The following is a 65,670-nucleotide window of genomic DNA, read 5'->3' on the forward strand; positions in this document are numbered from 1 at the left end:
GTGATTAAATCAAGTTCAAATGAGACCCTTCGCCAGTAAAACCCACAAGGGAATATATTGTCTGCGTTCTTGACACGCTGTATTTGCCGAGTTCTCAACCAGGAGCGTTCGCTTATTACTTAAAATCATTGAAACCAATAAGTAACTATATAGAAGAACCATTTTCATATTTCCAATTTTTTCTGATTTAGGACATGCATTTTAAATCTCTTTACATACACCTTAATATTGTCAATTTGGCCCATGTTTGTGCAGCTGAAAGACTTTGTGTGGGCGGTGTTAAGAAAAACAGTGAGACAGTTTTTTTTTCCATAATCATATATTGAAAATAGTTTAATATAAACACATTCAAATAAAAATACTACAGAGTAGTATTTAATACAAAACAGTTGAAAGATAGTCAAAGACCTTTGACTGCTTACTCTTTAATTATGATATATATTTTCACAAAACAAAATTGCACATTTTTATTTTTCTTTAAATCATCCTTGAGTATTGATGCATTGAGTGCACGGGTTCACGGCTCCCCCACCGAGCAGCTCAGAGCGGACTCTTACATTTTGAACATTCAGCAGTCTATGTAGAAGAGTCTCAAAAGCAGAAGGGACCCTATGCGGCCCCATTAATATGCTTTCCCCTGGCAGCCACTTCACATGCCAGTCCAGTTACCTGCTGATTAATTTGTTAAATAAAACCTGAAATAAAATCTTTAAAGACTTGTTTTCCCCCGAAAAAAGAAAAAGGACAAAACATCACCAGGAGACTTAGTCCGCCTTCCTAAAGTAAACATGTAAACATTAACACCACAGAAAGATGTCACAGGCATTAACTTGAACTTCAAGTAAAAAACAAAAATATTAAAAAAATGACAGTACAAAAAAATAAACAAAAAATAGGAACAAATAAATATAAATATATATAAAAAAAAAAAAAACATCTGTCATTTTTCAGAACCATACTTACGTACATGATGCAAGGAGATTCTTAAAAGAGGCCCAGATTTTGGACATTCAGGAGTTCATTTTTCTTCATTGATTGGCATCTGATTTGCAAGTGTTCCCTGGCGTCAGGAAAGAATACTGTATAGGGAAGGACTGACAACTCGCCACGTCTGCCTCGCGCAGCCTACTGTAATTTGTATTTATTATTATTTTGTATTTGTTTGTTAATTCTTGGAGAATTAATCTCATTTGGCCATAAGGTTTTGGGGACGGAAGACTAACTGTACCAGATGCTCAGTGATCCTTTCCCTCGGTTCTGCTCGAGCCTAAATTTAACGGCTCGTCTAGACTCACTCCAACCTCTTGGCACTTGTCAACAAGCTTTCTCAGGTTATCAGTTTTACCTCCTTCTGCAGCTTCATAGAGGAGTCGCTGCAATGAACAGGAAACAGAGAGGGAGAGAGAGACACAAAACACCTAGTCAGTAACCCGATACTGCATTTAAAGCATTCTGTATATGCTTGAAATTAATTCAGGATATGTATTGGTGGGAAAAAAAATTACATCTTTCCATAGTGTGGCACAGAGGGGCAGCTTCTGGAGAGCTTGACTGTAAAGATGTCGAACCTAAAAGATATAAACGGATATAAAACAGTAGCAACACCACTGCATCCAACAGTATGAAATCAAGATCTTTAATTTAGCTCTTAAAAAAATACCTATTGACCAACGAGGGCCTTCTCTCTTTAGATATACGTGAAGTTTACACTAGTTCACCTACCTGGTTGAGTTGGATTTACTACTACATTACAACAGCATTCACCACGCTGTTCAACAGGTAAAAAAATGTAACGATCAGAAATGACAGGAAATAAAGACCGGACTCCTGCAAGCCAAGTGATGATTTCAGGTTATATTATGAAATCAAAAGCAACAGCCAGCCTGTTCCTCGGGGTGCACTCACCTCTACTCGCCCATTCAACTCTCTCTCAACAGCAACGGCTCTGAGGAAAACACAGACAAACAGGACGTCACCACAGCCTTGAGCGAATCCAAAAGCCAAAAGGATATTATAAGTGGACAACAAACACATCATGTGGGCATGGCTCCACTTTACTTCAGACAGGGAAAGGGTTTAACTTACATTCTCCAGACGGGCAGGCAGTGTGGGACACTACTGGTCAGCATTCTGGCCTGCAGTTTGAGATGCTCAATATTGCCATCGCACCACTCCTGTTGCAGCAACCTAGACAATAAGAAAGAGACTAATATTCCAGCTATTACAAAATAATAGCTCATCATCCTGAACCACTCTGGGAAGCTATTTCATATTTATTAAATGCATAACTGCCAATGAGTCAGAAAGCAAATAAAAAAGCAAAACAAATGTTGAGTCTTCAAAAGCACAGCTGAAAGAGACAGTGAGCAGAAATAACCAACAATGAATGTTCTGGAAAATTGGTGGACATTCAATTCCCAACATGATGTTTATGGTCATTACAGAACAAACACCAAACCCCATCTATGAACGCAATTCACTTTACATTACATTGGACAGTGGGAACAGCCAGGCTTGTATGCATGCTATGGGTACCTTAGTGCCAGCTCAGTATTGGTGGGCATGATGTATCTGAGCCTTTCCAGGGCACTGGACTGCTGAGAATGAGGAAGGCAGCCCAGATAGAAGAATATAACCTGTGGAGTACATGGCATATCTTTCAGAGCCACCATGGGCACTTTCCTGGCACAGTGCCTTCAGCTCAGAACTGAAATGAATCAGTTCATAACGCAGAGGCACGAGTTCATGTACAACTAGGAAGATTTAGTACATCATTTAAAATAAATTCTGAATCAATTATGATTGGATTATAACAATAATATAGTTCACTTCTCTATCAGAAGCTACTGAAGATCAATATAAATTGAGAAGCTTTTAAGCTGCGAGCTCAAGGGACTCTCAGACTCATTAGCACACAGACCTGCTCTGCTGCTGTGCAAATAAATACATTTGATCCTGACAATATGAGCGGCTACTGCTCAGACCAGACTCCGATTATACTCCACAATGGACAACCAGTCAATTTATACAAAAAAAAAAAAAATACTTTAAAGCAAATTAGCCTGTTCTCTTTAAAATCATGACCATTGCATATAGGTTCAGTTATATATAGAGGCATGCAGCAGAAATGAGGTTTGCTTTCAGGCACACAGATGCACAGAAAGTGGTCGTGTTCTTTAAACCAGTATCTAACTCAATACGTTTCAGGAAGAAACGCTACAGTATCAGAGTAAAGCACCAGACTGTCCGTGTGCAACACAAAGGTTTATCTGCTCGTGCATCTGGTCAGCAGATGACTGACAAAGCGCCCTGTGCAGCGCCCTGTGCAGCGCACTGTTCCTTACCTTATTGTGGAACTGGAAGTTGGTCCAGTAATCGGCAGAGCTGAAAGGAACGGTAAATCTCGTGGGAACAGTCACCAGGCAGCGGTGCACGAGATCTGTAAACATTTTGAAGTCTCGGCTCTTACATTTGGATCCAATGAGTTTACTATTAGTAAAAAGGAGATAACTGGAAAGAGAACGACAAGGTTAGAACCTGATCACAAGGTCACCATCCGCGCTGCGACATCAATCATTGCTAACAAAACAGTACATTGTTAATGCATTAGAAAAGGCACACATGCTCACACGTTGTCTCTTGTACCAAACAAGAAGGGCTTAAGAGTTCTGCAAGTAAATGTAATTGGCAACAGACACCAGAAGCCTTTCCATGGGGATTATAAGGCAGCTGGACTGCCTGCTGAGGACAGCCTGGCTCTAGCTACACTCCAAGCCTTGGCACTGACATTCCCTGGTACTATCTTCTGAGAGCCACACTACATGGGTTTCAGGGAGAGCAAGGCAAGAGGGAGACAAGTCAGAGGAGCCACTTGCAGGTTACGCCAGCATACATGACAGTTTACTGCAAACGATGGAATGGAAACATACAGAGATGAGACGGCAGACTGAAGACCAGTTAAAGTGTGTACTCACTCCAGCCACAGCTGCTGCACTACGTCCTGCTGCATGACTGTGCCCAGGGCCCTCTCGAAGGCATCCACTGCTTCCCCCACGTTGGCATGTACCCACTGCCACAGGCTGTTGTGAATAATGCAGAAGTATATTGCTATGTGGCAATATGATCTGTATCTCATCGATTCAGGTGCTAAAGAACACTGGGAAATACACATTTAACACCCTATGAAAAGTAACTACAAAGCTAAACTGTGAATTATGATCTTATAGTGCACCCTTTTAAAATGTAAAACTTACCAGTGGATTAGCCATAGATAGGGCATCTGGTCATTGAGCTGATCTCTGAGGTCTGGATTAATACAGGGGGTTTGGAAAGTGTTCCGGGTTGGGATATTGAGAATGTAGCTAAAAGGAAAAGAAAATGATACAAATCAAATTATAATTATGACTACATGGGTTCAGTTCCTTTTTTAGAACAATTTAGAAAAATTGAGCATGCCTCGGAATATAATCAAGTATAAGACAATATATTATTTCTTGGAGGAAATTAAGTGCATTCTGTATTAGTGCTAAACTCAATGAGAGAAGGGCTACATGATTAATCTAGCTTTTATACTACAGAAGTTGGAGTGAATCAATGAATTAATGATGTGAACCTGCTGTGCCAAATTAATTCTGAAAAAGAAAGAGGTAGGTTAATTAACACCTACAGTACTAGCTAGGTGGCCTGAAGAAGCCTGATTTGACACAGAAAATGTTTTATAAAAAGACCAGAAACAAATTTAACTAGGTTATAACAAGAAAATAAATAGCATGCACTAGACTGTTCACATTTAATATTAAAGGAGTTCCCCCAACAGTCATTTACCAAATTTTTTTTTTAAAACATCCAAACTGGTCTACAAACCAGTCACAAGTACAACACACTCCTACATCTCCTAGGCTAATTTGTTTGGACTTTAAATTCATTTTGCTGCTGCCATTTCCTGAGACATTGAATCTGTCAATTCTTCCCCAAAGAAAGGACAATTATGCATCAATGGATTTTAATGGCATTCATTTTGCAGGTGCTGCGCCATGCGGGAATATCAATTTAGACCGCCAACATTACGGACAAAAGTAAACTAATTCAGTGTGGTCCTGACATCTGTCCAGAGTGATCTGAAAGGGCTCTTACAGCCTTATCACTCATCATTACCTCTGAGGCATCAATAACACCGACAATTTATCTGCGGTCTCACTATCACTATAACACTCATCCCTTTTCATGGCCGTAGATAATCAGTTCTCACCTTAAAGTGGAAAAGCCAACAACAGGCACATTGTTACTCCTTTACTGAGATTCTAAAACACAGCCATAAACCCACAAGACCATAAACCATATTGATCTTGGATGATTGCATTCATGTCTGGACTGTGAATTAACCCTCTCGCATGCACTTCCAAATACGCATGTGCTTAAACTAGTTCTTAATCTAGACTACAGCAAGAGAGGGAAAAACTACAAAAATATGACTTCGTAAAACAAAAGATGACCAAACAGCAGTGTATCTATATTTGAACTCAGGAAATCCTTAACATAGGATTCATAAACAAACACTCACAATGGCTAGATTTGTTTTGCAAGTGAATTTTGGCACGATTCCCTGCCAAGGATAATATAATGCAGTGTCTATACTGCCAGACTTTGCTCTACAGAAGTCACCTATTCCGATAAATAGCGTAAGCTGGGGTTTCTTTACCCAAACAAGCCTGCAGTGAAGCTATTCCACACACTGAGCTCCACTGCTTTACGTGTAATGTTGAGGTCATGAAACTGTAAAAGCATCACAAATGGGTGATTGAATCAGTTTGTGTGAATGGGAGAATGCTTCCTGTTCCATAGCAGAGATTACCTTGCAGTGACACTAAAATGACTAATACTGCCTGTAATCAGCTGCTAATAATTTAAGAACTATCATAGACAATTACAGAGAAAGACAATCTGAAAAGAGAGAACAGCCTTTTTCTGACAATGCAGGTCATTGTTTTAACCTTGTTTTCTCTCACCCCCTGTCAAACCTACCGCAGTACATTGACAGGATGCTGTTCACTTGCTGTACTTTCACAGAAAGACATAACAAATTCCTGAAACAGAGGGGCTATGGTATGCGATTTTTCCTGTGTAGAAATAGATAAGATCACCTTGGTCAGAGTACATTAAATAACAGTTGGCAATAAGGTCGGTCATTTGTAGGTTGCATAGAAGATCACAAAGTCTGCTAATTAAATTTAACAGGTAATGATATTTAATTTAACAATTCATATCAAAAGGTATTAAAACGAAATCTGAAAGTATTACATTCTTACGGATTATGATTTACTCTACACAAATATCTGAAATAAAGCACCTTCTATGATAGTCATTCAGAAATACTGTGAAGTAACTGGAAATAACTCCCTGGGTTCAGGGACTCACCTGCGACACAAGAAACTTGCAAACATGATAAAAAATCTGTCCGTTACAAGGATTGCTTTTTAGAGCAGCAAGCCACACATCAAAGGCTTTGTCAGTTTCATTCTTTTGAACATAAAGTTCAGCCAGAGTTTCTAGCAATTCACAACAAGCAGGACAAGACATCAACAGAGTCTCACAAAGCTTGACAGCTGCATCCCACCTAGAAAACAAGAACAACATTAGCACCAGGTTAGACAGTGTGGAAGCCAGGGAAGACGGTTATTTTTAAAAGTAAAACCTCACCTTCCCAAAATCTGATTCAACAGAATCATGTTTCTATACAAAGGTAAGCAAGCTGTCATCCTCCCTTCGTTGGATAAGCTCTCCTGAGTACACTGACACACAGCGTCTGAAAAACAACACAGCAAGACAAGTTACAAGTCTTATTTCTTATCACCCTTTTGAAAATCTGAAACTCTGGGGGGGGGTATTTTGACTGTTCTAGAACTTAAATATATTACAAAAGTTCCATATGATGTTCTTTCCTGCGATTTTATTATATTTTTAAATATATAAGGACCTATATAAACATAAAAATGACTGATTTACAGACAGTTTCATCTTAAACAGGTATTGATGCAATATGTATTTTACAAGTTATTACAGAAAGAGGGGAAAAAAAACTACAGATAAGTGGCACCTGTCTTCAAGGTCACCTATGAAAAACAACAATGTCATCTTCAGAAAAACTGTTTTTTTTGTAATACTTTACAGCTCCAAAGTCTGCTGTCAGGGAGAGGCCAAGGTCACGAACTGAAGTAAGCCACTCCACAAATTCAAGAAATCTGTTTTCTGCTTGACTACCATGTTACTGGGTGAATAAAACCACCAGATATTTATTTTTAAATAAAGAAAACGTGATTCAGAGATACTCATTTCCTGTTCGAGCAGTATTTCCATGCAGCATTACACTTCAAGGTCATCACTCAGCGCGCGCGCGAGAGAACCGCTATGCTGACCTTCAAACAGAGCGAGCAGCATGTCGGGATCAGTCTTCACGTCACGTGCCGACTTCCAGGGAATCAGAAAGAAGTCTTTGCTGACGATTCGAGAGGGGACTGAAGTGGCCGGATCGTACAAGCTGACAGGAAGGCTATTAAATTCAGTGAGATGAATGTAAGCCAACCAGGCCAGGCACCGATCCGCAGTAGTGAGGTGTTCAGCCAGGCTCCTTTCATCATTCAACGATTTTAAAGCGTTCTGAAACAAAAATATTTAAACAAATCATAGTTATGCAGCTTGATACGATCAGATAATTACATACATAGAAAGAAACTGACAAGGCCTTAAATATAAAGCACTCTGTGCAGATGTCATGTACCTATCTAGTCCTCCAATCTTCAGACATGAGCAATGACATGCATTCCTGTACAACGATCTTAACCAGCCTATATAATGCTGTATTCAGATCATATTTACCTATATCATTCGGGTGCCATCCGAATGCATGGTAATCTATTTTTTCCACTCTATTCCAAGTGGGTTTTAATAAAAGAAAAGCGAATGTCAGCATGACTTGCCAACTTAAAGTGTTGGAAGCAACAAAATGTTCTTCAATTAAATTCTGGAGAGAGATAATGTTACTTCGCTCTCATCACTGATGGCTGTCGGATCCTGACCTAAATAGACTTTATTACACAAAAAGACTAAGACGAGAAACCCGAGAGGGTTATTTAAGATTCTGAACACATTTTGCTGCACGTACCTGGTACATTTAAAAATGTATCTCCTATAAAATATGACTAAGATGACGCCTCTGCTTTACATGACTAAAGCAGAGAAGTTCATACGGAGCCTCTACTACACTGCAGTTTTGACAAGTGTGTTGTTTACAAGGATCCCTGCTTACTTACTCAATTTAGAAAGTGTCCAGATTAACAACTTCCTTATTTTATTTTCACATTTAACAATTCTAGCTTTATCCAAACTATCATAGTAAGAAATATTCAAGAGAAATGTTTGCTGCAAAGGCCAAAGTCGTTTATTTCTGTTCTCATTGTGGATCTCTCGGTTTTTCTTTGCCTTTTTGATTTAGATCAAGTACTTCTATAAAACCAATGGTCCCTATAGCCTTATTAAGGTGATGATGGTACTTTATAAATCGTAGTGATTCAGATAAAAACTTTGCATTCCTAATTGTGAAAGTAGGAGTAGGCACCAATGCGTAAACAGAATACATGACATAAGGCAACATATGCAAGCTTGTATCATTCCAAACTCACTTCTCAATAATTCAGCATTTATTGAGCTGCACACGACTGGGACAGTTCAGACTGAAAGACTGACCTGCAGGATTGCGAGGGCGTTCTGATGTCTGCCCGTGAACAGGCTGAGCTGAACTCGATACAGCAGTGACTCCAGCAACTGAAATGATGCCAGTTCTGATACATCTCCCCCTGCTGTGCCAAGCAGGTACTGGATAATGCGACCGCAAACGTAGTCCTTCCCATCAAATGAGCTCTCGAGATTTAAAAACTGAAACAAAACAAAAAAAACAGGCTTTAATATTTCCTCACAGTTCAGGACTGAATTGCTTTTAACACACACCCAGCACACAATTCTTGGGCTAGCACAGCTGACAAACGAGAGAAAGCAACGAAACACTCTGACCTCTAGTCTAGCAGAGAGAATAGGGAGGCAGCTTCCACACAATTAGATGTTGGTGGCTTAAAGGAAAGGCAACTCTCAATTAAATCTCTTACTTAAACTTATCAATTTCAAGATCTTTAAATGTGTTTCATGGCACTCTAGTCATGAGAAGAGCTGCTTTTTCTCTAACATAGCAGCAACATAGGATGGCACGCCTTTCATTTTCATATTATGACTTTGTCCAATCACATTCGATATTTGATCGGTTAAAAGGGCAGACTTACGTTCCACCACACTTTGTAATGAGGAGCGTACTCCACAGCGGTCTCGCACATTTCCTGCACTTCTTCCTTTGTGCCTCGTTTGGAGAACAGCGTGAGGTAGTGGCACCAAACTTCGGGATTCTCTCGATTGTACTCCAAAGCTCGGGCCATTGTGTTTAAGGCAGAATCCAAACATTCAGATGGGGGGCTACAAGAGAAGTTGTTTAGTTTTAAGGAGTAGAAACCAATAAAATACAATTGGGATATTTAAACCACTCCAAAAATCTGACAAGTCTACTCACCTCTCCTTCTGATTGAGGTACTTGTAAGCCAACTTTATCCATAACTGGACATCCCTGGAGCTTTCTAGAACACTCGCCTCCAGGTTAGAGATGTCATCCGTCTCACTGGTGAAGTAGCGGATGTCATCTGGCGTTATACACACGTCGAGAGCAGAGCTGCTCTTCCAGGGAGGCTCTGAACGTCGCTCTGCAAAATCATTTCAGATAGAGCTCACTTGTGGTTCAGCAAGAGTCTTCAAGAGGGATCAAAACTAGGGCTTTGCGAACAAAAATGGTCATGAATGAATTTTTCCTCAAGAGACAGGGCCTTGGGTTTACAGTCTCAATGTGAACGAGGGGATGTTTGGCTGATGCTTCTCACCATACTTGACGAGTCCCAGGTTCTCCTCATCCTCATCGCTGCTATTGCTTCTGTTCTCCGGCTCTGGGTTCTTCAGTGGCTGGGGCCTCCATTTCCTGACCTCTTTACAAGTTGTGTGCGGAGGGACTGAAATAAACACAGGGGAAGTCAGAGGTGCCGCGCAAAACCCGTTGAGCAATATCTGAAAGTCATGAATATGTGGATTCACAGAACTAAGATTTTCCTTTTGCACAACACAAGCATTGTAAACTTTGTCAGGTTTAACTGCAACTTCTAAAGTAATACTGTTTTATACACATTAATACACTTACAATAATGACCCTAAATACACACGCACACACATTAGCAAAAACAAACACTTCCAAGCCAACTGTAATGTATAGATGTCACTGAATAGCAACAGTTTTACTAAATACTCACTATGGCTTTTGCTTTCATTCACTTTGCTAACAAGGAGAACTGCCATCTGGTCCGTCCCCATTCGGTCTTTGTTCATTCCAAACAGTTTGTTAATGTACTTCTCTGAAAAGACAAAATTAGGATTTCAGATTGTAACAAATGCTGGCAAAGTAAAGTAACGAGCAGCGCCTCAGACACTGAGAAAAGTCAGCGTAACTAAAACCCCCAAACTAAATAAGAATAACGACACCTGTCCAATAAAATGAAGCAGGCATTATTTATATTTAAGTGATCCCCAGGAAAGTAATATTGCAGAACATTGTCAGATGCTTTACTCTATAAATTTCTGATGATCAATTTATCAGGTGGGAATGATTAATATATTAATTAAATGTCAAGAGATGTGATGAAATTTGATAAGGTTAAGGTTGTATGTTTCACAATGTTATTGGGTCAAAGATTTGTAATGCATTCTGCTGTAAAACTGAAAGCATAAAAATGTGCCTAAATGAGGCATTAGCACATTGCAGGGTAACCGCAGGCCAATCAATACGAATTTATACGACTTGGTAGACTGAACTCATTGCTCAATATCTCTGGTTTGGAGACTAAATGGTAAAGAAGCCAGTCCCACAGTTACGGAGAACAGAATGTTTAAGCATTGCAACATAAAAATCTATCATATTAAAATATATTTAGCCTATTGAAATGAGTAACATTTAGAGATTAGGGATTTAAAAAGGTACCTGTAGCAATACTGATGTCCTCAATTGTACTGGTTTCTGAACACCCAATGAGTGATAAATTATAACACACAATGTCCTGGAACAACTGGTTTCCAGTTAAAGTGCAATCCCTCATGTGTTGCCTGAAAGAATTACAAAAGGAATTAAAGCTTTCTAGAATGAACGAACGCCATTATACACTATACAAGATCATCTAACAGGTTGGTAATGTTTTCTTGGAAGAAGAACGGTGAGGGAAGAATGAAACTGGAAATTTAAAGATATCAATACCAGTCTCCGACTCCTTCCGGCGATTACTCAAGACTTCTTTTCTGTACTTGTAATTTAGTCTTTCATTCTCCTGTAAGATTGCACTTCTATACATCATTCTGTCATACTCTTGCCTTTGCATTAATAGCTCTTGTATTGTTTATCTTGATTTCCCCTATGCTCCCTCTCCCTCAGCTCTTAACTGTGACTTAACATCTTGTCTGCACATATCAACTTTTACAATCTAGGATGCAAGACCTTATATATTGCTTACTGTATCCCCTATACACTTGTGTAAATTGTATTTTGCCTTGAACTGTACTATTGCACTTTGTACTGCTCTGATATTTTGTAAGTCGCCCTGATTCTTCTGCTAAGAAATAAATAATAAATCAACTGTAAAGTCACATGAACACTACACACACTGCTCATCTTATACACTTTTCCTTGTTTCTCACATATCCAAACTGAATGCATTAAGTCAACTTAAAGCACACCTGACAAATATATACTGATCATAGTAAATATTGTACATAGTTACTTACCATTTACAATCATCATCGTTACACGTGCCAGTTAAATCAAACCGGCAGAAACACTTTTTCGGCTCAATGATATTGCTGTAGGAAGAGGAGCTTAGTGATAACTTCTCCTTGGTCCGGAAATATGGACTGAATCTAAATATTAAAAACAAGCAAAAGAGATCAAGCTTAATCAAGCTAGCAAGTATCACTAGTCTACTTTATTTATTGTTAATGTATTCATTACGTTCAGCTAAACTCTTCCATAAATAAAAGCTATGCATTTGTTTGTAGCGATATGGGAAAACACTTCAAATAGTGGCATAAAACTAGAAAGTTTAAATTCAAATTCTCATAAAGGTTCCTATAGTAGCAATGAGTAGAAATTGTATAAAATCTCCATTATCAGGGAACAGAAGTAAATATCTACTTTACATACAAGGAGAGTACCTGTAAGACTTAAAAACTAAGAGTGGACTGTGATACGGTCCAAAGGGGGACGGCTTCAGCTCTCCACGACCTGCTTGTGTGGCCACCAGGTCCAAATCCAGTGGGATCTCCTGGAAGACAGAATTGAATTGGAAGTGCGATAGAAAATCAAAGCTTTCGTATCCACATTGTGTTCAGGTTTAGCGGAACCGTTGTGTCCACTGGATGGATTCTTCCCCCTCTTTACCTTGCCACACACAGGCTTTCCAGTCGATGCCGTGATCTGAAAGCTACTTCTCTCAATAAGCGCTTTCAAGTCCTCCGATTCCTTGTACCGTTTCTGCAGATCCTCTACGTTCAGGCCAAGGAAGAGCTCGGTCTCCTCCACCGTCTTCTTGGAGGGCTTGCTCTGGCTCTCTTTGCCTGCGCTGGCCTCCGTGTGTTTGAGGTTGGGCTTAGTAAAAGCCCCTGACTCCCTGAAAGAGCGCCGGCGCTCCCGGAGAGACAGAGACAGCTCCTCATCCTCCGCCTCATTCTCCTCACTGTCCAGAGTCAGTTTGTCCTGAGTGAGGTCGTGAAGCGAGGGCTGAGGGAGCGGGTATGTGGGAGGTTCTTCCCCAGCGACTGCCGGCTCCGATACCTCCTTGCTGCGCAGAGCCTGGGCCTCCTTGAGTTTCTGGATCTTCAGGGCGTACTCTGACTCCAGCTTCTGCAGACGCTTCTTCTCCTGCGCAATCAACTCTGCAAACTGCTTTCCTGGGCTCCTGGCAGTTGAGCCATCAAGGCGGAGAAGCTTGCTTGGCTTTAAAATGAAAAACATTACACAGCTAATTACACAGACATCCCAGAATGATATTTAGAACTAAAAATAAATAGTTTATTTAACATGAGTGACTATCATTTATAGTGGCTAAGAAACACACTGTACCACGTCTACATACAGATTACGGGGCATTGTTTTGCTGTTGAACAAAACTCACCGACAGGTACGTGATTTCATTTTTGCGCTTCATTCCCCCATGGCCAGCGACAGCCTTGGCCTGGGCCAGGTCCTTCTCAAACTTTAGGGTCTGATGTTTCTTCACAGTCACACGGTGCTGCACTCTATTGATCTGAGGAAAACGATTGAATAGCATATTTAGACATGATGCTTAACAATCCTCTGTACAAGTCTGAGGAGGAGAAAAATATATTTTTGTCATGCAATTCAATATATTTAAATCAGAAGTGGTTGATTTAGGACATTGACAGGATGTTTAAGCTTCATTAGAACCGATGATCACACACACTTATTTCTGCATGCATAAATCAACACTTTCAACACTGACCTGTTCCTGCAGCTTCTTCAGAAGGATTTTGTTGGCATTAACAATCCTTTCAGTTGCCAGCAACTGTTCCTTTAGCTTGGCTACCTTTGTTTCAGATACTTTGAGAGACTCTTTTTTCTTCAGCTCCTGCTGTAAAAGGTGCTTCAGGAGCAGCTCTTCCTTTAAAAGCAGGTTTCTGAGTTTGAGAAGGAAAGAAAAGGCTGCTTTAATGGGGATTTTACAAAACTGACAATCTCATTTCAACTGACTACGATGTAACAAGATTTATTTATACAGTTTATTCAAGGAGTTTATTCAAAGTCTAGACAGAACTTACTTGTGTTTTGTAAGCTTATCTTCCGCCTCTGTGACCTGTAAATCGGCCACTGCTGATCTTCCCATAACATCCAACTCCACATCCGAGTTCACAGGAGAAGGGGTACCCCTGGACTGATCAGACCTCAAAACTCTCTGCCTTTCCCTACTACAAAAGAAAAAAAAGGTTAGTATCCAGATTTGGTAAAATACGGTCACTTTTAATGTTGGCTGCAAAATATTTTTGGAATACCTTGCAATTTCTTCCTTTAACAGGCGATATTCAATCTTCTTATTATCCGGGAGGGCTTCTGGGGTTTTAACAGGGTTGTTCTCCTTTTCTGATACTGAAGGAGCTTTTGGTTTCGATGCCTGCAAGAGAATGAGGTGGGGGACTGTAAGACAGTATGTGTGAATCCACAACGATCATCCGTAGCGCATATATACAGTGAAAGAGGAACAAATCGTCAATGCGTGTTGTTTTTAACCTTTATAAAATAACCAAAGTAATAATCAGAAAATGCTTTCCAGATGTATATTAATGAAGAATCTTGACCTGTACATAACTGCGGCCTACGTAATTCCCATTAACAAGGCAGTTACTGTACCTCTACTGTCCTCCTGGCTTCCTTTATCATGGACTCCAGACCTCCAAAGACGAATCTGTTGGCGCTGGGAGCTTCGCCCTCCGACTCGCTGTCATCAGAGTCATTCAGCTGCACAACCACAGCTTTGTGCCTGGGGAGCTGCGAAACAACGGAAGCAGTTGTGAGGCTCAGACATGCATGCAAGAACTCAAACATTAAAAAAAAATATATAGTACTGCATTATCAGCCAAAAATAAACCCGGTACACAAGTGACAATTTCATTTTTAATTTGAATTAATTGTTCATAAATTGACTCTTTCTAAAGTCAATCCTTGAAGAGGTCCTCATGGCTTTTGACAATCTTCTTATCATGGCCAAACAACAATTTGATACATGACTGACCCCTGCAATAAAGATTTGATGGGAATGCAAAAGGAATGTGATTTTGGAATGCAGAATCAAAATTAAAGTAAAACAGCAAAAGAAAATGTATATGTACACAATCGCCAAAGAAAATGTGTCAAATTGTTAAAATACTTATGAACAGTATTAATTTTCTTTAAATAATTGCACACAATTGTTTGCATACACATTTCAGATGTGTATGAATCTCTCAAAAAACAAAATGTGAGCCAAGAGAAAAGCAAGAGCGTGCTTTACTTGCTGTAACTGCAGTCCCTGTGGTGTGCTGGTTATCGCAGAGAGCTCCATCAGCCCGATCTGATACATTAACTCGGCTTTTTAGGCTGTGGTTTTGCAGTGCAAAGATAAGAGATGGGCGAACCTTGAATGCTACAGAAGGTAGCATTTTGGATGCCAGTTATGGCAGTAAGTTGAGTTTAATAGTTTACAACAAATGCCAACTTACATAAATATATTAGTGCATACAAAAGCCAGAACCCCAATCCTAGGTAATTCTTTACACTTATAGTAGAAATTTTGACATATGGCAAAAGTATAAACTAAGCTGCCATGAAGTCTATATTTACAGCTCAGACAGACAGCATCGTCAATGTGCTGAGAGGACAAATAAAACCAAAATACTACTGCTGTGCTTTCAGCTTTGTTTCTTTAGTTAAGAGACAGATATAACATATACAGTACTCATATATGCCTAGTATTTCATGCAGAAAAATAATAGTCACATTGAGCCGAGTTCTGGCAATTCCTGGACTGCATGTTAAAACTTGGTGGAACACAGCAAAAAAGAATAGGGGACGGGGAGGCTTGGAATGAATAACCAGAAGAATAGAAATGCCTGTCTGAAATTAAACAATAGGAGCTAATCCTAATACATGGTCAGATCTACACAGAAGATCTCGCTACCAGCATGAACTCACTAGAAATAAAAACAAAGGTAGCAGACTTTCAACACCACATCTGATCATTCTTGTGCTCGTGCATCGTGAAAATTAAACCTCTTGTAACGTGAAGACAGCAAGCTCAATGTTTCTGTTCATTGCCAAGAATTTCGCTTAAAAAGCATAACATTCATTTGTAAACTTGTTGACAATGGAAGCATTCAAAGATAACCGTTAGAAATAAATTTGTTAAGGCTGACGGCTATCTTTAAAAGAAAATAAAATTAATAAAGTAATGCATTATTCCAAGCAAAAGCACAAATTCTTCAGAGTATACACGTGTATTTACTGAACTGATGATTAGTCAAGGCATGTTATTTTAGAAAATTAAGATGCTTTTGTAAGATAGGAGAAGTTCATGGAATAATTCCTATTAGACTCTTTTACAGGCTTTGAACCATTTTCCTCTCCAAAACATTGAGTCGTAATCTTAAACTGCCATAAAACCTCTGATTTAAAATATTAGAGGGTTCTTCTTCCTTTCTTACACTTACCACCAGCAGGGATCGGGGGGCAGGAGGTCCTCGGACGTATTTCATGCTAGGTGGGCGTAACTGAGCAACTGTGTTCATGCTGACAGTTGATAAGTTACTTCTTGGTAACTTCTTGGTAAAAGTAATGGGAGGTGAAGGTGGGCCGCTATTGCTGGAGGTCTCCTATAAATGTGATGAGAAAAGAAGTTACTCAGCCTTTCCTTTGTGTCATTTTCCTAAATATCCACACTTGCTAGATCTGTATTTACTATAGGAAATGTCTAATCTAAAGGTTTTACAAAATACATTTCTAGCAGGATATACATTTTATTTATATTAAAATTAAATAAATAAAAAGTATAAGCTCTCTATGTAGTTCCCTCTCACCTGTTATGTACTACAAAGAGGTAGAACACATTTTATTTATACCCTTCTTAACTCACAGCCATAACAGTCAATGCACGGCTCTAATTTAAAGACAATAATAAGTATCAAGATGTACAACAAATGGCTAGAGACAAGCCCACAGTGCAACTTGTCTGCAGTAATTCAGATGCACAGGAAACCCAGTGCAAGGCTGCCACCTGCTGGCCTGTCTGCACAGCTAAGCTCCACATGTACCTCGGATTTGACAGCCCGCTTGTTGGCCAGAGACTTCAGCAGTTCCTCCCGGAGCAACATCTCCTCTTCCTCCTCCTCGTCTGCAAACGGAGGCTTGGGGGGCTGCTCTGGCTCCTCGGGGGGCAGTGGGGGCAGAGGAGGAGGGGGATCTGAAGGACCAAGTACCAGTGGGTCCAGGTAATGCTGATTCAAAGCATGGATTGTCTGTAGAAGACCAAACAAAAAGAAAAAAGTTCACAAAGGACAACTTCTAGAGACATTTTTTAAGATTTTATAGTAGCCACTCTTAGGTCTAAGAGGACTAACAATCAAAAATATAGATTTCATGCTAAATAAGGTGAATATTCTTTGTGCCTGTTTGGTCAAAGTCCAATTCCAATATCCTTCATCTTGCAGGCAGTGTCTAGACACAACAGGAAGCTTGCGTATTTAGTCTGACTCATACCCCAGTTGCACAGGCAGTGTCAGTCTAGAGACGGTCAATCGAGACAGAACCTCTGTGCCACATACTATGTGAAGCAAGACGACCCACAGAAGCATACTTCTTTCATGAAGAGATTTGGACATTCTGATTTCTTGAAAGTCCCACATTCAAGAGAATTGCGATCGAGTAATATGCTAAAATAAATTAAAATCTGAAACATTTCAAACAAGGTAACTGGCAATATATAAAAAAATGCATATTGTACTTTAATCACTAACAGATTATATACATTCACAATAAGACAAAAATCTGAGCAGTACTGAAGTTGTATTGTTATGCATAGCAAATCCTACATACCATGCCATGAGGAGTAACACCCAAAGGAAACTGGGACATTTGAAGGAAATATGGAGGAACATCGTCTGAGAGAGGGTTGTGTGCTGGGGAAGATGCTGTGAAATCGTATGAAAAGAAAAGAGTTAAACGATGATATACAAATTGTGGACAAAAGCTAACTGCCAAAATGTATAACAAATCAAAATAAAACAAACACATACAAATATGTACAAAATGATCAGGCTGTCCTCCCCGTGTACACAAAGAAAACCACATCACCTGGTGAATTGGTTTCACTGTCTGTATCCATAGCCACCTCGTCATAATTGTCATACTGGTACAGGTTTCCAGACGTGTCCGTGCCCAGCTTGCTCAGAGATTTTCGGTGTTCCGTGTCCAGGGACTGCGGAGACGTTAAGGAGTACGTTATGAAAACGGTAATATCCATTACAGCTAACCGGGTTAAGGTCTCACCCCTTTTTAATAATCAATAACTTAAACTAAATTAGTAGAAAAATCAGCTGTAGCATAAAATAAAAGCCCCTGCTGCCATTAACCTCAGCCACTCCGGTCTCTCCAAGGAAACAGAGGGAACGGAGCCTGTTTACCACAACACAGCAGCCCTGGGACTCCCAGCACACAGCAATTGGTTACAAATGAACAGGGACTCCCAGGCGAGCACCAACTGTACTATAAATACACAAGGCTTGTACTAGCCACATACTACTGCCTTAGAGTAAATGCCTCTTCAGAATAAAGGGAGGGCAGTGTCACTTAAATACAAATATAACCTCTGTATATCATTTATAAACAATTCCCAGAAGATAACTGTATACAAATATTGGAGCTGGGTTTTACTTTAAGTTGTGTTGAGAGGTCAATTAAAACTAACGGCTGTTATATTGTGTTACTTACCGCACCAAGACTGTAAGAATTCCACCTTATACGTCCTGCCTGATAAAGTAAATATATATATATAAATGCATCTACTCGAAAGCTCAATTTGTCAAACTATAATGGTTTGCCTTTTATCACACTGTAAACACGTTTGAAAAAGCTTAATCTATCAAACTTTTTAAGCTTAAGCTCACTTTGATTAACCAAGCCAGTTCAAATGGAGCGCTCCGAGTTTCTGCAACTCTGAAGCTCGGTTTTGAAACCCAAATCGACAGGGGACAAGCACTGCAATCTCACCTTGCTCCGCGACCGCCTCTTCCCTCCCACGAGCTTCATGAAGCGGTTGTATTGCTCGTCCTGATTGGACAGATCCCGGATCTTGCGGATCTCATCCTCCCGTTTCCTGCGCTCCTCCTCGTCGACCCGTCTTTGCTCTTCCTCCTCGCCCTGGGGCTTGTCCTGCTCTTTCTGCTGCTGGAGCTTCCATGTGCGCACCTGCTGCTTTCGCCAGGCCTGTTTAGCAGCTGAGCCTGATAGCATGCACATAAGAATATTAAAAGCTTGCCCATGTAACAGAATCTTCCAATCAAAATCAGTTCATCAGCTCGCAATAAAGCGAGACATTTAAAAACAATGCTCACCTGGACTGACGTTTTTCTTCCCCGTGTGGGTTTTGGCTGTAGCTTTTCCCTTGTCCTGCGTGGGCTTGATTTTGGTGAGCTTCTCCTTGCTCTCCTTCAATACCTGCTGTTCCTTCTGTTGCCACTTCTTGCTGGCAGACTGCAGGGCCAGGAGGCGCAGCTGCAGCTCTGAGACCTCCTCATCCTCGTCTTTAACCTCCTGGATCAGACAGACAGGAATGAGTGCCACACAAAAAATGAATTTCCCATTTTACCACTTTAAGAGATTTATGATGTTGCAAACCCATCTTATTTTTAAGGATTTTTATGGTCTTATCTTAAAAATGACCTTTTCAAGTCAAGCTTATTCTACGGTTTTAGCCAGTTTATGCTTTTAGGCTGTAGACATTTGTTGATGTAATGCAGGTTAAGGGCCAGTCAGGCCTCACTGTTCATCTGGAAATGCCCTTACCTTCTCGGGTAACTCATCTGATTCTTTGCTGCTTTGACAAGAAATATTGGCATCACATTCCTCCTCTTCTTTCACTAAAGCTAAAATAATTGAAACGAATGAAAACAAACATGATAAAAGCATTAGTTTCAAATTTAAGACACTAAACATTGCCTAATATAGGAGAGGCTAGATATTGCCTAACATAGGTTGACAATGCAAAAAGGAGAATTGGAAGCTGGTTTTAAGAACTTAAGCGTTTTAGTTTAAGATAAAATTACACTAGATTATGTTAAATATTAGTTTGAAATGATCAGTTCTTGGAAAGTGTCAATCTAAAAAATGTGATGTAAATAAAATGTAGTAAAATAGTTTTGAAGACTTAAAACATATTGAGATAATATAAAACATCTCAAAAAGATTAAGTGAAAGGTTTTCATTATGAAGTGTGGGACAATTTACAGCCTTCAGAAAATGGTGAAAGCACTATAATTTTCTAGGGTAGAAGTTGGAACTAAAAAGTGTAACCAACTACACAAATGCCAACCTACCAGAGCAGCTGTATGTACCCAGTCAACCTCGTTTCAATTGTTTTACTCAGGTGGATGTTTCTGTACCTTTTGAAGTGTCACTAGACTCAGGAGGGCTCATGTCAGTCTCCTCCGCATTGTCGTCTCCGTCCTCCTCTGTGCTTTTCCTGTTCATCGCGTCCCTCTCAGCAGGCGTCAGGAGCTTCTGTCTTAAAGGCTTCAGGTTAAAGGCCTGAAACACTTTGATCTCTGGCTTCTCTGGAGACGGAGACTCTTTCTTTGCAGCTTCTTTCTGGATACTGTCGGGCTCTGAAACAGTCTGTTCAATACTTGGGGTTATTTCGATCTCCTTCACAGGAGACTCTTCTTTGGAGCTCAATGCCATCTTCTCCTCTTTCCTAATACATTCCAGCTCGTGCTGAATTTGCTTATACTTCATAAGCAAGTCTTCAAAGCTTTCCTCAACACCATTTTCAGTTTTGGCAGTGGCATAGGTTGGCTTCCTAGTAGCCACAGGCCTCCCAATAAATTTAGCTGAACACAGGGGTAAAGGAAGGTAAACTATTAAAATGAATTACCAACACAACAATGATTACAAAACACAAAACATCTTAGCTAGCTTACAGAAATGTACAGTTGGGTTGTATTCTTTATATTATAGTTCTATATTAAGTTGCAATTCACAGCTTACCCACATGAATGGACTTTCCAAGAGATTACCCTTTCTTTATTTATTTATTTTTTTCTCCAATGAAGATTTACCCCTTTTGATCAAATATATTTTCCTGAGGTTTAAATCAACTGATGTGTGGGAAATATTTAACCATGTTGTTGCAAATTATTGCACTACAATCAACTGAAATGTTTTATCATCATATATTAAATATCAAGGTTGCCCATGGATTGTAAGATGTTTCAAAGCTACTCAACGTGCACATCTAATTTCCTTCTCATTAGGTTTCATTAATTTGCCTGCCTGTTATTATTATTCATATTAATAATATTGATAATATAATTCTAGCTACACGTACATAACCTTTAGAGATGCAGAGGGCTTTCTGACGCTTAATGGTGACAGTAGGATAATAGGATTGCTATGGACAGGAATATTTATAGCCAGTTACCCAATTTGGACATGTTCACATTTTCAGTGTATGGAAAAATATACACACCCGTTCTACTGAAAATTTTTCCTATTAATTCTGTATATAATAAGAAGTACTGCAGTGTCAACAGATCTAACAAAAGGATACGTTTTCTCTGAGGCGACTCCTTTCTGTTCGACCCCCCAGGAAAGCCCAGTCGGACCGGCGGAGGCCTCCCAGTCCCCCGGTCTCCCGCAGCCTCGCCCCAGCCTCCTCGCCCCCAGTCGCCGCGTCCATCGTTCGGTCTGCCCCGGTACCTCAGCCTGCCCAGCGCGGTGTGACTGCGCTCCCAGAAGGAGGACCTGGGGCCCGGGTCACAGTGCTGGCCCGAGAGAGACCGGTCGAGTCCCCCTTGCTGCCTGTGCCCGGCTGAGCTCTGGGGGTGAGGATGTGGACCTCGGTTGAAGGGCATTTTCCCTCGGAAGTCATGGCCTGGTCCCCCCATAGACGGGGGCATTTTACGTGGCGGAGCCTTGGCTTTGCGAGCGGAACGCCCTGAGCTGCTGATAAAGCTCCCGCTAGGCCTCTTATCGCGGCGCACGAACAGCATTTCCTCCGTGTCATCGTCGCTGATCTCTCCGTCTTCCAGCTCGCCCTCTTCCCTGGGCGACCGGCCGCTGGAGTTCAGCTCCATTGCCGTGTTTTGTCGCTCAGTTGATGTGTTTTAATTACGCGTTCAGAGCCCTCGGTCCCTCCGGGGATTCACACCGCCAGAGCCGACAACCCAGAGCCGCTGCCGTGCTTTCCTGGAGCTCGGTGCAGCGCTTGCCTTTGCCCAGGGTATCGCGATAGTTTGGGAGACTGTAGTGTTGTACGTAATTGACGTGACGTGCCTTACGCTTAAAACGCTTACAGTACTATGTTTTCGTAAGGGGGCGCTGGTGATTTATAAACACTTTTTCTTACTTAAGTGCTATTTGATGTTTATTCAGGTTATGTACATACATTTCTATCTATATATAAATATGTCTAAATGTCTTCTGTGGCAGCAGTCATTACCCACAAAGTGTTTAAGTGACATTAAAGTAAAGTGTATACATGGGCATGTCAAACACTAGACTATAATGCAATGAGTTTGTGAGTGAAGAAATATGAATATAATATAATATACAACTATCCGAAATAAGGTATATCAATGCGGCAGTAGTATAAATGAAAATAGAACAATTGAAAACACTGAGAATATGGACAACTGAATAAGATTTGAAATATTTAAACATATTGCACAGAAACAAATCATACCACCACATCCCACAGGGCTGGATTATAACATGTCGAAGTCCTAAACTAGGTCAAGTTTCAAAGCCCCCTTAGCATTACCAAAAAACTATACTAACACAAATGACAAGGGAAATAGAAATATCAAAGCTTTATATTTACATATGTACATATAGACGAAGGCATAATTAATAAAACCAGTAATCTAATTAAAACATATGTTATGTTTTCATTGTGAAGTACATTCAGATGGAAATACTTATAGATAAATACTTATACTTAATAGATTCCCTAATTACCATAAACTTTAATCTACAGCAACACAAGAACTGAATTACAAAGTGATTACCAGGCAGCGGAAGTTTTTGTTATGGTAATTCGTTGTACATTCAACAGATTACATACAGATAAAATATAAAGATTTTGTCAGGGTTTGTGAAAAACAATCCTATTTAAATGCATCAACATTTCAGATTGTAACACAAAATGTGACAAAGTCCAATGGGGGTGAAAACTTCCTATAGACACTCTATATTGTCTTGTAAATGCCATATCGTGCTGTTTGTATATCTTGTTATATCATTGTAACAACACATCTGTTTGCTACTACTAACAACTGTGTGTGTGTGTGTTTGTGCGTATCCCTCTGTCTGCTCTCTGGTGACAAGGATATCCCATATCCAGCCCAAATTCTTACACTACACTACTGTTATAGGGGAAAAGTGTTGCAGCCTGAAATCGCTTTTATGATTATATTGCCACTAAAACATTGTTCTGTGGTCTGTTTGTCAGCATCTTGGTGTATGTCAGTCAGTCAGTCATTGTATGTGTCAGATTCTGGTTTGCTATGTATGATTTTCAATTTCATTACACATTTGTAATCTCTCAGCCTAAAAATTGTAGGAGGAGTTTGTGATTGTTGGAATAATAATAATAATAATAATAATAATAATAATAATAATAATAATAATAATAATAATAATGATCATGTGAAATTAAATATATCTATATTGGCGATTGACCATTCCATATTATTATTAGTAGTTGTAGTAGTAAATAATAATAAATATTATTATAATAATCCTGCATTTATAAACTATGTATATGTACATGCATATGTATTCATAAGTATTTTTGTGTTATACCAGAATGATTGTGTAATACAGCGTTTGCATAAATACAGCACAGAATCCATTATACAGGTAGGTTACTTTATATTGAAGTAAACTGATTCAGAAAATGTAATTAAAAAACAGAAACGTCTGAAGATACCAACTATATTACTTACTAACACATTTAAATATATAGAATCCAAATATTTCGATGTTGATACACATCTCTAAGAAAATCAGGGAAAGCAGTTGTTATAAGCCAAGTTAAGTAGTATATCCATGGTGATGTAAATTCATTGTGAAGTGTTGCTTGTGTAACATAACACCTAAAGCCTGTGATGTTATTTTCTGCTCATGAATGTTTCATAGTAAAGTAAAATGTGACTATTGTATTCATTCATTTGACTTGTCTGATAGCATAATATGATCAACCATCTTCTCCATTACACACGCACATTCATAAAGCAGATATTTATTTTGAAGGCAAAAGCAGACAAACATCTTTCTATATGTCTTCAGTTGTAAAAGAAAAGGCATCACAGGCGTGAAACAAATGTTCACACCACAAACCAGTTTAATTTCACCATGCAAAATGGATAACATTTATTGTACTTATCTGTTTTTTTCTTAATTTTCTTAATGTATTTATTTTTGGTAAGGTGCACATACTATGTTAAATTAATGTATCAGAATGTACACAATCAAATAGGTTTTTCAAAGATCGGTATTCTATTGAATGAAAATGAACCTGGAGTGTAAATGTGAAGAAAAAACTGAGGAAGAGATTACTAAAATTAGAATGTATGTACCTTATATATTTACGTCAGTATTGCAAGGTCACATAATGAAACCAATTGACTCAGATTCAAACTGTTTTCACCCATATGTGCAAGCCTGTGGATTCTTAAATCTGAATGCCAAGGTTATTTGAAATGGTTTTAGGTTCAGAACGTCAGAAGTCACACGCTGGTAGAACCGAACTGAGTACTTAACATCCAACAGTGTCAGCTTTTCAAAAACTGAACTGAAGTTCATTATCAAGGGATATATATTTCTTTTGGTCCATTTTCCCTTCGTGATTGTATCAAGTTTCTCTCAAGAGGTAGGAATTAGGTTAATTTGCTTTGTTTGACTGATTTGTTTGTTGATGTTCATTGAGTTTATTAGACTGAAAGTCAATGCACACTTCTTTCCTCCTTTTCCTTGATGTTGCATTGTTTAGTTTATGTGTAAGTATCTCCTTGGATTATTTAACCAAAACATTAAACTGTAATTGAAATAAAATATTATGTTTTGACTATTTTCTAAGTAGGTTAAACCTTAAGTAAACATTGTATTATTATAATTAAAATAGATAAGATTAAGAACCTTGATTTTATGTTTAATCAAAATGTGTGAAAATAATAATTATTCTGGACAAAGACATTAAGATTGGACAGCTCATTTGTTAATATTATCAATGACGAAACAAAGTCTAAATAGAAAGGTGAGAGAATATAGTTTTCTAATATACACTATAATTTTGTCTCACATATGTTACAGTAATTTAATACAAGTCATGTTTTAGTCAAACATCAAAAATTTGAGTTAAATTTGACTTGATTGTATTTGTTGACAGATGAATGATTTTGAACAAAGTTATTTTTTTTGCTATTAAACATCCCATTGTATCTATTTGAAGTCCAATCACATCACGTTTTGTGGTCACAACTTGGAAAAATATTCTTTCAATCAAAGGATAAGTGTAACCAAAAAGGCAATGAAACATTCTTTACATCATGCTTAAATCTCTGCGCATATTTAACATTCGTTATCCATTAGTCTGTCTTAAAGTATTTTTAATATAACTATACATTACACATTTAGGGTACTCCTTTAAAAAGCAGACTATACATTCTTGCGTGTAAACGTCACATGTGCTGCTTTCCATCGTATGCGGAGAAGACAGAATCACAGAACAAAGCGTTGATTGGCTGAAACCCAGAGATCAGCGAACCAATCAACTTCAAGAGGCGGGGGGCGGATAGCGGAAGTGGATATTTTTACTGATAAGCCAGCTTCCTCTGTATCAGCAATGCGGGATGATTAGTAACCCATAAACTTCACACTGAACATCCACATTTACAGTCTTTTCTAATCGAGACTGAAGTGCAATTTCTTCGCAATGGGAATTTCCAGAAAAAGAAAACGTTATGGCTTCGGCCCAAGCAGGTGCATGTTTGTGACTTCCTCAGGCCGGTGTCGTTTCATTAGCAATGTGTTTTCTTGTGAAAAAATCATATTTCATGTTGCGTGTTAACGTTATATGTAGTGTGTGTGTGTTTATACATATATATCTATAGTCGTATCGAGAGTCGAGATTGAGATTTGTAACATGCATTTGTAATAATTAGCCTAAATATTTTAGCATGTTAACTGATTTTGGAACACGTGTACTATAATTGTATTCATGTATTTAGTATTATTGATTGAGGTGTCTAAATAGACATTCAGGAATGCTGCTGCTTATTCAAGTTTTGCAAACCACATTACTCTCAATCTGTTCATCCATTTACAGTGGAAATCAGCCAACGTTATTCAGATCCCCTTTCAACGTTTTAACTATTATTATTATTATTATTATTATTATTATTATTATTATTATTATTACATTGTTTAAGTATGTACTTTATTACACGTGTATTACATAACTCATGTATAGTGTACGTATGCAGTTCAACACCAGACACAAAATGGGTCATGCGCAGTCTGACAGACCTGGCTCTGTGCAGAAAGCAGATTTTACACCTGAGTTGTGGAAATGTTTGTACAACTGGACGATTTAATTACGTTTGATTTGAGTGGATGTCTGATGTAGATTATACATGTAATCATTTATTTTCCCAGTGTTGTCATCTTAGTTAATTAATAGCACAATTATTAAAGTAATTATATTAACGATGCATTCATTATCCTGAGGTTTTTATCTTTTTCAGGTATCCTTGTCAATTATAATAATGATCCAATTTGAAGATGACATATTGTTAAAAGAATATTTCAAGATGATGTCTGATATGATAGTTTTGTGTATGACATTGGCAATCTCTTTGTCATTCTGGATCATTTCCATGACTGCAAGTACGTACTATGGTGAGTTTAACTGAAATACTGATGTCCAATTTAAATGTATTAAATTCTATAAATGCAAAAGTATTTAGAATTTGAACAAAAAGCCTGAGTACTTCATTTTCATTCCATATTTATAATATATATCTCTACATGCCTTTATAAAGTAATCCATAATTTAGTACATGTTTAAAAAACAGGAATCCAGAGTCTTTTTATTACATACGTTAACACACACACACACACACACACACACACACACACATATAATTAAAATGTATTTATTTATATTTATTTCCTAGGTACGTTACACCCAGTTTCTCCATGGCGCTGGTTGTTTTCGATATTGGTTCCCTTATGTCTAACGTCACGAGCTTTGAAAAGGAAAAGTCTTGACCACAGTGGAGCACTGGGAGGTAAATTTCACATATTGCATTGCTTGTAATTTCTTTCTTTATGTTTTTGAAAACGCATCTCCTTTTTGGTCTTTCTTTTTAGGGACATAGTGATGGTAGTCTTCATGGTGTGGGTATTGGGGTTGGGGTTTCCAGATTGCAGATCTATAAAGGAAATCTTAAATAATTGCAGTCATTGTGGATTTTATGTTATCTTCAAATTGTACAGGAATACAGCTCTATGTGAATGGAAATATAATGAAGAGATCTGTTCTGCTTTTCTTGGGGACTGCTATGTGTAATCCAGTTATTAGAATATAACCAGCAACGCATTCTTCACAACAAAGTACTCGCAAGCACATCCGATTGTTAAATCATCAGACGCCACATTGTCTATGGTTTGGTCCTTCCGGTTCTTAATCAGAGGCATGAAATGCGATGAGCTAAAAGAGAGAAAATTGATTTCTGCCCCCCGCCCCCATTACGTTACTGGGTAAAAACACATGATTAGTATGTGAGAACCTAATCCTTACATCTACAGTCCGAAACTCAAGTAACAAATACGAGACAATTCTGTTGGGCCGTACTTAGCTGAGCTGTCAAGTAAGACTCAGCTTCGAGTCCCAATAGGTTACCCAATGCCTGATATCTATGGCTCTGTGATGCCTTTTTAAGTTTAAGTCCCTGACCAAGAGCACTATCAGCATTTTCTGCCTTCTCTCATTCTCTGCTAACTGTATAAGAAGCTGCTCCAACCAGTGCCACTTTGCTTGTGCCATATGTTACTTATATACTGTAGAATGCAAATATTTTGTATATTGCTTATTTGAACAATTGTAAATGTTCCTTTGGTTTGTAAGATATATACATTTCAATTAAAAACCTGTAAATCAATATTAACACCAACAACTTAGTCCAAGTTGGTATACAGATGCAGCAACAATTGATACTGACGTATTAGGCTATTATATCAGGTGTTAATCACAGGGACATCAAACTGTTTAACATTAATATCTTTATTAATGCAATATTTGAATGGTTTTCTATAGTTTATAAGAGGGAGGGTGTACTTTTAAAAGTTTACTTTGACAATTGTGATCTTTTAGGAGTATTTCAATTAAACAATTTTCTGTCGTTTGTGATCGTGTGTGCTCATTTTCAGGATTGGTAGTTGGATTCATTCTAACGATGGCCAACATGAGCTTCTTCGCTTCTCTGCTGGCGTTTTTCATAACTTCCTCCAGACTGACAAAGTGGAAGGGTGAAATTAAGAAGCGGATAGATGCTGATTATAAAGAAGGTAAAAATATCTGTTTTACTAAAGCACAAAGCATGTACATTCTTGGGAGTCTTGAAGACTGTAGGTCGCTGGCTTCCTTGGTTAATGCATATATGATGTCTGCAACCTCTTACTGTGTAATCTACCCACCCCTGTGTGTTTTTCTTGGAAACTAAAACCTGCTCAATCAGTGTTTCAGTCGGGTCTGTGTCTGTGCTGCAGGTGGCCAGAGGAACTGGGTGCAAGTGTTCTGCAATGGAGGAGTCCCTACAGAGCTGGCTCTCCTCTACATGATTGAGGCAGGCCCAGGGGAGATTCCCGTGGACTTTGGGAAGCAGTACAGTGCCACCTGGATGTGCCTGTCTCTTTTGGGCGCCTTGGCTTGCAGTACTGGGGACACATGGGCATCTGAAGTTGGACCTGTTATCAGTACGAGTTCTCCAAGGTTAATCACAACATGGAAAGAAGTCCCAGTGGGTAAGACCAGCGATTTTCATGTGTACGCTAGTGTCATAAACCACTGAGGAGGTGCTTTTCTAATCCTAACCCTCTCTCCACATAAGATCATTACTTATGTGAGACTCACTCTGGCCACAACTGATTAAAATGCATTATTCACAAAGTGTGTTTAAGAAAGTCTGTGTGGAGGCTATGGATTCTCAGTGTAGCTTTAGGTCAGGGGTTGCCAATGTCTGGCTATGGGGGGCCACATTCCGGAGGTTGCATGGGATGGGGGGGCCGCAGTAGAAAATGAAAACGAAATGTGTCCCAAATCATACCGTTTTATTTCCTATACATTTCTGTTAGGGAACATTTATTAACTTTAATTGTTGTTTTATTATTTTCCCCCAAATTACATGTCCAATTTGTAACAGAAAATGTTCAGAAAGTGTACAAATATAGTAAAGGTTCAGAAAAGGGGTGGTTGAAGTTTGGCTTTGGGGGGGCCGCACCACCATCATCGAGGGCCGCACTTTGGGAACCCCTGCTTTAGACCTTGCGACAGATTTTCTTAGACTGTTGGGTCAAAAGTTTCAGCTTTAGGGACCAAGAATGACTGTGCAGGATTTGAGTAACAACCACAATTAACTTGTGTAAAGTAGGCCAATGGTTAACATTATCTCGATACTTTCAGAAAAAAAGCATATCAGATCTGAATTATGTAGTGCGTAACAGGTTTTTTTTAATGAATCATAATGTTATGGTCCGAGCACAAACAAAATCATTATAAAAGACTATGAATGCATTGTAAGAACAAACTGGAGTTCAGACGTATTGGAGGAACACACGTGTGCTTCCATTGAATTGCACCAGCATGTGACAGCAGGGACTGGGTTTGGTTAATAATCGACTGTGATTCATAGGAGGAGCACTTCAAACAAACCCAAGGGATTGAAACCTTAATATATTGGTAATCAAAAGGTGAAATGACATGGAGCAAAGCAATGATCAGTTGTATTGATGTTATTTTCATTAGGATTTCTATACACATACAGAAAGTAGACTTAGAATTGAATGGAATTTTGTTGAAATGCCTTTGCTTTAAGACACGCTTTAAAGAGAACCATGAAGAGAATTCAGGGATTTTCACTCAATTTTCAACAGTACAACACATGATTATCTGCTGATTGCTATTGTGTGCTTGGCTGCTTTCAGACAGGAGGGGGTTTTAAAGAAGCAGTCGTGATCTGTTTGAATTTTAAAGGGTCTTATAAAACTTCAATGGATTGAATAAACTCCCACTTTCCTCGTTTTTTTGCAATTTGCATTATACAGCATTTCTCTGTTTATCTCTGGTTTTAATTAGAATTCCCCCTCATAGTGTATATAGCACATTGAGCCACAGTAGTTGATACAGTTGTATATGAAAATGTCTACCATGGTTGCAAAATACAAAATGTTGTGAAAGTGGAGCTCTGATATTAGACGCGATTATCTTTATTATGTCAGAAATCAGACTAAACCCTTTCCATTAGAAAACCCAGTCTGCAATGTGACTTCCTCAAGGCAGAAGCTGTGATCTAGAAGTTGAAGTTGTAAATTAAATCTGATTAAACTGACATGAAGTGATGCTTTTCCCTATATGAAACATGAATAATCTGAAATAAACTTTCTTGTACACTCCATAGGTACTAATGGGGGTGTGACTACAGTGGGCCTCATAGCCAGTTTCCTGGGAGGAATGGTAGTTGGTCTGGCATACTTCATCACACAGTTGCTGTTTGTGAAAGATCTGAACCTGGCGGCTCCACAGTGGCCTGTTGTTGTGTACGGCGCTGCAGCAGGCCTGTTGGGTTCATTGCTGGATTCGTACCTGGGAGCAACGATGCAATATTCAGGTGAGCACACTGGCTGTATAATAAATGTAGACCGAGATGTGTAGGGATTCTCTAGCTTAAAAAATGTTTACAAAGCATAAACTACAACATGAACACAAACGTTTATTTTGTTTTGTTTTGATAACTGAATATTTAACTTAGCCCTAACACCCTTTTTATTTACAGAGAAAATCACAACTGTGGGAAATTACCCTGAACTTTGAAACCTAAAACCCAATACCTGTCTTTAAACGTGATGAGTGCATAGTGATATTGGGGGGGAGGAATGTAGATTTCGGTCAGTTTCTAGAATTGACATTATTTTGATCAATTTCAATTTGTGCAAAAATGCTTTAAAAATATAATGAATGCTTCTATACTGGAGATACCTGTATGATTATGTACAACTTATAATTTTAATGAATCTGTTTAATTTAGATTGACTCATACATTTTCATCAATGTACTTTAGTTAATCTTTTCATGTTGCCAATGTTTACAGTTTTCCTTCTCTTATGTACAAATCTGTCCAACTCCAAGCAGGACATGGTGAGGAAGCTGTATTGCAGTGAACTCTGCATGCTAATGGATATGCTTGTCTTTCAGGTTATGATGAAAGCATTGGAAAGGTTGTGAACTATGAAACAAACTCATCCAAACGGATATGTGGGAAACCTATCTTGGACAACAATGCTGTGAATCTCTTTTCCTCCATCTTAATTGCCTTGGTGCTGCCTGGAGTCGCCTGGGGATTCTGGCCAAGGCCGTAGAGTTGGCATGGATGGTTATAACAGGGAATGAGTGTGAGAGCTTGCAGCCCTCTTACTGCACTATCTCTTGCTTTATTGTGGCTTAACTGATAACTGTGACTGAAGTCTTATTAAAAAGAACAAAAGGTACAAATTTAAGGTCACCCCTTCAAGGCAATGTGTAAAACCACCACAAAGCAGGGAGACCCATAGGATCCTGAACAACAGAATGCTGGTAAACCTACAAAATGCACAGCATTGTAGTGTTGCCTGCCTTATATTATGCCATCTAATCCCAGAAGCCCCCCATTTTGTAAGTCAACGTAAACATCGTTATTTAGGTCTTATTATTTGCAGTAGATTACTGGTTTACAATAAGACCAATCATAAAGTGTCAAAGTTTAATAATGGACAATCGTGCTTTAATTAAAAAAAGCAACCTGATTAGGACTTACACAATATATACACTATTCAAATTAATAATCAGCTGGTTTATAAAGTAAATATTTTATGGTTGTATGGTCTAGTTTAGTTTTTGTGTTCATCCATGTTTTTTGTGGGTTCTGTATAGTTAAAATTTACTATGTGGTTTAATCCAACTAGAATTTCAACATATTCTACATTCCAGAAATCTCATACATCTTAATTTTCCATACCTACAGTAAATTACATGCCCTGTGACATGCAAAGAATATATAAATATATATATCACTGGAGAAGTGGTGCTGCCTATCATCTTGCTGAAAAATAGAGCAACTCCAGTACTTATTGCTTCTGTCATTGTTTGTTACACTTGATGCTTAAAATGCTTGATTCAAAATAAATTTGGAGACGTAATCTTAAAACAGCAAAGAGAATCATTAAAAAAAACAGGAGTGAAACACTTACTGACACAAAATATGCTTTCTTTCAGTGTAATTCAGTTCAGAAAGGTCTGTCTTTAACAGCAGTCATGTGCAACATACTGGACATATTTGCATTTTCAATGTTATAGTGACCAACGTGTAGTTGTGGAATTCCTTCTCCTTTTTGAGGTTGTTTAATTCAAACGTCAATATGCAATTGTTCCAGGTGCCGTAAGTAGATGCCAAGTATTTACAGTTTTATTTCTATAAAATAAAAACATTAATTAACAGGAGGGTTTCTGTATTAAATATCTGCTGCCATGCTGCATTTTTTAGAACTGGTTTTCATTCAAATCTGTTGTGCTTTTCCATTTTCTTCATATAAAATTTGTATTAAGTGTACAGAAAGCAATGTTAACCACCTTCATGAAATGGAAAGGAAAGAAATCACATTTACTAATGAGAGAATTTGTGTACACTAAGGGGTAGCCTATAAAAACTTTTTCTATAATTACTATTATTAATACTAATACATTTATAATACCATAGCTGTAGTTTTAATAAACAGTTGCACACCAGTAATATTTGACTGCTGCTTACACAACATTAAATGGGCTCATATAATGTTTCATTTAGTCTTAATTTGTATTTGTATGTGCTCTGTGTGATTTCTACATTATTTGCTATTTGTATGACATTTCAAAACGCTTTGCACAGGTTATTAGAAGATAACAAGCAAATTAGCCACACAAAACCAAAAAGCCCTTGCCTGTTGGTTAGGCATGGTGGTGCAGCACTGATATGCATCTCTCTCTAATTTCTCATTCAGTTCTTGTATTTTGTTTTTTAAAGTTTTCAGTAAAGATAATTTTAGTCAGCATAGGGTGAAACAAAGAAATGCAGGTAAATTATGAAAGAAAAATGTGGAAATGCAAAATTGTTAGACATTTCTCATAAAATAGAAAGAGAGTCATGAATGAGGTCACTTGAATGATTTTAACTACATTATTGACTATAATTATATTTCACAAATTACACATATGTAAGTATATAAGTAGATTAATTTTATTATGAAGAGTGATTTATGAATAACATTTTATTGTAGTTTATTTTTATTATTGTTGTTTTGGTTGTTATTTTGTAAAACATTTAATGCTTTGTTTTATTTAATGAGAAAGAATAACAAATCTTCACAGTTTAGGGTTCTATATTTCATTGTTATGGCACAAGCTATATAATCTAGTGTGTAGAACCAGCTTTAAAGCTTTGGAATTGGACATTTTGTTGTTTAGCTTAGGAGTATACTTAGCTACATGCAAACTAATAAAATAAATCTTTACATCGGTCCATTTTACAGTTTAACAATCTGTAATGTTTTATGCTGATTAATTAATCCACAAGCATTGTAGTGAATTAAAGATTTCTTAACAAACAGTTTTGCTCTTTGTTCTTGAACCTAAGTATGCCAAGTTATTTTTTTTGAAAGTCACAATAAATAATGTGACTGTTCTTTTATATTCCATTCTTGCTTACAGACTGAGAAAGTATATAACAGCCACAGCAATGAATCTTGATAGTCTCTATATTTTAGCATTATATTTTTGTAGTGAAGAAGAACCTAAAGCTTAAACAAGTTGTGCTGTAAATGATATACTTTCTTAACCTGGATTTTCTTGCTTTGGTTAGTGGATTTGTTTAGTTTTTTAATGATTATTTTGAAGGATTAGCAGTAGAAATATACTACTTTCTGTCAAGTACTTTGCAAGAAGTCAAATACAGATGCGGTGTACATGTTTGCATGAAATTCAGTTACAAATGCACATTCATGTGAATTCAATCTTAGATTTAATAAAATATAGTTGGACAACTATAGCACTGCAGTGTAGATGGCTCCATGGCACTACTTTCCAAATGTCTAAGCCAGTCAATTCACAGACAGTTGAACATTTCATATAATATATTAGACTAGGGCTAGGCTGTGCTACTGGGACAATTTCCTCCAGTACTCCATGTTGTTGCTTATATAACTGGTTGATGCTGGATAGGTTATATTTCCAGTTTCCATATTAGCCGACTCTTTATAATGTTATTACATCATTCAAGAGATAATAAAATAATAATAATAATAATAATAATAATAATAATAATAATTATTATTATTATTCCTTTGCCTTCTTATTAATTTGTATTATATATATATATATATATATATATATATATATATATATATATATATATAAATGGTTATACATAAGGAATCTATTTAAATTAAATTTAACATGCTCATAACTGGAATATGGTCTGAATGGGGACAGCCTATCACCTAACAAGTTATTTTTTAAATCGACAATCTAGCTATTGTTTAAATCAAATTGCTCACTGGGTGTGTTATTGTCAACAGTTTCAGTCAGGGAATTTTATTTTTAGAGATTAAATGGGATCAGAGAAATTGTTGCAACTGACAACATTCCTGAAACCCAACGTAGCGTTCGAGTGACGCAGATGTCCGCATTTCTGCGCAGAGCTGCGCTGCTCCACCAATGGGATCGGTAGGATCCTGCAGATCTGTGCAGAACTGCGGACATCTGCGCTACAAGAATGCGAAGCAATATGTTTTGGAACTGCCAAGATATCCACCAATCAGCGCAGCGTGTTTGAAATACGTCACGGCGCGGCACCTTCCACCTCGCATAAGAAGCGAACAGGTGCGTCAGCCGCAGCCAGCGGAGACAACACGCACAGGTATGTACAGACGCTGCGGTTGTGCAAACATGTCTTGTATTTACAGGGGAAGAAACCGATTTAAATCCAACCATTTAATATAAACTCAGATTACAGAAAGCTAACCCGTCTTCGTCGTTAAAAGCATAATAAGGTCTTTTTTTCATGCTAGTAAAGCCAACACTAAAGGATGCCTCTATGAGTATTGGCAAATAATGACATTTCTACTGCTTTATTACATTTGTGATGATCAACAAATCCTTCCAATGTGTAGGCATGACATTTTGTTTTGGGAGACGAATACGTTTTGCATTTACTTAATTAGTGTCATGAAATACCCAAATATATGGTGTGAACAATTATATCACTTGCATATCAAAGCCTGTGCATGTCTATGAAAACACGCCTGCATGCACAATTTAGTCGACGTTATGTTTACGTTACGTTAATTGTCCAATAAGCCTTCAATACCGTGGCGTGATGATAATCCAGTTCCAGTGAATGATCTAAAGACTAAAGTACTTGCTTTTGAGAAGCTCCTCTAATAAGCGCAAACCATTTTCGGAGCAGTGTTTCGGCCTCTAGATGGCGCTGTTGTGACCCTGCGGCTGGGGGTTTGAGTGTAATGTCAGGAGAGGCAGCACTTGGCAGGTGTGACAAAAAAGTGCGCACTGGCGATATGCACTGATCACATCCTTTCTCTTCAGGGAAAGGGGTAATTTCCGTTGCAAAGTGTGCGGTTTCTTCCAGATGTGCTCCATCCCATTATCACTCTTGATTTCTTCTATAAGATCCCCATCTCCGATTTGTTGTCCAACATGATGGTGACCAAAGTGGTTGAATGTGACTGGTCTTGCTGATGTTCACTTTGAGTCCAGTTTTCTACTACATCTTTGTATGCATTTTATTCTTTCAAACTTTCAGATTGAAAATGAGTTCGGAGAAAGTGTTGCAGAAAACTCTCCATCCGAACCAGCAACCTCCAACACAAAGTTCATCGAGACGAAAGAAGATTCAAGCGAAGTATGCTTAAATTGGTGATGGCTGTGACTGTGGTTTGTTTTTCTTCTTGGACATTGATATATAGGATGTAAATTACTGGTGCTTGTCATTGTATTTCTGTGCTGTTACTGCCTGTGCTTATTATAGACCTTCACCTAGTTCCTAATTGGTGTATAATGTTCTCCACAGATCTTTATTTTACTTTGTTCCCCTGAGCTTGAAAAGTGCTGATTTCTTTCAGGAGTGACATCAGGAGTCCAACAGATAATCTGGTGTCTCCTTGTACACGCAAGCTACTGAAGAAGCCTGATAAAACTGTGTAAGTGACTTATTGACCAGAATAATTTTAAATTGTATTGTAGTAGAAGTTTATCAACAAGGGTGTATGTCCACATGCAAAGATCACAGCTTTTATGATCAGTCCCATTGCTGCTGCACTTAGTCATGGGAGATTTTCTTGAATAATAGCACAGTGTTGATTTTTCTTTTCCCTCTAACTTTAAATACCTGAGGCACTCAAACCACTAGGGAAATTAATGCTACAATATATTTCCATCAATACAAGACCGAAGAGAGAACTTCAGAACTATTTTGGTAACCCTGTATCAACACAAGTTAATCAGCTGGAACACGGTAACAAACCTCAGGTACAAAACAAACCAACAAAGTGGTGTGATTTTTATTTTTGCAATAAAACGCATTTCTTAGAGCATTGTTTTGAGCAGTGAACGCTTGATCTGCTTTGTGCAAAGCTGAGGGAGTGAGACTGAACTACACTTTTGAATTGAATGTAATGCAAACATCTGTTTAATACCATAACTACTTATGGTAACTACTGTTGTCTGAGGTAGCTTTAAATATGAATATCTTGGTAAGCAAGTCTCTTAATTTTAGGTAAGCGCTGAACATCCTAACTTGCTGTTTTTATTTATCACAGCAAACCCTTGCCGCAGGTGCCTAAGTTTTCAGTGGAAGATAAGGAAAATGCTGCAGTCTTTTCCAGAAAATGAAGCATAAGTTGCCTGATGGTTTTGGGCTTTGGTGACAAATGTCCATGTATTCTTTAATACAGAATCACTTGTTGCATGTTTGCTTTGTTGTACATCAATGTGTTCCTTAAATGAATTGTGTGATTTGCATTGTTATTAAATGGTATCCCTTAAAACCAAATGCTGGTGAGCTCTGTTACAAACCTTGCAGAGCAGCTTGAAGTGGTGCTTTTAATTGGAGTATTAAAGATTTTACAAATCTGTTGGCCTTTTGTTTTAATGGGGATCTCTGACCCTGTTCAGTTGACTTCACAAGCTGTAGCAAGGGGCCTGAAGAGAGAAATTGTGGTTCTGTAGTTAATGTTGCAAATTGTGTGGAATGGGGGGCCAGGGAAGATGCTAATGCACAATGAGCTAGGCTTAAGACTGTCTTTGCTGTTGAAACTGGTGGGAAATGTTTGAATTTCTGAGTGCTGCTATTTAACAGATCATGCCTTATTTCGGTGCATTGATGCACCTTTTTTGTTTTGTTAAGAAAAAATAATCCGTTACAGAAACCATATTAAATTCAAATACAATTTTATATTTAAAGCTTTGTCTTCTGTTTATTTTATAAATATTAAATTATTTCAGTTTAGATATGAAATGTGGACCTTTTAGGGAATAAAAAATCCATACCTTGTTAAACTGTATGTATAATACATGACTAATAACCTAAATAGTACTTGTATTTCAGGGTTGTTGGTTTTTTTTGGTAAGTGACTTTCAATGTAGGACTAAAGGAGAACTTTGCTTGAAGAGTGTCGGGGATCATCAGAAGAAACGGCAGTACAAGGAGAGCGAACAACAAATAGTGGTCAGGACAGCCTCCCCTTGGTTTGCGCTTAATGAGCACGGACACTTGGCAAGAGGCGTCTGCCTGCTGCTGTTGTGTGACGAGCTTCAAAGCACCTGTGGAAATAGAAGCTGCTTTCATAGTGTGTGTTTGATCATAAAATCTAAATGCTTTTAGCACTGCAGAATCTCTTTTATGTTAAAACTCACAAAGCAGTTGTCTTTGGAATATAGAGCATTTTAAATAAACTTCAATATGGTCTATAGTGGTATAGAAAAAGTTTGATTTTCTGTATACTTTATTTCCATATCCAGATTCAGATCTCATACAATTAATGGAAAGTGTTCCATTTTTACAGAAGATATCTGTTGGTTTCTATTCTGAGTAAGTCCATATAAATCAGTCACATTTTTTTTCCTCCTCAACAGCAACCAATTTTCATAACTACCTAACTGAAAAGTGAACTAAAATCATGGTATCCTATAAAATAAAATATTTTTATTTTGAAACTCATGGTAAGACAACTATCCATTTAATAAAACTAAAAATAACTGCTTGTGAATAATGTATACTCGGCAAGAAAAGAAACGTCCAATTCTCAGGACACTGTATTTTAAAGATAATTTTGTAAAAATCCAAATAATGTTACAGATCTTTATTGTAAAGGGTTTAAACAATGTTTTCTATGCTTGTTCAATGAACCATAAACAACTAAGGAACATTCATCTGTGCAATGGTCATTAAGACACTAACAGCTCACAGACAGTAGGCAATTAAGGTCACAGTTATAAAAATTGAGGACACTAAAGAGACCTTTCTACTGACTCTGAAAAACACCAAAAGAAAGATGCCCAGGGTCCCTGCTCATCTGCGTGAACGTGCCTTAGGCATGCTGCAAGGAGGCACGAGGACTGCAGATGTGTCCAGGGCAATAAATTGCAATGTCCGTACTGTGAGACACCTAAGACAGCACTACAGGAGACAGGAAGGACAGCTGATCGTCCTCGCAGTGGCCGACCATGTGTAACAACACCTGCACAGGATCGGTACATCTGAATATCACACCTGCGGGACAGGTACAGGATGGCAACAACAACTGCCTGAGTTTCACCAGGAACGCACAATCCCTCCATCAGTGCTCAGACTGTCCGCAATAGGCTGAGAGAGGCTGGACTGAGGGCTTGCAGGCCTGTTGTAAGGCAGGTCCTTATCAGACATCAATGGCAACAGCGTCGCCTATGGGCACAAACCCACCTTCGCTGGACGTGATTTCCTGCAAGACAGGAATGTCAGTGTCTGCCATGGCCAGCGAAGAGCCCGGATCTCAATCCCATTGAGCACGTCTGGGACCTGTTGGATCGGAGGGTGAGGGCTGGCGCCATTCCCCCCAGAAATGTCCGGGAACTTGCAAGTGCCTTGGTGGAAGAGTGGGGTAACATCTCACAGCAAGAACTGGCAAATCTGGGTCAGTCCATGAGGAGGAGATGCACTGCAGGACTTAATGCAGCTGCTGGCTACACCAGATACTGACTGTTACTTTTGATTTTGACCCCCCTTTGTTCAGGGACACATTATTACATTTCTGTTACTCACATGTCTGTGAAACTTGTTCAGTTTATGTCTTAGTTGTTGAATCTTTTTATGTTCATACAAATATTTTCAGCAAAGTTTGCTGAAAATAAAAGCAGCTGAAAGTGAGAGGACGTTTCTTTTTTTGCTGCGTTTATGTAGAATATCCAAGATCGACTCATTCCCTGAGGACTATTTGAGCTTTAATATTGAAACTGTAGGTCACCTTGGAAAGTGTATACTTACCTCCAAATTGATTCCTTCATAGTTGCTTGTAAGTTAATTAGAAAATGAAGCAGACTCTATTATTGTAGCAGAGGCAAGTAATTTTTTTTTTTTTAGTATAAATATACACTCACCTAACAGATTATTAGGAACACCATACTAATACTGTGTTTGACCCCCTTTCGCCTTCAGAACTGCCTTAATTCTACATGGCATTGATTCAACAAGGTGCTGAAAGCATTCTTTAGAAATGTTGGCCCATATTGATAGGATAGCATCTTGCAGTTGATGGAGATTTGTGGGATGCACATCCAGGGCACGAAGCTCCCGTTCCAACACATCCCAAAGATGCTCTATTGGGTTGAGATCTGGTGACTGTGGGGGCCAGTTTAGTACAGTGAACTCATTGTCATGTTCAAGAAACCAATTTGAAATGATTCGACCTTTGTGACATGGTGCATTATCCTGCTGGAAGTAGCCATCAGAGGATGGGTACATGGTGGTCATAAAGGGATGGACATGGTCAGAAACAATGCTCAGGTAGACCGTGGCATTTAAACGATGCCCAATTGGCACTAAGGGGCCTAAAGTGTGCCAAGAAAACATCCCCCACACCATTACACCACCACCACCAGCCTGCACAGTGGTAACAAGGCATGATGGATCCATGTTCTCATTCTGTTTATGCCAAATTCTGACTCTACCATCTGAATGTCTCAACAGAAATCGAGACTCATCAGACCAGGCAACATTTTTCCAGTCTTCAACTGTCCAATTTTGGTGAGCTTGTGCAAATTGTAGCCTCTTTTTCCTATTTGTAGTGGAGATGAGTGGTACCCGGTGGGGTCTTCTGCTGTTGTAGCCCATCCGCCTCAAGGTTGTACGTGTTGTGGCTTCACAAATGCTTTGCTGCATACCTCGGTTGTAACAAGTGGTTATTTCAGTCAAAGTTGCTCTTCTATCAGCTTGAATCAGTCGGCCCATTCTCCTCTGACCTCTAGCATCAACAAGGCATTTTCGCCCACAGGACTGCCGCATACTGGATGTTTTTCCCTTTTCACACCATTCTTTGTAAACCCTAGAAATGGTTGTGCGTGAAAATCCCAGTAACTGAGCAGATTGTGAAATACTCAGACCGGCCCGTCTGGCACCAACAACCATGCCACGCTCAAAATTGCTTAAATCACCTTTCTTTCCCATTCAGACATTCAGTTTGGAGTTCAGGAGATTGTCTTGACCAGGACCACACCCCTAAATGCATTGAAGCAACTGCCATGTGATTGGTTGGTTAGATAATTGCATTAATGAGAAATTGAACAGGTGTTCCTAATAATCCTTTAGGTGAGTGTGTCTATATATAGTTCAAACCTTTTATAATTGCAAATAAGTTAAAATATTTTAAAATGTTAAAATTTTGTTTTAGATATGTTATTCATAAGACACTGATATCCGTAATTTTTCTTTTTATTGTGAAGACTGCCAGGTGCACTGCATTTTCTTTGCTTAATCAATTTTAAAAACAAAATGCATAGAAAATAGTATTTTAACAATATTTTAGGTTCCTGGAGAACCTTTACAATAGTATAATTATTTCTGGAATTAAATTAATAAAATATAACAACCATATGGCAAGAGTTTGAATTATTGATGTACAGCATTTTGTGTTTGTCTTTTCTATTAATTGTGTTTGAAATGATTTACTCTGCTATTGTTATGTTTACATCAAAAGCAAATCTCTGCAGTTATAAAATACAGAATATAATTGCCCATCATAAAATGCTTTATTTAACATTTCATGGATACATTTTGTCAGATTTACACTGGGGAAGTTCTTTTAGTTGTAATTGAAGCATCTAAAGTTCTCTCGAGTCCAGTATGTATTTTTGTGGTTGTGTCATGGTCCTTTCAAAATCAACTCACACAATCTCTTAAATTGTAGTATTTTTGTATTTAAATACAACATAAAAATTCCTGTCATATGGTAATTATACTTTATTAATGTTTCCTGCAGCAGATGCTATACGACCCCGTCTTGTTGATGCCCCTACTTTTGAGTAAGCCTCCTGTACCATTTGTCTGACCCCATAAATGGTTATTATAATTTGTGTAGCAACCATCTTACTAACCTTCATGTTTTTTTTTTTTTTTAATATATATAGCTGTTACCAGATATGTTTTTAGGTCAATAACCTTTTACCTGAGATCTGAGACTTTTACCATGATGACAAACAATACTGACTGGATTACTCCTGTAAACCTTTTTTATGCCCAGTGACCATGAACGCACCTTCCAGTTACTTCCAATAATGTTTTGGAAAACTCAGATGACTAAAAAGTGGTGTAGGATTACTTAACAGCATTTATTTTCAGCAACAACAGTGTGAGAATGCATTTGAACATGGTATACCTGGAAATATATAGAATACATTTTTACAGATATGCATTGTTAATAGTTAATAATTTGCCTACAAATACTGAATGTATACCTTAATTATGTGATAACAATGTGAATACATTTGAAGGAAGCTATTCAACTTTATAGCTGGGTAATCTTTAGCACTAAAATATACTATAATAAAACTCAGCAATACTATACGTTATATTTACTGACAATGAGATTTAACCACACACTTCTAGCAAACTATTTACACTGCCATCTACAGTTAGGAGTATTCATAACAGAGAATAGGCCAACCATGCATTAAACATACAGCAATTTAGTATAAGCCTAAATCTGACAATGACATTAACTGGAAACATGAACTCTAATGCTATCAGTGACTGTGTGACTTGTTAATTCAACTAAGTTGCTTAAGGAGCATTAAAAGTAAGTTTGCTTAAAGTTCTCAGTCATAATAAACTATCTAAAATATAGAACTACATTTGAGGTTCCCCATCCTGAAAGACAGTCATATTTGAAATATATAAGTTCAAACTTTGTTTCTGAAAGGTATGAGAAACATACACATACAAAACATACATGTAGCAATCAGACTCTAATGAAACAATATGAGAATGTAACACAAAACACAGACCAGATTCTGCTGTAACAATATTATAAAGTAGTTCTAAAATAGAATCCCATCACTTTTAGACTTCCATACTTTGATGTTCTGCTGATCTAGGAATACCAAACATGTCCACACCTTTGCAAAGCTTTCTCTGAACCTTGTTTTCCAAATATTGAGCCCCACACCATCATGTGCTCTTCCAGCTGTTACTGTAAAATGTCTTCCTGCATTTTAGATCATGCATATCAAGCTTAGCAATATGGTGCGTGCATATATATATATATATATATATATATATATATATATATATATATATATATACCGCAAGCCTTGTTGCAGTGTTTTAATTATTTTCATTACTGCTCATATGCATCTGCTAATGCAATTATGCCCTTATGCTGCCGCTGCCCAGCTCATCATATGATCCCCGAAGCGTGACGTAGAGGAAGGAGACGCCATTAGACGCCGACAGACGGAGAGAGAGAGCCGTGTGGAGCCGCTGTTATTGACTCCAGTCCCCTCGCCGTACGTTGGTTTTTCAATCCCCGGGTTTCTTCGCTCTTCCTCCCGTGGATGCCTGACGTGACTCGCAACCTGGGGCTCTTCTCCTGAGACACTTGTTTTCCTAACCGAGGGCAGGATTTCGCGATGGCGGCCGGGGGAGCGGGCGGCGGCGGCGGCGGTGCCAGCAAAACCTACTCCTTCAAGGTGGTGCTGCTGGGCGAGGGCTGCGTGGGCAAGACGTCCCTGGTCCTCCGCTACTGCGAGAACAAGTTCAACGACAAACACATCACGACGCTGCAGGTTTGGCCATTTCTCGGTTTTGCGCCGTATCATCGCTGCCGGGCGGGGGAGGGTTCAGCGCGGCGGCGTTGTCACCGCAGGCGGGACAGGTTTGCCTTCCGCCCGGCAGACACCCGGCCCGATGCCGCGGCTGTAAGGGGCTGCTCGGCGGTGGGAAGCGGGGGTGTTTCGCGGGGGAGTGTGGGTGCCAGGAAAGGCCTGCTGCTGCTGCTGCTTTGTTAAGCACTGCGCGTTTATCCAGTGTTTACCTTCATTGTCCACAAAGGGAGATGGGTATTAAAAGCCTATATTCATTACAGTTGCGGGGGAAAGTTGAAGGCCCGCTTCCTTAACCCTTTGATTGTCGCTACAGTGTGTTTTTATGTTGACTATCTTTATGATCATGTGCTGTGAGCGGTTCAGATCCCAGGTGGAAACCATGCTTTGGTAGGAAAGACGGGTCCTATAAAATCTGCTGCGTTACTGGTGCCAGGACTGTAGCCACCCTGTGCAGGATGCGTCTGACACACTTGTGATGCAGAGGTACAAGCAGAGCTCATCATTTCAGCTGGGGGATGGGGACGGGCTTTGGGGTTCATGTATGCATCATTGCTTTTGATATTCTCATACACCTCGATTGCATCTGAAACTGATCTGAGGGGGCTTTAGCAGACTGCCTCACAACTGATAGAGGCTTATTAAAGCACCCCTTCCTGTAGGCCATTGGGCATCCAAATGCATGGCGTACTACTCATCTGTTTTCAGAAGAAAGGGGTGGTCCTCTCCAGAAAGTGAGATGAGTCGTATGCAAATGTCCACACTGTCCTCTTTCACTTCTCAGTGTAAGTAGTTTTAGGTTTTTTTTAATTAATTGGTTACCTTAAATAGGAAGTAAAGTCTCAAACTTTGCATATTACGACATGGGTACAGGCTGTCAACACGGTTTAGGTGGCTTAATTAGCTTACACAAGATTTCTCCTGTTTGACTAACCTTCAACCTGACAAACTCAGACTTGTTGAGGTTTCAAGTATGTGGTGACTTGGTAAGGCCCTCCCCCCCTTTCCTACTCCTCAGCAGTTATAATAGAAGCTAATCAGTGATTCAGTATTTCTGCATCCTGCTGTTCATCCAGCTCTTCAGAGTTTTTGTTCTCTCCAGTACTGTAAACAGGCTTATGTTTTTCTCCAGTAATATGGCATCATAGTTATAAATAGTGCTGTCACAGTCAGCAGTTCACCTGGTGAAATGAACTTCCTCATGGATAGGTGTTATCCGACGCCTGCTTAGAGAATCTGGTCAGAGCTAGTTCCTGGTGTTGACTGTCCATACCCAAAAGAGTCCATTTTAGAGCCCACAGTTGTCAAGCAAGTGCATGCCTTAAAAAATAAATATATAATTGTATTAAAAGGCAGGATCAGAAAGCATAAACCTGTCTAGAGTATTTGTCTATTGATCTTAACTTTAGTTTCCAAGCCAGTTCACTATGAGTTGAGTGCCCGGCATAGCTATAAAGTGGTTGGAGGATGTAGAGAGCTGTCACCGATTGCAGTATAAATGGGAGCAGAGCTTTGTTCAAGGGAGTTAAGATTTTATTGCTGCACAGTCCAAGTTGTGATTGATTTCACTCGTCCTTTCCTGACGCGACTCCACACCCTTCTTTGTGATGGTTTGGTCAGTTCCTAAGTGAACCTGCCTCTGCTTGTTTTTCATTCCTTGGCTGTTGACACATTTAATTTGCATTTTTATTCATAATGGTATGCTGAAATAACCTGGTGGTAGTTTTATTTTTACATTTGTTAAAGTTTATAATGCATCTTAATGCTTTCGTTCATTTTTAATGATCAGGGTGGGGTGTTTCCAGTCAATCCTAAGTGTGCTGTTGATATAATTTTTGTTGCACAGTTTCATGTAGTTAATGCAGGGCAAAGTTTGTGTCAAAGGTGATTTTACTTTCATTATGGAAATGTAGAAAAACTGGCACATTTGCATGTTATAGTTTTATTTAGATCTGGAGGAAGTGTTGTGAGACTCCTGACTTCCACCTGCACAGACTACAGCTCTGCCATCTGCAATACAGGACCGGATCTTCCCGTTTTAAAGTGTTCAAGTTTGTCTGCTTTCTTCTATTGTCTTGGCCCAATTTGATAGTCATGTTGTTAGCGAGTCTTATACGGTTCCTTCCTAAGTCTTAAAAAGGCAGAACTTTAAATGCACATTGTATGATGTGTCTTTGAGGACATCTAAAATAGCACACTTCTAAAAATCTAAAATCTAAAGGAAGTTGCTTGGTTGGTTAATTTAATCTATTGTCGGTGATCTATTCAGTTAACATCACTTCACCATTATTGCACTACAGATCCAGATGCTTTTTAAGAAGACTTGTTTTACTGTTATGACTGAAATATGTTGAAAAGGGGAGTACTGTACATAGACTATGATGCATTGCATTGCAGACCAGTGAACTCTCAACAGTTAGTCTTTCAGTTTGATTGCACAACTAACCACCTGCTTTGGAGTCAACTGCCAAAATGACACTTCTTGTTTCACGGTGGAAATTAAATGCTTCTGTGGGACCAAAATGTCCTGTGCACAGGGCTTGAGACCCCACTTCTTGTGGCTGTGCTGCGTATGTTTAATGCAATTGTATATCCTGTCTGCTGCTGTAGCCCATCCTGTGAAGGCAGTAAATGATGCTGGGGCAGCTCCAAGTATCCAAGTAGTCGAGTCCTATCTTGAGTTTCCAGTGTTTTTGTCCTGTACTGTTTAACAATGCTTTAGATTTTGTTAATGCCTTCAAATCATGACTTAGTATGCAACTCCTGATACAGTTGTTGTATTGTATCATTAACACATACCATAACGTCACATGATGAGATAAGGGACAAGCGTCCAAAGCTTTTAAAATCTAAAATAGGCTATTTGTTCAGACATGCAGATGTCAATGTAAATATTTTAATTTTCATTACCTACATGTTGTATTTGAATCATGCATTAGTCTTCTAAGCATTCAGTAAAAAAATGTAAGTAATAAACTCACAATCTGCATTCAATCATTTATATTGTAGTGTATATGCCTATGTCAGCCCTGTATCTTCTGGAAGTCCAGTTGTGATGAGTGTTTGATATTATAGAGCTATTCTTACAGCATATATGTTGTATAGAGATAGAAAACGTATCCTTTCTTCAGCTATTGCAACTCTCTAGGCATTAACTTTGCTATTCCAAGTTTTCCTTTGTGTTTTTTTAAGATTAACTCGCCTGTAATTTTAACTGTTAAAAACAATAGAAGGGGTTAGTTTTATTTTTAAAATGAAGAATGACTTTCATTCAGTTTGAGAACAATTAATTTTCTAAGCAGGACAATGAAGAAGGAAGAGCTGAAGTTGATGGTCTTTGTGAGAAAGCAAAATTGTGGGTCTCAGAATTTAACCATAACTGTCAGTGAGATTAATCCTTTTCATGTTTGAAATGTGAAGAAGGGATGGGTAATTATATTTTTGTATTGAGGATCATTATGCATTGGAAGAAAGCAAAATCAGTAGGCCTGTTCGATCTCACGGTATAATAGACAACCTAAAGTTTCTGAAATATGAATGGGTTTAGTTATTTAATATTCAAGAATATATCAATATACACTCATCTAAAGGATTATTAGGAACACCTGTTCAATTTCTCATTAATGCAATTATCTAACCAACCAATCACATGGCAGTTGCTTCAATGCATTTAGGGGTGTAGTCCTGGTCAAGACAATCTCCTGAACTCCAAACTGAATGTCTGAATGGGAAAGAAAGGTGATTTAAGCAATTTTGAGCGTGGCATGGTTGTTGGTGCCAGACGGGCCGGTCTGAGTATTTCACAATCTGCTCAGTTACTGGGATTTTCACGCACAACCGTTTCTAGGGTTTACAAAGAATGGTGTGAAAAGGGAAAAACATCCAGTATGCGGCAGTCCTGTGGGCGAAAATGCCTTGTTGATGCTAGAGGTCAGAGGAGAATGGGCCGACTGATTCAAGCTGATAGAAGAGCAACTTTGACTGAAATAACCGCTCGTTACAACCGAGGTATGCAGCAAAGCATTTGTGAAGCCACAACACGTACAACCTTGAGGCGGATGGGCTACAACAGCAGAAGACCCCACCGGGTACCACTCATCTCCACTACAAATAGGAAAAAGAGGCTACAATTTGCACAAGCTCACCAAAATTGGACAGTTGAAGACTGGAAAAATGTTGCCTGGTCTGATGAGTCTCGATTTCTGTTGAGACATTCAGATGGTAGAGTCAGAATTTGGCATAAACAGAATGAGAACATGGATCCATCATGCCTTGTTACCACTGTGCAGGCTGGTGGTGGTGGTGTAATGGTGTGGGGGATGTTTTCTTGGCACACTTTAGGCCCCTTAGTGCCAATTGGGCATCGTTTAAATGCCACGGCCTACCTGAGCATTGTTTCTGACCATGTCCATCCCTTTATGACCACCATGTACCCATCCTCTGATGGCTACTTCCAGCAGGATAATGCACCATGTCACAAAGGTGGAATCATTTCAAATTGGTTTCTTGAACATGACAATGAGTTCACTGTACTAAACTGGCCCCCACAGTCACCAGATCTCAACCCAATAGAGCATCTTTGGGATGTGGTGGAACGGGAGCTTCGTGCCCTGGATGTGCATCCTTGTTGAATCAATGCCACGTAGAATTAAGGCAGTTCTGAAGGCGAAAGGGGGTCAAACACAGTATTAGTATGGTGTTCCTAATAATCCTTTAGGTGAGTGTATATTATTATGAAACAATAATCATTTGCAGGTTTTTAATATAATCAAAAAACAAAACCATTAGTCTGTTAATTAATCCTACCATTGCAGTAAAATTAGTGTGGTAACCCTGGGAACAGTCAAGTAAATGGCTTGAATGTAATCTAGAAAACTAAAATTAGCTACAAAACAACTACAGATCTGAAAATATGCATAATAGCACTGTACTTAATTGAATTCAAGGTCTTCCATATGAGACTTAAATAAATCAGATGTTTTATTCTCTACTGAATTTTTGTGACTAGTATAGGTCGTTGAGATTTTGGCCATTGCTTCCGATATATATATTTTTTCCTAATAACTTAGTCAATGATGTAAGTGAAGAAGTAGCCTATATTGTATTGCCAGTCCATACTGGAAAGAGCCAGCATTAATTGGTTTTCTTCTTTTCATTGTAACCGTAAATCCCTGACGTTATCCTTGTAGGCTGAATTTTGGTGTATTTTATTGCTATTCCATTTCCTTCCTTTTCCTTTGTCCTCTTTCCTTTCGTGCTGCTTGATCTTAGTCTTTTTGAATCCGTTACTAGACTTCTGTTGTATCGGTTTGAATGAAACTTAAATTAGGCCTGTACAGTTACCTTACTTTAAGTTTGTCCCATTTTTCCCTTATGAAACATTATTTGCATTTTGGATCTCTGGGGGATTACTGAAGAAAAGAGAGAGAATGCAAGAAAACAGTAATCCCATTGTTTAAATCGGGAAGTCTAAATACAAATACCTCTGGCTCAGGGACTTTCAATACTGTGACCTGCTTTAAAGAAGGGGGCACAGATAATCGTACATACAAAAAGAAGGCAGTAAGATTTTACATTATAATTTAAGTATCTCGTAATACACATCTAATGCATTTCCTGATGTCTTAACTGCTCGCCTTCTGTGATAATTGCTCTAGATTCTTACTTTAATATGGATTTTTTAAATTGTATTGCATTATAAACATGTAAAGGGTTAAAATCCATCAAGGGATAATGTCTTTACCATGTTTAATCGTCTGTACACTGTCTGAGGGAGTTACATTCCAAGATGAAGAAAAAGAAAAGGATTTTAAAACGGCAAACATTTTCTGTAATATCAATGTATTAATCATCTAAGATAAATGAATTTACATAGGTCAGCCACTTGAATCACCACTGCACCACAAAATCTAAGTCCACAGTATTAAAGCGCTATATGAAAATGATTAATTGCAAACTGCATACAAGTATGAACTGGAGTGTCTACTTTACAAGGCTACCCATTACAGGTAGAGTCTTTTTATAGTTGACTAGCAGATAAAATCCCTCAATCTCCGATGCATTATGGCAAGGTCCAGTTACGCAAACAATCTCATGTGACGGGCGTGGTGATTTTATAAACTGTACACTGTTGTGGCTTGAAAGCATTATGGTGAAGTATCAGACTTCAAAGTAAGTATTTATTAATGTCCATTATGTAAAACTGACATCTTTTCTTATTCATCTCTGTGACGTTTCAACTTCTGTGATCACAAAATGTAGGTCTAAGATTACTGCAAAACAAATATATGGGCTTAGCTTTTAAAGGAAAATATGCATTTCTTGAGGCTATACATCAGACAAATTTTTTGTTTTTGCTTTGTATCCTTCCTACCAGACAATGGCAATTTGGAGTTTGTGGAGCACTCTGCAAAGACATACTAGTTTAGCCAGACATGTTGCTGATGTGTAGGATAGGGACCCATGTTTCAATAGGCAACTCGTAGACTACATTGCACATCCTGTAGCTGGGGAAGACCATTTTCCTTGTACCATTAAACTTATAATTTGAATTCAATGTTGTGTAATTGAATTAGGTGAAATTTTATTTCATTAGGGAATTACTGTTTACCTTCAATGTACTATTCAATCTTAGGGGTTTTGCTCTTCACATCCTCGTATCCATACATATTCCCATTTTACCAGTATCATATTTCAGATCTGTTGTGTTCATGGTAATTAGTCAAAATGACCCTGTGGATTCTGTTTGCAATTACCACACCAGAATGCTTAAACTGTCATTCTAGAGTCTTGCTGTCAACATGTGATTATGACCATGTGCTTGTCTCATGGTGCAATGTGTTTTTAGCAATTTAGTTTATCTCGTTTGTAATTTAAGTAGCATATGCTGCAAATTGTTTTTATTTTTAAACAATTCTGCCTTGGGACCAACAATTGTACTGAAATAAAAGGAGAAACCGTCCCTTTTTCTTAAGCTAAAAAAACACCCACATTGTAGATTTTTATAAACTTGATTCACCCTCGCCAACTGTAATGAATAAAATATTGTGCAAAAGAGCTTTATGTTGGATTAATGTACTTATTTGTTATCAAATATAGTAATAATTGATCCAGATATGTTCATATTCTCAAATTACATTTCACAATGTGTGAAGTTACATAGGCCTACTATTAAAGTTTTAAAATCAATAACCCAAATTGTCCCTATTTAAATGTGCTTTCCAGAACCATTATAAAACATCAGAAATTAAACATGTTCAAATAAATGGTAATGCATTTGTGAAGCGAACTGTAGTCAATTATGCCCTGGATTTTTTGTTGTAATTGTAAATGTATGATGTGTAAGGGCATAATCACAGATTTTGTCCTGTAGAGAAGTCCTATGTATCCATTAATTGGTTGAGAGCATTTTCTAAATTGTCCACTTTTCAGTACTTCTGGCACTGAGCCATTAACACTCCGATTAGTTTGTTATAAGACTTTGTGGAAAATGGGATGGTTGTTAAACACTTATTTTTAACAGCTGCGATAATCACTTGGAGGTTATTTTCACATGCTTAAAGTAATTCAATGTAGATTTTTTTTTTTTTTTCCTTCTTCATAATGGTAAATGCTGAATGTAATGATTTGTAATCATTGTTTCCTCTCTCTTTCAGGCATCCTTCTTAACAAAGAAACTAAACATAGGAGGGAAAAGAGTTAATCTTGCAATATGGGTACGTTCTTCATTGCCCCCCCCCCCATATGTAATTACCTTTTTAAATTGGTCCTACAGCTCATCTTCTGGATTTTATATAATCCCTTTCAATTATTTTTAATGTGTTTTTTAATGCTGCTTTCTAAAATAACATGTGGAATTCTTTAAAACTAGGCAACAAGATCTGTGTGCTGTAATTATTGATATATTATTTCCATATTCAGTACTAGGCTTTTAATTTTATCACCGTTAATCACTTTGAGTCACAGTTCAAGTAAGGGTGACATTCATGTCTAATGAATGGTTAAGTAAATGCCACTAGGCAGTTTTTCAGTATCGGACAATACAGCAAAACAATGCCCGCTATTACAGACTGATATACATCCCTTTAAATGAACAGTCCATGTTTTTTTGGCTTTCACTTGGGATTATGACTCTTTGTTGGAAATTCCTTTTCTTTCTGAATGGTACTGTGATTTGGACAGTCAGACATTTCCTCCACAAAATAATTGGTGAGACATTCAGGAATTTGCCATCTGAACTGTTTTATTTCCTTTTCTTGCAATGCAGGACACAGCAGGTCAAGAAAGATTCCATGCCCTGGGTCCAATTTATTACAGAGACTCCAATGGAGCTATTTTAGTATATGACATCACAGATGAGGATTCCTTCCAGAAGGTATGCCATTGAATATAGTCATTCATTTTTCTTTGATATGTACAAAAGTCTTCATTTTAAATATGGGAACTTTCAATGGAACATCACAAAGGAGGAAAAATAGTCACTATGTAAATTAACTTCTGAAAGTTGTCAAAGCAGGTCAGATAGTATGCTAGACTTCTGAAATATTGTTTTGTTTTTTTCACTCAGGTGAAAAACTGGGTAAAAGAATTAAGAAAAATGCTGGGGAATGAAATCTGTTTATGTATAATAGGTAAGTTTATACATAGATGTTCAAATCCTTATTATGTTGTCTCGTGTTTTTATTCCTGTAGTTTAATTTTCAGCACAGTTGTTTACATTAAGTTGCATGAAGGTCCACTTCATACAGTTGCCCACTGCTCAGTTTACTTGATTTGACATTTTTTGTACAGGTACATATAAAGTTTAGACTGAGATGAATTTCAATTAGGTTTTTCAAATGTAATAGTATCCTTTTACAGGAATTTGGTTTTAGTGTCAATCATTGTATATAGCAGTGGTTACCTGTCTGCACTGAACGGCAGAACTTTAATTTGTTCAGAAGGTGGTGGATTGTTTTTTTAGCTATAGTTCAAGTAAAATCACTGCACTACTTTCCTGTGACTTGATATTTTGCATACTTAGAAATGGGTATTTGTTTTTTGTTGCTTTTGTAGTAGTTATAGTTTTTATTAACATTTAAGTAGCTTTTCATTTTTTAAGCTTATAAACATGGTAATCATTCTGTTTGAACAATATTTGTAAAAGGTATCTGGACCCAGATTGCAAAAACAGGTTACTCAACAGAATTAACTGAAATAGTTTATTTGGTACATAACATAAATGCAGTGGATCTCTATAGGTAGTGTATTACCTGGTCATCTGGTGGGCATTGGGAACATTGTACCTCACTTTCTCTTCCTCTCTTCTGGACTCCCAGTTAAGCTAGAAAACACTATCTGCTATTGACTTAATGAAAAATACTTTTGCCTGACTTTCTCCTGATCAATGTTTGTGGACTTAAAACAAGATCAATCAAATCGATTTGCTTTCAATACATCGAAAAGCAAACTGTGCAGGAAAAAGGAGTCTTCCAGTCTTCTTTCCCAGTCTGATGCTTAGCTTCTGCAAATCAATGGCCAAATGCCTACCATATGCAAAAGGAACCATGAACTAAATTTTAAGTGCCAAATTAATTCATTTCAATCTGTTTTCCGAGATTGCGGAAAAACATTTTCTAAGTTAAGCTTAACGGTTTGAGCCTTATCAGCAAGCGATGGGTCTTACCTGCTTTTGCTCGCCTCCCAGAGACGTGATGACCAAACCAAAACAAGTTACTGCACCTGCTCTTTATCCAGCAGGCATGAAAAACAGGATCAGATATCTTGAATATTATGTCGAGCTTGAAACTGTGAAAATGAGAGAAACCGAAACAGTAACGGATTTGAGAGGGCTGCCCATAATAAGCCTGCTTTAGAGTAGAGGAAGGGGAACTGGAGGTGGCAGCTCAGTGTGTGGGTAAATAAAGCACATGACAAACCGTAACTCCAGCATGCATGGAGGGTTATAGGCGAGAGCATCCTCCAGTCCCAAACTGGGCGGTTCAATATTCAATTACAACATGAATATAATGCTATTTATATAAGATTAAACAAATGTAACGGTGAGCAGTGATCTCTCGTTTACCTTTCTTCTTTTTGGATCGCAGGTAACAAAATAGACCTTGAAAAAGAGAGACATGTATCAGTTCAAGAGGCAGAAGGGTAAGTATTATTATTTTGGTTTGTTTCATTAGTCATAAGTGTTGGCCCTTTTATTGTAGTGGGAATTCATTTTCTTGCTTTCTAGTAATTGCCCATTTGGACAACTTTAAACCTTTTAGGTAGCACTATTTTTGTCTTTGTAACCGGTGTTTTTACTGAATTTTGCTGACCATTTGGTTTATTATTCTGTGAAATAGATCCGTATTGACTGAAAGTATTACTGTACCACACGCAATGTTCTTATGTTCCTTCAGTGCCATCCATCTGTTGCATCATGGTGGAGTTTACTGTATATCCCCACTTTACTTTGAGTTGATCCAGACAACAAATATTTTGTAAAAAGCAGTGACCAATCGGCAGCATTGTTTGACTCCAGTACCTCTAAACTGTAGTAGTTGCATCACCGGCAGAAAAAAAACACTTTATTTGTTATGAGCACCTGATTTTAGCCAGTTCAGTAGATGTTCCCCACCTGCCAACTGCTTTTCTTTTTTATTCTGGAGAAAAGCGAAGAAGACTTCTGTCCTTTGACCTTTGGTATACGTTCACTGTGTTTTACACATGACGCTGTTCATTCTTTTCAGGTGGAATCGTGAAAATCATTAAAATAAGTCCCAATACATATGAACAAAAAGCTTACAGTCCGAGTGTTTCCTTGCTTAATTTTTTTATTTGCTTTTCTATTTTTGGCAGGTATGCAGAGTCCGTCGGGGCAAAACACTATCATACGTCAGCCAAATTAAACAAAGGAATCGAAGAACTGTTTCTTGACCTTTGTAAAAGTAAGCCGAAACCTGTATCCTATCTCTCTTGTTTGTTTGTTGTATGTATGTATGTATGTATGTATGTATGTATGTATGTATGTATGTATGTATGTATGTATGTATGTATGTATGTATGTATGTATGTATGTATGTATGTATTTATCGGTTAACAAACTCTAGATTTTTCTTTTTCTGGAAGTGCATAGCAAAGTTAAATTGTATTTTCCACTTAATCAACCTCTAATGGGAGAGATTTATATAAGTCATTTTAATGCCAAACGTGTAGAACTACTAGTTTAATGGAAGAGAATTTAGATTTCCAGATAGTAAGTCTCATAAGGGTCTCCTTTTTGTGCCAAGACATTAATCAGGAGCTCAAAAGCTAATCTATGTCTGTACTGTGTGCCTGCGATTCAGCTGACGCATGCCTGACACTCGCATTGCAGATTGATCCAGTAGTTGTTTACATAGTGTGCTGCAGCTTCTAGGTGGTAGTCTGGAGCTGCATGAGCTGTGCTACAGTTGTAGACTGTGTTCACTGAGGTATCAACATTGTTGTGAATGCAGATCCATGTATGAAAGATCACAGTGCATGCTGGGACACAGCCTGGCATTCTTACTGCTCTAATTACATACCTGTCAGAAGTTGCATTTTATTGCAGTGTAATTTATATATTTCCAAAATCTTATTCTACATCTGTATGTAGTGGTGAGTTTCTGTTGCAAGTACATGTGCATGTGAGGGTATAAATCATGCCTATCAGGGTGGTTTCTCATTATTGATAATTGCAAGTTGGCAAAATTGAGATGAAAGTGGCAACTACCTAGAAGTGTATCTGCATACAAGGTGGAAAGGTTGTGCTTATATTGCCCTGAGCCTCCCACTACTACCCTGAAACGTGGACACTGACTGCAGTCTCGCTCAGAATCTGCTTGAAATGGACAGGAATACTGCAGGACCTTCAGTAAGATTCCTGTTCAGTCAATGAGTCGTGCCACTCACTATGAATGAGTGACACACATCACTGGTGTCTGAAAAGGTCTGAATTGCATTTATCTTGACCTTACAGGAGGTCAGCATATTTGCCTCGTATTGCAGGTTAGTCCAACCACTGTACACGAATTGTCTGTGCCCCCACAGGAATGATCGAAACGGCACAGGCGGACGAGCGGGTGAAAGGCAACGGCTCCAGCCAGTCGGGGACGGCGCGGCGAGGCGTACAGATAGTGGACGATGAGCCCCAGAGCGCGGCGGCGGCCGGTGGGGGTTGCTGCTCTTCCGCCTGAAGCTCAGGACTGTGGATTCTTGGCCCTTCCCACCGCCCGTTTATATGAAGACTGCCATATTTCAAGTCACATGTTCAGTCACCCAACGGAATAATACGATTAACAGTATTTTCAAGTAATCACATTTATAACACTGAAGAGACTTAATAAAGTGCTAAACTAGTGGAATGAGGTGACCAGGAAATTGGCATCCTGCTGCAGATTAATGAGGTTTCCAATGCCCCCCCACAGCACACACACACCCCCCATACTCACTGTTCAACCTTTAACTGTTCTTTAATGACATAGATGTGCATGTAGAATTGAATTCTGTAAAAACTTAATTTGTTTTACTTTTAAATCAGATCTTTATTATTTAATAACTTATGTATATGTTCTTTGGAAATCTATACATCGTCCAGCCCTTTGTATTTTTGTGGTGAATTGTGACTAAAGCTTCAGCTTTTTTTTTTTTTTTTTTTTTTTAATTTTGCAGATATCCCGTGTACTATTTTTGCAGATTTTTGCACTGGCCCATCACTATCAATGCTTTGTTATACTGTATTTCACCTTGTTTGCCAAGTTGGTATATAAAAAGAAAACATTGTACAATACATATTAAATATTTTATTTGCTTTTACAAGCTTTGGGGAAAATATACAGGTGTAGAAAAGTGTACATTAGTCTTGTTAATGATTGTAAAATGAAAATAACAGTTGTCGGTGAAAGCACACTTTTTATTGTATTTTTTTTAACTAGTATCATATACGTGTTTTGTTTTATAATTATAATAATTTACAATGCATAGGTGTCAAAACCATTGTCATTTGTAAATGTATATATATATATTTGGGAATAGCCTCAAATCTTTACAATATGAAACACGTATTGAGATTTTGTTTTCACTGAAAAATGGAAACTCTAGCATAAATGCTTGAGCTTAAAGTGTGCAAGAAGTGACAAGGCATGATCAAGAGGAAATGGAAGAAATAAGCAGCATTTTGTGCTGATGTAGGTAACCCTGTGAACATAGTTCTAACCAAACCCCGAACTTCCCTTAAAAAACACTTGTCTTAGGAAAACCAATTATTACTCAAATTATTTTAAGTATAAAAATCTAAATAAAAAAAAAAAAAAAAAAAAAAAAACGCATTACAAAGAAACCCAAGAAGCATGTTTCATTTATTTTTTAATGGTAAACCATAATAACACCAGAATAACCGTGCTTTTCAAAAATAAAGTCAAACCATATTTTGTCTCGGCAGCAGCGGGATGTGTGTCTCTTTAAGGTTCGGAGGGCAGCCAGAGAAATTGCAAGGCGTTGAGCTGGTGTTTTGGGGGTCTTCGCCCTTGATGGTTGTAGATTTCGTGGGTAGTTTGCGTCTTCCTGGACTCTGATCACCTTTGATGCACCCTGATACTTTTAGGCCACATTAAAAGCTTTGCTGTAGGGACCGATACATCAGTCATGGGGCTGTGGTTGTCGAAGGATGGTGTTCCAGTGGAGATCTGTGGACGAATACATTCTCTTAAACCCCTCATGAAGTCTCTGAAGCACCTGCGTATGCTGATGAAAGTCAATCTAATTGCTTTTAATCTAAAACTACGTTTTGACGTCTGCTCTTGTGTTTCCTTCTGTCGCTGTTTGGCTCCAGCTCCTGCCACAGTGGCACTGAAATAACTTGCTGCTTTAAAAGTAGGAACCCATGAATGAAAGTGTCCATACTGGAAACGAGACTTTTGACTGTTTTTGAAACTTGTCTTTCTATTCCATTTTTGAAAGAAACGTTTTGAGAGATGGTAGCTGTTAATCAACAAGACAACCTTTTCTGACAATTAAAAACATGTGCCTGGTAGTCATGGATTAATAAATCTGCCATTCTGATTCAAAACTGCAAACTTAAGTTGCTTTATTTTTATTATTTTAAGATTCTCAGTCTTTGCAAGCAGGATCGTTTTAAGTAAATATAAGTTGGTACATCTTACAAATAGGAACCTAAACATCAATACCGATTTAGTTTTTTTTCAGTGTTCGATGTCTGGGAACCAAATACATACAAGTGACCAAGGACAGTCAACAACAGCAGACAACATTTTGAATGGGTGAATTAAAGTGTGCCTTTCTGCTTTTAAAATCTTAACACATAATCCTAAATTAAATGTTACCATATCGTATGAATTTTTTAAATTTATTTTACATTGTTTATTTAACCTTTATTTTATCAGACAATTTAAGAACACATTCTTATTTACAAGTACGGCCTGGCAGTAGGCAAGAAGTGTCTCCTGTAAGGAATGGTTATTGTGATTAAAAAAGACAACACCGTACACAACAAAGAAACATAACCAATCGCATAGAAAGATACCACAAAACTATTTATCTCATATGTCTGTTGGGAGTTCACAGCACAACATAAACACCCATTCTCTTATTGTGAAAACAGTACAGTTCCTCTTAGTACAGTATGTACCTTTTCAGTACAATAAATATTTCATTTTGGAACAATCTGTCTTCAGACTCTTGCATATTGTCTCATCATTCTAAACAAAATGCTTGGATTTTTTTTCTTTTTTTGTCTAAATTGTTAGGAAACATTTTCACAGCTGAGTGAGATACAGTTTTCAAGGTTTATCACCTAATACAAACTGTTCTTTGCTCACAAATGAAGAACCCATTTCTTAAGCCAAGTGACAGAAATGTATTACTCTGCAAACTTGGAAGACTTTCACACATGGACATGTTTCACATAACGAAACGCTTCTCTTCTGTCTGTGAGAAGGGAAGTTTCTTCCCCTTTTCTAAGTTCATTTTACATTCAAGGCCAGACACGTAACTTTGATCTGCAGACCTGAAACGTGATGATCTCTGACATTCTTGTGCAGTCTATCATGTGCTTTAGCTGCTTTTAGTACCACTCTTGATATCATGTCCCATGATAACCTTGTTATAGAAAAGATTATCCACAGATACTTCTTCTTTGGAGTGATTTGCTTTCACACACTCTACAGAAGTACATCTGCATCTGTATTAAAGGCTTTGTGTCTAAATAATCTACCTAAAATAATAAAGGAAAGGAACTGAATTTCATACTTATGTTGCTGAAGGGTCATCCTCTCTCCCCATGTTAAGTTGCTATAGGAAACAGAGTAGTTACCATTTGAAGGCTTGAGGCTTGATTTTATTACCTGTATTTGGATCTGGCCATGAAATGGGGGTTAATGTCTAATTTTCATTGCATTATTGATGAATAAACAAAGATGGAAATTAATACTTCTGTCTATAGGGTCAGTTCGTCTTCCTTTGAGGGCTACTGGCTTAATTAATGCATTTGCTGCCCCTGTGACATCACTTCATTCCATAGCATGTTTGTAATAGACAGGCCCACAATAAGGCTGAACTGACCGACACGATTCATCTCATTAAACATGCCTGCTTTCGTAGCCAACTAGTGCCGGTACAGAGGATGTTCCACCGAATAATAATGAAGCTCTATACACTTCACGTGTGCAGTGAGCTCCCGTCATTGAAATAAGAAGTGAGCCCTGTATTACCAGCTTACGCAGAATTTGCATATTTTAGAAAGAAACAATAGCCTCCCTCGTCCGGAGCAGACTGCGAGGCCTGTTAATACAGGCAGCGGTGTTATCAGCAAAGGAAAGAAAGACAACTTCACTTTTTCCTCATTTAGTTGGACTCTGTAAGTGGAGATTTGTTTTTATTTTTCACATGTGGATATTATAGCACATACACTTTTCCCAGGAGACCACATTACTGTGAGTCAAAGATAAGGGAATTCATCCAAGGTACACCAGTGACTTGCTTTCCTTTTTTGATGTTGGCTTCTTTTTCATGCTTTGAATGTAGAAAAGCATGTCTGCCTTTATATTAGGCGGAGAAATCATTTATTCAGAAGCTGGAATGAAACCCAGGACAATCGGCATCATGCTCTTATTATTTACAGGCTCGGACGTGCTCTTTTCCATTCAAACTTCAGGCGCGGCAGTCATTGAATGCAAAATCCGCCTGCTGCAGCCTTCAGATATACTATTACTGGACGCTCCCGGCCCCTGACTACAGACCAGCTGTCTTTTATAGGAGCATAAACCCTCACAAAACTCAGACCCAACCAGAACAAAAGCAGGGTTTGAGAATAATGTAATCCAGGGGTACCTGCTGTCCCCAATAAATCTCACTCAAACAGAAAACAAACATAAAAAACATCTTGTTAATCAGATGTACATTAATCCCATGTTTAACCTTCCATTTTACTGTTTCAAATGACATGGAGGTTCAATAAGCCCACCACAATATTTTATTATCTGATTTATGCATCTTACCATAATGTTTTATTAGTATTATTAGTATTGGTCAATCGTAAAATACATCTTCTAGTACACTGAAGTCAACTTACTGGTCTCAATAAATCAAATAAATGTGTTTTGACCAACTCTGTATAAATCAGCAGAATTTAAGATTATGACTACGTTTATAACGCTACAAACTGCAACTGTGGCAAGTGACAAGAGCATAGGCCCTCAAATTAATGTATAAGAAGAGCAAACTTACAGAATGAGCCCAGAAGAGAAACTGAAGTGTAATTTCAACCCCAGCTTGGAGATGTAAAGAAGGTCTTGACAGTCAATGTAAAAGAGAGCAGAACTGGCGCTCTGTGCTGGTGAATAGATCTAGAAGAGCTCATCATCGTGTCTATGCAGGCCAGGGCATCGGCCTTTCATTTATGCTTTTAAGTACGGGGTATTTATCACTATCATTCGAGGTCTCTGAATAATCAAGCGATACACAACCTTGTTAGCTAGACTGCCAACAGAAACCATTTAGTATTGATCCCCAGGATTTGTGCATGTGTGTGCGTGCGATTTCCATGAGATTAAAGTCAATAGGTTGGCCTTCCAATTTCCATTTGCAGGTCCGGGAAAACAATATATCAATTTTGTATTCTTGTTCACTGTAAATGTAATATATAATAAGGGGTGATTAGGAAACAAAAACCGAAAAGAAGAAACACTCAGAAGAGCTTTGTGCAGTTTAATGAACTTCTTTTATTGGCTTTCTGACTTATGCATGGAGAAGCAAGGACTAAATGGATTGAATAAGGAGGGTGGGTTGCAGAAAACTGTTGGTTCAGTAAATCCATTGTATCACTGAGGCCTGTTGAAGAGAGCAGAGCGTTTTTTAAAATGCAAAAAATGTCATCAACCGAAAATCAAGTTAATGTTTTCCCATGTTTATTGGTTTATTTGATCCAATATACAATGGTATTTCCAGGATATAGTTCAGGCTGCATCTTATAGTATATCTACAGTGGTACAAGGACATCAATCAATAAAGGAATGAATGGACAGCTAAGCAGGTTGCACAACGCAAGCCGAGGCCCTGGAAAACACCCACGATTCCACAGCCGCCGGATGCAGAAACTCTCTGTGGATTGAGAAGAAACACACCCTACTGCCTTGACAGCTCTGGTCTCTGTCCATGGAGGGTTTTCTTATATTTTTAAATGAAGAGACAGAATGAACTAATACCTTCACTGATTACATCTGATCTCTTCCCAGAAATGATTTCAATATGAGAAGAAAAAAACATTTATTGATGTGTAGTTTCAATGGAAAGATCTCACATTTTCCCCATGCATGTCAAACGCTATCGACGTCTCTAGAAATGTTACAGAATCAGAGTTTTGCTCTCCAGCTTTGAAATAAGTCACAATACTACTCACACAATGCCAGCCACTGGGTTAAGGCCGTCTGCCTTTCCCACAGGAATGCTCTCCACAGCCATTGACACTACAGGGATCTGCCCACAAGGTGGCACCAAAAGACTTCCACTTGATTTTAATTGTCGGTTTTGCAAACTAGAGACCATGTACCGGTTTCCACACAGACTCCCCTGCCATTCATCTTTCTGCTTCCTGCTGGGAATAAACCATCAGCCGACCTCAAGCCACGACATAACAGTGTAACATCATTAATAGGAAAATCAGTAGGAGCTTGATAAAAGAGACAACCATCTTAACTGTCGTCTTTTAAAACACGCTCACCACACGAAAAACCATTGTGAGCCACAACTTATGGGGCGATGCTTTTTCAGCCCAGTTAAATGAGTTAGCAACATTGCGCTGTCTGTTTGCGGACGGAAACTCAATAAAGACCCTGTGTGAGGAATATATACAGTTGGTGATGTGATATGAATGGTCCTGGAAGAAAAGGGCACATGCCAGGGCTTCCAGATTGATCAGATTAATAACTAATCACTTTATCTCGCTGCTGTGTGGTGTAGAAGAGTTACAACATGTGTGAAGCTGGAATAACAATAAATAAATAAAATAGTGTGCTGGGTTTAGACGCTGCTGTGCAACGTTATTCTGGAGATGCATTGTTCTGCTGTGTCCTGTTCATCGCTGATAAAAACAGCTGGGGAGTTTAGGACACACGGTCGCTTTGTTTAGGCCTCGACTGGTGTTTAATGATGTGCACTGTCCTTCACAGGGAGCCCCTAATCATCACGGCTCGCTTAGCCAAAGACAATTATATAGTTTTCTCTTGCTGATCGTTTGTGATGGCCAACCTTGAACGCGACAAACTGTCCTAAAACAAACTCCATGAATTGGCCTTCTTCCTTTATGAACCCAGTGCTCCGTGGAGATAATGCCAACTAAGCTTGAGCACAACTACAGTCTCTTGAAATGATGAGCCAGTTTTATTTGAACATTTCCTGCAGGATTAAAGTAGGACAGTATGACAGTAACAATGAAGGGACCTGCTGACAGTAAACCGTAAAAATAGAGCACAAAATGTTCCTCTCCTAATACCATATCATGCCAGTCTTAAACTTTTGTGCGATACTCCCTGTCTTTGCTTCTGATCTGGTTATTTGCCATTCATGGCGACAGATCCTGCCAAACAGACTCAAACCGGCTTCTCAAAACATTACTGATTCTCAAGGCTGATTGATCGCGAGGCAAATTAGCATGACACAACGCTCTCTGTGCCATTGAGGAATTACTGTGCGCTGATGCCTGTGAATCACTGAAACACCTCACACTGAGGAGTCTTTGCAGAACTTATTTATTTCTTTATTTGTGATCATAAGCATGGGAAGCATGGCCCATACTAACCTACAGCAGACTGAATTAACCTTAAGAAAAGCCAAGGGACTGGAACCCTAACTATATCCTGGAACCAAATGGAACCCTAATTTCATCACTTAACTTGATGTTGGTCCAGAGTCAAATATTTGAACCCAAAGGCAAGCCAACATCAAAATGTCACTGAATCAATTAATGCACGAAGCAATTCATGCTCTTTTTATATTGTTATTTGTTTAGTTTTAACATTCTGTGTTTGATGTAATTTCATTTTAAAGAGAATATTGATGTACATAAAAGCATTAGAGTACATGGATTATGAGAAAACATTCACAAACATGTTAAGGATCAACTTTTCCTCACCCATTTTGACACGGGTTACAGTTAGAGTATGTATGCTTTGTGTTTCTGTAGGCAAGATTGTGAAAGATGAGGGAATCTGAATGGTTGCCTTGATCACCATTCTCTTTGTGCTTAGGTGTTCATTCATGTTAGCAGAATGGTCTGTATGAAATTGCACCAATTACTTCAGAAACTGGGTCACTGCCTTCAGGGTGGGGAGATTTCTGTCCTCGGTTGTGTCTCACAAGACTGTGAGATGTGAGATAAACATTTAATTAAGGAATCATTAATTCTTCCATTAGCGAACGAGGCAAAGAATATCAATAAATCTAATATTAAATGAAAGGAAAGACCTTTATTCTCAGAATGCAAGGACTGAATCTGCCTGAAAGCAATTTGTATTGGCTATTCAGTTCAATTTTACTGTTTTTTTTTGTTTTGTTTTAGCTCTGTGTATAGGACCTTTTAATCTAAAGAGTCATGGTTAATTACATAGACTGGACTGCTGCCAGGACAACGTCTACTCACCTTGTCTTGGGATTTTTCCAAAGCAACATTGTTAGAGAATGCATACTGGGATATTTAGTATCTTCAAAATAGACAGAAATGTGGATCCCCAGAGGTTTATCCAGCTAATATAGCAGTGCTGTGAACATTTAGCTTTTTTTTCTATTTATTTATATTGCACCTCCCATCACAGTTTAATATATCTCACTTACCTTTGTAAGCAGCTGATTTGCAGATTCATAGGACGTATTTTACAGCAGCAGATTAGATGCAATATAATGTAATATAATTATGAATAAACATATTTTTTACATGACTTTTAAATCTAAAAATGTAATTAATGTTAAAACAATAAACAATTATGGATTAAAAAAGAAGATTGTATATTTCTTGAATTGCTTTGCTCTTTCTGAATTAGCTTGTTTATTATAAATATTGTTACTTAGTAGCCATAAAGTACAAAAGTGGGGAGTCAATACAAGTGCTGGATACTGACAGACATTTCAAATACTTCCACTATAAATAGCTTCAGTTTCAAACCAACAATGGAAATGGTCCACTCTGCAATTGTGTCAATTTATGACCTAAAGAAACTGACCCAAAGAAATGTAAGAACAAACAAGTATACTATTTTAAAGCATTTTAATATTACTACTATGTCATATGTCATACTATATAATATGTCTGTAAATAATAGGATGTTAGTAGATAACAGTAAATGTACTTTTGTTTGTCATTCGAAGAAGATGCACAGTAAGGAACCCTGACATGCACTACAGAGAAAAGGGTGTTGTTCTGGATAATATTCTTTAATATTATTTTGGATATGTATTCACTGGTAAAATATTATATTATTAGATTGTACTTTTATAGAAATTATATATTTCTTCATGAGTTTACGTCATACACATTTAAGGAGTCTATATTTGAATAATTCTGTGCAAATATTAATCTGAAATTAGTCTGGTTGTGTGATAAACTGTATTTAGCCTTTTCTTCAATAATTGCAATTAAAAAGCATTCAGATTCCTTTTACAGTGAATTGGGATGATACATAAACCACAAGGCATGCTGGGAAGGGTGTTAGACAGTACTAACACACAGCTAGGGTTCATGATATGGGCTTTGATACAGCTGGAAGAAAAGGCCTTTGGTTACTACTTCAAAAGTTTGGGATCTCTTCAAAGCTTTTTTGCATTATTCAGCAGGCATGAACAGAAAAATCCCTTCCGATTGCTACACGTCAGATCCATTCCCGGTATCAAACTGGATGAATGCAAGGATGTGTTTTGTCCTCCATAGTACCCAAAGATGCAACCTCTGGGTATGAAAATGCAATGTACATGCAATCCTGCTCAGAGTTGAAGTCATTCAAGCTTCACCAAGTTAACTTTTTAACATCCTGCAAATTGTTAATGCAAACAAATATAAAATTGAATAACTTTGAAAAGAAAAGAAAGATCTTGCTATCTGCAAAAGTAAAAGCCTGAGTACTGAACTGTGTAGTATACTTTCCAATAGATACTACCATGAATCAAGAGATCAATTGTTCAATATCGAAAGCAAGTATTGCCATCAGTCAAGTGCATGAGCCAATATTCCATAAATCTCACCACCAAGCTAAGGCTTCACTGTGGAAATTCCTATTCGCTTAATAAATGCGAAACCTGAACAACCTACAGAACCAACATGAGGACTCCAGGGAGCTCACATAGTTAGCTTCAAACCCTTATTGTCAGGGCTCTGCTCAGAAATGAGGAACGTGTGCTGGTGTGTCTGGCAGATGATTGCCTTCCAAAGCACATCCTGTACAGGGAACTCCAACAGGCCAAATAAGCAGTTGACGGACAGAGAAAATATTACAGAATGTGGGAGAAGACAGCTGCAGACAAAACTGGATGCAGTTCCATCACATCTGAGGATGCCGTTCACTTTGAGTGCAAAAATAATGAG

At 38.2% G+C, this 65,670-nt stretch overlaps 3 protein-coding genes across 5 annotated transcripts; 2 read left to right on the top strand and 1 right to left on the bottom strand.

Annotated features, from left to right (window-relative positions):
• Positions 1–308: 308 nt before the first annotated feature.
• zfc3h1 (zinc finger C3H1-type containing) lies at positions 309–22,150 on the bottom strand. 2 transcript variants are annotated; one of them, XM_066723527.1, is made up of 36 exons: positions 21,489–22,150; positions 20,323–20,769; positions 19,727–19,806; positions 19,276–19,474; positions 18,932–19,164; positions 18,653–18,691; positions 18,017–18,140; positions 17,759–17,853; positions 16,978–17,181; positions 16,378–16,539; positions 14,543–14,680; positions 14,188–14,306; positions 13,957–14,103; positions 13,641–13,815; positions 13,293–13,424; positions 12,560–13,114; positions 12,334–12,443; positions 11,908–12,039; positions 11,114–11,235; positions 10,389–10,490; positions 9,969–10,094; positions 9,608–9,794; positions 9,327–9,513; positions 8,740–8,928; positions 7,413–7,653; positions 6,697–6,802; positions 6,415–6,613; positions 6,022–6,116; positions 4,254–4,361; positions 3,975–4,079; positions 3,345–3,510; positions 2,536–2,636; positions 2,086–2,187; positions 1,906–1,945; positions 1,506–1,568; positions 309–1,373 (listed from the first exon to the last, which is right to left on the bottom strand). In XM_066723527.1, exons 1-36 carry the CDS (start codon positions 22,012–22,014, stop codon positions 1,236–1,238), a joined length of 5,994 nt encoding a protein of 1,997 aa, XP_066579624.1. In that variant the 5' UTR covers positions 22,015–22,150; the 3' UTR covers positions 309–1,235. The 2 variants fall into 2 exon arrangements, with proteins under 2 accessions (XP_066579624.1, XP_066579625.1); XM_066723528.1 differs by lacking the exon at positions 18,653–18,691.
• A 3,590-nt stretch (positions 22,151–25,740) lies between these two features.
• tmem19 (transmembrane protein 19) lies at positions 25,741–33,834 on the top strand. 2 transcript variants are annotated; one of them, XM_066723885.1, is made up of 7 exons: positions 25,741–25,921; positions 26,686–26,839; positions 27,118–27,231; positions 28,373–28,510; positions 28,712–28,966; positions 30,619–30,828; positions 31,413–33,834. In XM_066723885.1, exons 2-7 carry the CDS (start codon positions 26,707–26,709, stop codon positions 31,574–31,576), a joined length of 1,014 nt encoding a protein of 337 aa, XP_066579982.1. In that variant the 5' UTR covers positions 25,741–25,921; positions 26,686–26,706; the 3' UTR covers positions 31,577–33,834. The 2 variants fall into 2 exon arrangements, with proteins under 2 accessions (XP_066579982.1, XP_066579983.1); XM_066723886.1 differs by having other exon boundaries at positions 26,686–26,827.
• A 9,311-nt stretch (positions 33,835–43,145) lies between these two features.
• rab21 (RAB21, member RAS oncogene family) lies at positions 43,146–57,661 on the top strand. The gene is made up of 7 exons (XM_066723511.1): positions 43,146–43,556; positions 51,248–51,307; positions 51,859–51,966; positions 52,159–52,222; positions 53,678–53,732; positions 54,426–54,514; positions 55,638–57,661. Exons 1-7 carry the CDS (start codon positions 43,401–43,403, stop codon positions 55,781–55,783), a joined length of 678 nt encoding a protein of 225 aa, XP_066579608.1. The 5' UTR covers positions 43,146–43,400; the 3' UTR covers positions 55,784–57,661.
• Positions 57,662–65,670: the final 8,009 nt, after the last annotated feature.

The sequence above is a fragment of the Amia ocellicauda genome, chromosome 15 (assembly GCF_036373705.1).
Source record: "Amia ocellicauda isolate fAmiCal2 chromosome 15, fAmiCal2.hap1, whole genome shotgun sequence".
Taxonomy (NCBI): Eukaryota; Metazoa; Chordata; class Actinopteri; order Amiiformes; family Amiidae; genus Amia; species Amia ocellicauda.

Excerpts from the sequence above, each read along its gene's own strand:
- zfc3h1 (XM_066723527.1), bottom strand. The coding sequence starts at position 22,014 with ATGGAGCTGAACTCCAGCGGCCGGTCGCCCAGGGAAGAGGGCGAGCTG. Across the intron at positions 18,141-18,652 it reads ATTCTTACAGTCTTGGTGCG|TCCCTGGACACGGAACACCG; the intron begins GTAAGTAACACA and ends ACGTCTCCGCAG. Across the intron at positions 2,637-3,344 it reads ACTTCCAGTTCCACAATAAG|GTTATATTCTTCTATCTGGG; the intron begins GTAAGGAACAGT and ends TGTACTCCACAG.
- tmem19 (XM_066723885.1), top strand. The coding sequence starts at position 26,707 with ATGATCCAATTTGAAGATGACATATTGTTAAAAGAATATTTCAAGATG. Across the intron at positions 28,967-30,618 it reads ATGGAAAGAAGTCCCAGTGG|GTACTAATGGGGGTGTGACT; the intron begins GTAAGACCAGCG and ends TACACTCCATAG. Across the intron at positions 30,829-31,412 it reads AGCAACGATGCAATATTCAG|GTTATGATGAAAGCATTGGA; the intron begins GTGAGCACACTG and ends CTTGTCTTTCAG.
- rab21 (XM_066723511.1), top strand. The coding sequence starts at position 43,401 with ATGGCGGCCGGGGGAGCGGGCGGCGGCGGCGGCGGTGCCAGCAAAACC. Across the intron at positions 51,308-51,858 it reads GAGTTAATCTTGCAATATGG|GACACAGCAGGTCAAGAAAG; the intron begins GTACGTTCTTCA and ends CTTGCAATGCAG. Across the intron at positions 51,967-52,158 it reads ATGAGGATTCCTTCCAGAAG|GTGAAAAACTGGGTAAAAGA; the intron begins GTATGCCATTGA and ends TTTTTCACTCAG.